Source organism: Anguilla anguilla, chromosome 1 (genome assembly GCF_013347855.1).
Source record: "Anguilla anguilla isolate fAngAng1 chromosome 1, fAngAng1.pri, whole genome shotgun sequence".
NCBI classification, from domain to species: Eukaryota; Metazoa; Chordata; class Actinopteri; order Anguilliformes; family Anguillidae; genus Anguilla; species Anguilla anguilla.
In genome coordinates this window covers 79,328,101-79,391,899 of record NC_049201.1, presented here as the reverse complement: position 1 = coordinate 79,391,899, position 63,799 = coordinate 79,328,101, and the positions used below count along the sequence as shown (strand labels likewise).

General features: G+C 44.9%; 1 protein-coding gene across 1 annotated transcript; it reads right to left on the bottom strand.

Moving 5' to 3' along the window:
* Window positions 1-22,785: 22,785 nt before the first annotated feature.
* osr1 (odd-skipped related transcription factor 1) lies at window positions 22,786-29,883 on the bottom strand. Its single transcript, XM_035408028.1, has 3 exons — window positions 29,632-29,883; window positions 24,251-24,991; window positions 22,786-23,838 (listed from the first exon to the last, which is right to left on the bottom strand). Exons 2-3 carry the CDS (start codon window positions 24,937-24,939, stop codon window positions 23,706-23,708), a joined length of 822 nt encoding a protein of 273 aa, XP_035263919.1. The 5' UTR covers window positions 24,940-24,991; window positions 29,632-29,883; the 3' UTR covers window positions 22,786-23,705.
* Between the last annotated feature and the right edge of the window lie 33,916 nt (window positions 29,884-63,799).

The following is a 63,799-nucleotide window of genomic DNA, read 5'->3' as shown; positions in this document are numbered from 1 at the left end:
TGAGCCCCATGAGAAACCTAATCTCAAAGTGTCTTGGAGACCAGAAATTTTTACAGAAAACTTTTCTCAGGTCTCTCCCCCCCCCCCCCATCTCTTTCTCTTGTGAGCTCTCTCTGTCATTCTCTCTCTCTCTCTCTCTCTCTCTCTCTCTCTCTCTCTCTCTCTCTCTCCCCTCTCTCTCTGTCTCTTTCACTCTCTCTGTCATTCTGTCTCTCCCTCTCTGTCTCTCTCCCTCCCTCTCTTTCTCTCTCCCGCTCTTCCTCGCCTCTCTCTCACTCTCTCACTCTCTCGCTTTCTCTCTCTCTCATCCTTCTGATCTTGCCTGCCCCTGCTTTGGTCAGGGCCTGGTCCAGCAAGCCCCTTGGGTTTGGGTTTGGGGGTGAGTGCCCGGGGGGCAAGGGGGGGTGCGGGGGCGGGTGTGGGGAGGGGGGGAGGGGTTTGGGGGGACTCCAGTGTGCGGTCACCCGGGCGAGAGAGCAGAGGGGGCAGAATCAGCAAACAAGGCGTAAAGCAAATAAACTACAGGGGTAAAGAGGGCGACCCCTCCCCGGACCCCTCTCTCTCTCTCCCTCTCTCTCTCTCTCCCTCCCTCTCTCTCTCTCTCTCTCTCCCTCTCTCTCTCTCTCTCTCTCTCTCTCTCCCTCTCTCTCTCTCTCTCTCTCTCTCTCTCCCTCTCTCTCTCTCTCTCTCTCTCTCTCTCTCCCTCTCTCTCTCTCTCTCTCTCTCTCTCTCTCTCTCTCACTCTCTCTCTCTCTCACTCGACCGCTCTCCAACCGCTGACCCCCCGCGTGTGCCCAGCAGCGCCGCAGCGCCCCCGCGGAAGAAGACGGGGTAATTAGATTTGACATTAGTGTGGGGGGGGGGAGGGGGTGGTAGGGGTGGAGGGGCAATTAATCAGGAGGACAGTTTCTCAAACAGCTCTTGGATAAATAAACGGCCCCAGGGACACCCTGAGCGGTGTGACCCTTTAGTGGGGGGGGGGGGCGGGGGGGGCGAAGGGCCTGTTTCACACCGAGGTGAGTCTGGTCTCCGTCCACCTCGCCCCCCCCCCTCCTGATCAGGCCTCAGCCTGCACTGCCAGGGACAGAGCTGCTGGAGAGCTGTCACTCAGCTTTAGACACACCCACTCCACACACACCCCCCCCCAAACACACACACGTACCCACCCACACACATACATATGAACACACACACACACACACATACATACGAAACTACACACACACACAAACGCATACACACACGTACCCACCCACACACATACATACGAACACACACACACACACACACACACACACATACATACAAAACTACACACACACACAAACGCATACACACACATGTACCCACCCACACACATGTATAGGAATGCACAAATGCACACCCACATGCACATATACATACAAAAATATGCACACACACACACACACAAACGTGTACACACACACGTATATAGACACACGCGTGTACACAAACACACGCACACACACGCAACAATCTTTGTAATCTTCTGGTAATACAATAACTGTTGGATTCGGTCAGAGACCAACACCATGTTTTGGAACACACCTCTGACACACAAACTGTGGTAAATTCCATATTGTCTCAGAAAACCATTACATTAAAGCCGGGAAATAAAAAAAGAAAGAAATAAAAAAAGAAAAAGAAAAAAAAAACTCCATGGTCTTTCTGATTGCACAATGGTGAACTGTGCTCCACACTCCTCCTCCCAGGTCTCCATCTAACAGGAGCCCGGACACCGGAGAGAGAGAGAGAGGGAGAGAGAGAGAGAGAGAGAGAGAGAGGAGAGAGAGAGAGAGCGAGAGAGAGAGAGAGAGAGGAGAGGACCTCCCTCCAGTTAATCCAGGGGAAGAACTTGTGAACTCCCTGACATCAAAGTCTCCCATTGTCAGAGTCAACACTCGCTGCTCTCGGGCCTTTGTGTCAGCGAGTCGCTGGAGGAGCGGCGGGGGGGGGGGGGGGGGCGCGGGGGGGCGGGGGGGGGGGGGGGGGGTGAATATCGCGCTGGAACCCGGGAGCGAATCAAGGCCTCCCTTTTATTGCTGAAATCGCATCGTCGCAGACACCGGAGGGGAAATAATATTTGGACTTTGGCTAAGCACACACACCGCCCCGCGCACGGTCGCTCTGATGCCCCGGGGTTCCTGATACGGCGTCCCCCCCCCCCCCCCCCCCCACCCACCCCCATCCCCACCCACCCCCCCGGCGAATCGGCCGAGCTCCCTCTCCCCCAGACCAGAAACGTAAAACCCACTTGCGCATCGCGTCGCGTCTTATCTCCTGATAATCTGATCGACGCCGCGTCTGAAAGCGAAAAGACGGCGAAGGACAAAGCGGCCCCTGGAACCCCAACCCGACTCTCTCTGACCTTCTGTGAGCACAGCCGAGGGTCAATGAGCCACAGCATTCCTCTCAATTTCTTATTTTTTGGGGTAAGTTGGGAGGCTTTCGTTGGTGAAATGGCCGACTCTTTTCCCTGCTGGTCTCGGGCACCGAAGGTCCAGCAGGAGCGCACGTCTGTGGGCTGGCTGAACAGGGAGACCCCAGAGCCACCTGCAAGTGGCTAAAGCTAATGTTGAGACAGACGATATTTACAATAGCATTGTTTTTTTGGCGAATCCGCTCCCACCCATTCATATTCATTAATTCATTCATTCTTATTTCTTTTCTTTATCATCTTTTAGATAAAACCCATGTATTAATTCATTCATTCATTCATTCATGTGTCCTTTCTTGGTCATATTTTGTCAAAAACCCCATAAATTAATTCATATTCCCTTTCTTTGTCGTCTTTCAGCAAATCCCCCACACATTCATTCATTCATTCATTCATTTAATCATTCATTCATTCATCCTTATTTCCTTTCTTTCTCCTCTTCTTCCTCGGCGAGGCAGAGCCGGAGCGCGCTCTCTCTCTGCGCCTGCGGGCCACTCTGCGTCTGTCTGTAAATCACCTCGATGACCCGTTATCACCCTCGTTTTCACCCTCCTCTCTGTCATCTCATTTGTTATTCAAAAACAAACACGCAGCAAACTCAAACGGTGCTGCCCCCCCCCCCCACCCCCCTCCCAAACTCACCCCCCACAGCGTGTTTAAAGAGCATTCCTCACTGCTGAAGGACTGGAGGACTGAAAGAAGGGGGGGGGGGCGGGGGGGCGGGGGGGAGGGGGGGTGGAGAAAAAAGTCAAAAATCCTTGCAGATGTTAGGCCGCTGACGGCCTCGGTCCCAGCTCATATCAGTTTAACTCGCTCCCCCCCCGGCCCACCCCCACCCCCCCGCGCTAGATACTCTGCACCTTGATGTAATCAGGCGGTGCGACCTTGTCCTGCAGCACCTCTGCCAGCGCCTGCCAAACAGGCACGGGTGTAATTCGGGGTAATGAAACAGGCACGGGTGTAATTCGGGGTAATGAGCGGTAATGACAGGTGGGCGGTTCCCCTTCAGGACGGGAGGACTGGCGCTATTACAGCGGGGATCTGTTTCAGTGTGCGCATCGCTGGAGCGAGGGCGAGGATGTGTGCCCTGAGATGCACCTCGGATTTACACACGTGCATGCACTCACACACACACACATGCACATACACACACACCCACACACACACTGACACACACACACCCACACACACTCACACACCCACACACACATGCACATGTGCAAAAACTTGCACACAACATACGCACGCATATAAACACACACACATGCACACATGCTCACACACACACGCATGCACACACACACAAATGTGCGCACACACAGTCAGAGTGTGGAGTGTGAGTGTGTGTGTGTGTGTGTAAAACAACAGTTTTATTCTGGGAATTTCACATGACAGCCCTGAGTAGGGGAGTTTGTGAACCAGAAAACCCCATTCAGAAATGCACAGGTAACGCCGTGTGTACTGGTATATCTTTTTCCCCCAAGTAAACCAATGACACACAGTAGATGAGCTTCATAGAAGAATGGTGAGCATTAAACAGTAAACAAAAGAATGGTAAATGACCAAAACACTGACAGATGACTTTTTTAAAATAACAGAGCTTCAGGAACAGATAGGAGGAGAATTTGTAAGCCCCCCCCACGAATAATATTGTTCTTACAGATTGGAATTGAAGACACAGCCATCAGTGGGCATTCACGAACCAGTAGGGGAATGCATTGAGCTTGGTTATTACACTGAAAATGAGCTTTGCGTACCTCTTCCAAACACAAGGTCGCTACACTGAAAAATCAAAGCCTTAGCACAATACACTGGGTTCGCTTGGTTACTGCACTGAAACTCTAAGCTTTGGCTCCATACACCAGACTACTACACTGGCTAGACTTAGCTCCATTGGCTAGGTTACTCTGAAAAGCAAGGCTTTTTGCACCGTATGCTACTTGGAAGGCCCAACGGTGTACAGTATATCTTGATATATAACAGACAGAGCAAAAAAAAAAAAAAAAAAAAATGACAAGGCCTCTGCTGAGTATGAAGATATATTCCTCGGTGAGCCGGGGATATTTATAGCGCGATTCGCGGTCGACTCGAAAATTAGCGGCGCTGCCAACACCGCGATCGCAGAGGAGGAGGAAACGCGTCGGGACGTCGATGACCGTATCCATAACTGGACGGAGGACGCGCCCAAGGACGTTTCATTTTTTAAAATATAGCCGGCGGGGTATCAATGGCGGACGTCACACAGACGCGGGGGGTTCTGAACGCAGAACAGAACCTGGCCGGAACCGAGACCCGACAGAGCGATGATGAGGAGGAACCAGTGAAGAGGCTCGTCTATCCCGGGAGACCTCTCTGCTTCGGGATTTAATTGAAACTACAGCAGCTGTCTTTGCTGTAGGTGTACCCTGGTCCCAGTGCCGTTTTACTCTGACAAATTGCGCTTGCTAAGAAAACAGTAACATCATTTTCCTTTGCCGTTGCAATTTTAAAATAAAATTTAATGTGCTTATTTTTGCTTTAGCAGGCCATTTCCAAGGCCCTGGTGAGCAATGCATGCACACACACACACACACACAAAATCCAGGTTCAGAAAGTAAAAGTCCTCCCCAGTTTTTTTTTTTTTTTTCAACAGTCACCTGGATTTGCTAATTAACACATTCAGTTCTTCAGCCGGGGGGGTAGAACCAATTAGTTGAAATCAGCTGGCCGAGTTCATGGGTGGAAGAAACACATGGCAGCACTTTTTTTACTTTCTGACCCCAGGACATCCCCCCCCCCCCTCCTCTGGGGAGATGCTTTACCTGTTCGTTTATCCTTCCTGTATCTGCAAGGGAAAAGACAGACTGCTAAGGGGAGCTATCTCGCAAAAAAAAAAATACAAAAACAAATAAAAATTATCACATCTACGGTTGTATCGAAAAGAATATCTGTTGGGCTGTGAGCTGCGTTTTTTTGTGGAAACCCGCTACGGTTCCTGGCAGCTGGCGGCTTTCCCCGGCCTTTTTTAACGTAATGAAACGAACGTGTTTCTTTTGCGTCGCGGTCGTCCGTTCGCTTCGTGCCAGCCCGCTAGCCTGCCGCGGGTCGGTTTCGTCCCTTTTTCGACGGCCCCTGGAGACTTCGGATTGCTTTTGCGGGGGGGGGGGGGCGCGGTGGAAAGTCTCGAGTGCGGCCGACTCCCTTGGCATCGCGTCCGGCTCCTAAACTGCGACTGCACCTGTCCGCGCCGCGACTTAAAAACAAGCTGAGCTGGCAGCCGCCGTTTTTATTCCTGAATTTTTTTTTTTCCGCCCTCGGCACAAACGTCGCGGCGCAAATCTGATGGAGGCGTCGGATGCCGAATATAGTAAAGTCAACAGAGCTGAATTCGGCATCGCCCCCAAAACGCTGTGTCGGGAGACGGCGAACAGCACAAGCGCTTTGTGTTCTGAGTATTTGCTGCGCGTTACGTAACGTGGGAACCCGCCCAGAAAAAGGAACACAGATGTCAACATCGAACGCAGACGCCGAATGTCTGCCGCTTTCGCCAAAATCGCCATTTTTTTTAGCCGACGGCCGCTTTCGGAGGACCGTGAGTGCACGTTTTCATTTTTTTTGGGGGGTTGTCGGTCCCCCCCCCCCCACCTGAACGTTCCAGCCCCCATGTAATGCCATCTGATGTTTGACAGTCGTGATTTTCCCCTGGCACGAACGTTTCCCGCGACGCGCCGCCGTCGGTATTCGGATCAGCCCGAAGTTTGTGACTGACTCCGGGTCTCTACGTTTCTGTGATGCGATGGCGAGCGACCGGAGGCGCGGCCCTCCTGGAGCTACGCCCTGTCGACGCCCCTGCTCCCGTGTCAAAGTGCGTTACGCGGTCCAGCTAGCGAACTTCAACGCGACCGCGTTCAGAGTGCGTTCAGAGAGACCGGAATCCTTCCAAGTGCCCCCAGAGACACATGGGCAGGGTTTTTCGCGGCACTGGTCCAAGAGTATGAGCTTGAATCTTCTGATTATGATGACCCCCCCCCACACACACACATGCATACGCACACACACACACACACACACACACAAGTACACAAATGACTGAAAAGGCGCATAATGCCCTGTGACGGCTGTGAAAGGGGAGGCGGGGGTGGGGCGCTGTATTTGGGTAATGAAAGAAGTCAGCTCTTTCCCTCCAGGGCTTCCTCGTGTGCGGTTGGTCGAGAATCAGGAGGAGAGGCCGATCGCCATGGCGATTACTGAAGAAGTAGCCACGTAGCCGCACCTGCGCTTCGTGTTTTTTCCCCGGATGTGGATCTCCCCCCCACCCCCCACGCCAGGAACCACACCCCCTCCACCCTCCCACCCCCTCGCTGAAGCCCGTCGTCGTGGACAACCGCTTCGCCGGGCTGTGCCTTCGAGCCGTAACCTCTGAACGTGTTTTAAGGGTGGGGTCCGATTGGCGGTTTGAGCTGAAAGAGCACGCTGTGGTGCCCCCTGCGTGTGGCATTCGTGACACCCCCCCCCCCCGGCCCCCCGCACGACCCCGCATGCTCACCGCTAGTGCTGATTCTAAATCAAGGGGTGTCCGGTCCGATCCAACAAGGCCTGAGAATGGGTGAAGGCTTCTGTTTTAGCCCGGCGCTAAGACGCTCGAATCGATTAAACCACCGATCGTGTGCACTAAACCCGTGAGAAAAGGTAGGAACTGTGGTATCGAACCTCAGAAGACACAAAACTAATCCACATCACCTCTCAAGCAAAATCTTGACCGTAGGAGGTAATCCAAACAAGAGCTAATCAAATGGCTAAGGTTTTCTTTTGTGCCAAGAGGGTGTACAGAGGCACCACCAACAACAAAGTACCCCTTCGTTCGCCCCGGGTGTGTGTAGAACGGGTGCTGTGTGGCTGAGGTGACTCTTTTGCCCCTTCGCTGTAGAACATTTTAAGATCCCTGGAAAGAGGTGGAAGATTCTGTATAAGTGTAATGAGTATATAATAAATAAGTGTGAGAGAGGCATCACAGGGGGGATGTGTCTCAGAGCAAAAGGTCCACATACTGCCGGTGTGTTTTTGAGTGTGTGTGTGTGTGTGTGTGTGTGTGTGTGTGAGAAAACGTACAGCAAAGAGAAGACAAAATTCTGGCACCTCGCCTCTTGTATAAAACGGATGAATGCCTTCCTTATTGTGCAATTCCTCTGATTTATTCTGGCTTTTGGTTTTACGGGACCGTATATGTTTCTCTTCAGCCCTGTCAGGTCAACATCTGAAGTGTATGGCGGCCAAACTCCAGTCAGAATTCCACGGAATTTGCTGAGCGTTTGACAGGCCTTAGAGTCCCTTCACTACCTAAGTAGTCTCCTGTCAGTGGTGCAGTTTTCATCCTAACAATAACCTCACCACTTCGTTTTATAGCCATCTCATACTTCTGCGTTATGGCTTTGTATGGCCAGGCTAACTTTTACACAGCACAAACCGAATCGCGCCCAGGGGTGATTACAAATGACATTACAATTACAATAGCTGTTTCTGACATTTCTGAAAGTCAAGACAAACAGAATTCACAATCATTGAGGATTCGGAGGAACAGGAAAATTAGAAACGAAAGTGGGCAAGAAAATGTAGGCAAGCACAATATCGAGTCATCGCTTGACTTTATTGAGACCCTATGAACGTAAAAGGTCGTTTGCCAACATTGACAGTTATGCTGTTGGTCAGAATGGCCCGTGTCCGATCTTGCCCGCTGACGTAGTACCTACCATAGGGCATGCTGGGTACTGTGTGGGAAGAAAAAAATACGATTTTTGTGTTCATATCGCAATGTCCAAATCCATAGCAGGAACTGATAACCTATTCATTTCTGCATTTATTTATAATGTAATACAGGCACAAATATGGATATCGCTAATAAAAACAGAGCATGCTTTGTGAATATTATTTAACTCAACTGCTTTTGTTCGCCAGCTGCCTGTCTGATGCGCCAGCCGCCGCCCAGTAATAATTCATAACCATGAATTACCACCACTCCGACCACGCCCTCCGTGACAATGCACTAAGAGCTACTAAGATTTCTGGTAGACTGTGAAACAAACAAACAAACAAACTCTCTACAAACTAGATGCAGTGTGGCCAAAAGACACGCGCGCACACCCGCCCACACACACACACACACACATACACACACACACGTACACCCGCCCACACACACACATGCACACACACACGCACACACACACACATATGCACACACACACACACACGCGTGCACACACAAACACACTCACACATGCACACACACGCATGCACACATACACACACACGCACACACCCACGGACACACACACTCTCACACACCCACCCACACACACGCACACACACACACACACACGCGCGCACCCAGATAAGAGATATTACATGTCTGTGTGCACAAGCGGGGGCGTGTGTGTGCGCGATCACATTGTAGCTCTGACATGAAAATAGCTTCCTTGTAATTGATTTGTAGGGTTCACCATGACGACATGGAAAATCAACAAGGAAATGAAGGAGTTCAGCAGACAGTTACGCATCGTCATCATAAGAGAGCTTTAAAAAAAAAGTTGTGTGTTGAGCTAGTCTGGACCGCAGAATAAAAGACATAGCTTGACATATATTGGAATAATAGTCTACCCAGAAAGTCTGGATTTGGCCAGGGGGTGGGGGGGTGGTGTTTCTGCGAAATCCATATTTAATGAGGAGGTCACGTGACCTTCCACAGTAGCTCGAAATAAACTCCGGTTTAACGACTGCATTATATGCGCGGTTTTTTTTTTTTTTTTCCCGACAATTCAGGACAGTAGAAATGGCATTCCGTCTCCACCCATGGATTCAGCAACACCGCTCGTAATACCGCATTGACAGAACGTAACACCCAATTAACATGACTAAGGCGCACGGCATTCCTCCGCCCCAAATGAACATGCCGCTTTATTATTTTTTACCTGCTGAGCCCGAGCATTATTTCTGAGACCGAAGACTGTTTGATGAGTCAGCGCTGTCAGTGTTTAAGCTGTCAGCTCAAATGGCTAGGTGTGCCTTTTTGTTGTGCAGTTGGAATATGCACTTTTAAATACCATAGCATTGATAAAATGAATGTAGTATATTCTTCTTCTTATTATTATTATTATTATTATTATTTATTTTATTTTTTTCCCACATTATTATTATTATTATTATTATTATTAGTGGGCTAGCTTCCGGCTTGCTATCTTTCATATATATATATATATATATATATATATATATATATTGTTTTCTGACACTTTCTGCCCAATTTTTCTAGCTTTAATTAGTCCTACAGTTTTTACACTACATTCAAACTTTTTACATCAAAATGACCGGCTAGCTCCAGACATCGTTGCTTGTATTCAGATTTTTGTAATATTCAAAACTTTTTTGAAATATTCAACTTTTTTTGTGGTCACTCCATAGAGAGCCACTCTTGGGACGTTTAGTGAAACGCTTTAGTAGGACTCATGCGCAGGTGGTCACTCACTCATGGACCTTTAGTAGGACGCACTTCCAATGGCACAAGATTTTCAAGTACATCTTTATCGTCTAACGTTACTTTAGCTAACCGTAACCCTAACATGTTAGCGTTTCGCCTACTTTAGTTAACCTAGTTAGCGAGTACGGATGCTATCCTGCACGCATGAGTAGGAGCTACGGACACACAGCTACAACCCGCGTACGGATGCTATCCTGCACGCATGAGTAGGAGCTATGGACACACAGTTACAACCCGCGTACGGATGCTATCCTACACGCATGAGTAGGAGCTACGGACACACAGCTACAACTCACGTACGGATGCTATCCTGCACGCACGAGTAGGAGCTACGGACACACAGCTACAACCCGCGTACGGATGCTATCCTGCACGCATGAGTAGGAGCTACGGACACACAGTTACAACCCGCGTACGGATGCTATCCTGCACGCATGAGTAGGAGCTAATGACACACAGTTACAACCCGCGTACGGATGCTATCCTGCACGCATGAGTAGGAGCTACGGACACACAGTTACAACCCGCGTACGGATGCTATCCTGCACGCATGAGTAGGAGCTACAGACACACAGCTACGGATGCTATCCTGCACGCATGAGTAGGAGCTAATGACACACAGCTACAACCACCGATACAGATGTATGGACACACGGAGGGCAACAAATAACGTTACAGAGGTCATGCCATAGCTAGCTAGCTATATAATTAGCCAAGTTTTACTCATGACACTTTTAGGATATGACTAATCCCTGGAACATAATCGTTACCTGCTGATCCCCGGCTGCACGTGTAACGCTGTGGTGCGCCGTGGGTCTTGGCGGTTTCGTGCCTCTTCTGAGCTGTGCCACACGCAATGCCACACGTGAAGCCACACTTGAGGGCGGTCACTCTTTTTCTGTTTGGCTATTTGACAGGATTTTTGTATCACTGGAGGCCTGAGGCACTTTCAAATTACAGTTTAATTGTGTAACATGCTTCTCTTAAGTATGTTACAGACTGGTTTTAGTGCAACACATTTGTATTCCGTCAAATAAATCATGATTGATAGAGCGGGCATGGTCTTTTACCTGGAAGTGTTTCGAAGACGTTTTTTTCCTGGAAACGTTTCAAAGGCACATACAAATGGAAACCAGGAGAAGAATGCAATGTATATAGAAAGAGTTAACTCTGTAGGAAATGTGTGGGAGTGTTTGATTTTATTTATATTTCTTAATTAATGAACAAGGCCCTTGGAGCTATTCTAATATATCACACAATCAGATTTATTTTGTCCTAGCAATTTTAATATTTATTATACTTATTATTTGATTTAATAAAAAGTCGCACATCGATCCAAAAAAATATTAAAATAATGGTTGTAATTCCACAACAGAACAGTTCACAGGTCAACAAGGTGACATTTGGAATACCTTTGGTTTGGATTACTTCATTGCTGTTCTGTAATGCGTTGTTGTGGCTCACTTAAACTCATTTTTCCCACGTTTCTGAACAGAGGCCATCGGTTTTATGGCTATTGTGGAGAAATGTGTTTTGCCTCTGCTTTAACTGCTTTAGATTCATTGCTTGCTTGCACAATTACATTCTCCAGATGTATTTTAAGAACAGTATCTCTTGATTGGCGATTTGACATTGGCTCAGATTTTTCCTCTCGACCGCAGCAAACTGCGCAGAGTTGCCTGGCAAAACACCTCACGCTCTGACCGTAATTGCGTCACACGCTATATCTGATATACGACTGTTGTGGCGACATAGCTCAGGAGGTAAGACCAATTGTCTGGCAGTTGGAGGGTTGCCGGTTCAAACCACGCCTGTCGAAGTGTCCTTGAGCAAGACACCTAACCCCTAACTGCTCTGGCGAATGAGAGGCATCAATTATAAAGCGCTTTGGATGAAAGCGCTATATAAATGCAGTCCGTTTACCATTCCATATATATATATATATATATGCCCTGCAGTCCATTTACCATTTACGACTTCACCGCAAGTAATTGGCACGTCTTCGTGCTTTTGTTTCTGAGCGTAAAGTGTTTTCAAATCGGTGTCTTCCTCCTGTCTTTTTCCCTGAAAGGTCAGCTGATGTCTCTTGCCATCCCCTTCATATTTGAAGTTCACACACAACATCTCCCTGCACAGCACCTACCAAAATTTGATTGGACTGCCTTTTACGGCAATGACATATATTGCAATATATTGTAAATATGCAGATCATTTTGTATGATGTAATACTGAATATATTTCACAGTTTCATGTTTTTTTTTTTTTTTAAATGTATATTTCAATTTGTAAAAAGTGGCAATTTTTATATTTGCTCATATATTGTGAAAATGTTCCCGTATCTTGACAATTCTACTGTATTTCAATATATAGCAGCAGCTTCCATTTCCTTTTAAAGGTGTTGACACACTGGGACAGAAAGAAAAACACAGATTTCCCATTTGAAACGGCAGTCCAACACAGACGGGCTGCGTTCAAGTTCTCCAGAAGTTTAAAGAAGGAGCTGTGCTCGCATGCATAGGCTCTCACTCGTGAGCCTACGCTGTCATCGTTTAGGAAATCTCAGCCGGGGTTCAACCAGAGGATCGCTGGTCCTTCAAACTGGTGATGACACCCTCACGGCCAGGACATATTTATAGCTGAGAGGGGACGGTTCAGTGATTATTGTGTCTCCATGGCTCTGGGAGCTGGGGGCGGGGGGGGTGCGGGACGAGGGGCGGGGGGGAGGGGGGCGTTGAAGAGGCATGGGATCCAGTGGAAGTGATTTTCATCGGGCCCGGATTTTCACCTTCCTGGATTCCCTGTACCTTCTCTAAAATGGGGCCCCCGCCCTGCTCCCGCTGTCTTCCCTTTCCCAGCCTGAAAGGAGGAAGGAGGGGAGGGCCCCCCCCCCCCCCCCCCCCCCGGGGTCACTCTCCGAGCCCCGTCTGTCAGCTGGACGTCGTCCCATCCTGCTGGCCTCTGCCGTACCCTGGACCAGGCCCTAAACGTGTCACCACGTCGCCACCGACTGTTCCGCACCCCCCTCCCCCCCCCCTCCCCCACCACCCCCACCTCTCTGCGCTCACGCACCTCCGGGAACAGCTCACTCATACAACAACAAAAAAAAACAGGGAGGGGAATAAATGCAAAGAAAAACAAAAGGAGCTGTTATGAGGAAGATCGTCATGCTGGTAGAGAGCGAGAGAGAGAGAAATAGAGAGAGAAAGAGAGAGAGAGAGACAGAAAGAAAGAAAGAAAGAGGGAGAGAGAGAGAGAAAAACAGAGAGAGAGAGAGAGAGAGAGAAAGGTGCCAGGGTGGACTCCACCATCGCTGGATCAGCTTCAGCTCCTGTGGCTCGGATTCAGGAGCTCCCCAAGATCGACCTTGCCCTCGCCCCCCCCCCCCCCCCCCTTGTCCCCCCCACACCTGCAGTGGGAACGGGAGCTGTCACGTACGCCCCAAGCCCTCCAGCTCGCTCACCCCCCCCAGCTGTGACAGGATGGGGCCGGAGCATCAGGACACGTCCCCGGCTTCCCCCCGGTGGGAGGGGGGAGGGGGGCGGGGGGGGGGGGGGGGGGTCATGGAGACGATGACGGAGTGATGAGTTCCTGGTTTCCAGAGGAGAGCTCTGGACCAGGCCATCAGGAAGGACAGGAGAGAGAAAGAGAGAACGGGGGGGGTGAGCGAGTGGGGAGGTGGGGGCGGGGCGATGACAAACTAATGGCCAAAACTACGGCACAATTCACAACTCCAGAGCAGGAAGAAAGAGAAACGTCAGAGAGAAATAACAAAACACAAAATAACACAAAATTGGCTGAAAAATGATGCTGTCATGCCGGCATTTCAGTTAACAGTTTGACTTTGGTTCTAACTTCACATTCATTTTTGTTTTATTATTATTATCATTATTATTATTATTATTATTGTTATTGTTATTATTATTATTATTATTAGCATTAGCATTATTATTGTTATATTGCATATCATTTTACAGTTTTTCTCAATTGTTTAAACACGTTTTCTGAAACTATAGCTCAATTTCTCAAAACTACACACAAAGCACAGCAACAGTTAACCTTTTGCCAAAACTACACAAATCTCTTGCAAAATGCATTCATGCATTCAAAACCATTCTCAAATTCTCTCTTCTCAAAACTGACTTTTTCCATCAAAATGATTCACACAGGCCTCATATGAATAAGTCTTATTGAGCATTGATTTCACACTGGTGCGATAAATTTAAAAACACAACCTTCAAAATACTGTAATTATGTTTTGGCATCATGAGGTCATGTTACATATTCAAGTTATAAAATTATGTAAAAATTGCTTATCTTTTCTCCTTTTTTGAAGTTTTAGTTTTTCTTTTGAGGGGTCCCAAAATAGGCTGCAATTTTACAGTAAATATAAAGACTGTTGCCATGATACAATACAGTAAATATATCATCATACAAATAGTGCATTTGCTAGGTAAACCTAATTCTAAATCAGTACAGTACAGCAAAGTGTGTGAACGGTTATCACTTTGAGTGTTGTTGTTATTGTGTATGATACAATGCATATTTACTGTATTGTCCTGCCAATGAGGTCCAGTTGGGCTGCACTCACAACCCAGTTTCCATCACAAGTCATACTGAAAATTGTTAGAAGTGTTTTTTCATTTTCCTTTTCAGTGCAATTATGAGTTTTGCCAAAATAGATAACATTTGTGTCTTCTCAAAACTAGAACATGCTTAGACTGGACAATGGATGTAATGATCTGTTATCATATATGAAATCAATGAATAAATTCAAAAAGGTAACAAAGCAAATCTTTATTTGTTACTGTGAAATAAATCTTTGTTCAGCAGACTGCAAAAATAAAAATCGTAGTTTGTAGGCCTGCTGTAAAGAAAACAAAAAACAAATACGTGATCAACCAAAGTTGCACATATTTCATTTGAAATATTAGCTCGTCTCCCTCTTCTTCGTCCACCTCGTCCAATCTCGTACACGTACACCTCCTCTTCCTCCTCCTCCTCTACCTCTACCTTGCTGTGCTGCGTGTTGCTCCATTGTTTTCCAACACAATAGAAGTCACCTGAGGTCTCTTTTATGCTCTGACAGATAATTGAAAAGTTTAGCCAATTGCGTTTGAGCAGGTGTGACGTGAGTGAGACCAATTGGTACTTAGAGTTTGGCATTTGAAGGCCAGTGTTTTCCATGTGAACAAACAAGGCTTGATTATGAAAATTGTGCTAAACGATAAGATTTTGTGTGTAGAGTTGTGACGTTTTCACTATTGTGTGCATAGTTGCAGTTTTAGTGTGTAAACATTTGAGAAAAACTGTAAAATAGGTCTCAAAAATAAGGTCCCACTATGATGCACTGATATAACCCTAAAAGTAATTGTTTCTTTCATGACATGAATATTTCGTCTCAGATTATGTGGACTTCGGTGTGTTAATCCCGACTTCCCCCGATACAGACGGGCCCCGTCCCACAGAAAGCCCTGAAGAGAGGCAGTCGTTTTACAGACAGCCCCTCAGCATCGTCGGGGAGGCAGAGTCCAGCCAGGGGTTTACAGCCATGCCATTATCCCTGTGGTTTCACTTACCATAGCGCTCTCCCTGTGGATTCAGCCCACAGTCTCCCAGGCCAGGGTCGAGAGAGAGAGAGACGGAGAGAGAGGGAGAGAGAGAGAGAGAGCAGGAGAGAGAGAGAGAGAGAGCAGGAGAGAGAGAGTGAGAGAGAGAGAGAGAGAGAGAGAGAGAGAGCAGGAGAGAGAGGGTGAGAGAGAGAGAGGGAGAGAGAGAGAGAGAGAGCAGGAGAGAGAGGGAGAGAGAGAGAGAGCAGGAGAGAGAGAGAGAGAGAGAGAGAGGGTGAGAGAGAGAGAGAGAGAGAGAGAGGGTGAGAGAGAGGGTGAGAGAGAGGTAGTAGAGTGAGAGAGCAGGAGAGAGAGAGAGAGAGAGCAGGAGAGAGAGAGAGACGGAGAGAGGGAGAGAGAGAGGTAGTAGAGTGAGAGAGCAGGAGAGAGAGGAAGGGTGAGAGAGAGAAAGGGGTGATAGAGAGCAAGAGAGTGAGTGAGAGAGAATGGGGAGAGAGACAGAGAAAAGAAAGAGAAAGCAGGAGAGAGAGTGATAAAAAGGAGAGAGAGAAATACTCTGTAGGTCGAGAGACATAGAGAAAGTGAAAGAGAACACAGTGCATTTTTCCAAAAACATTTGATTGACAGCATTCCCTGTTTTCAGAATCAATATCTACGCCCCAGCTGAAACGCAATGAAAAGGGACAACAACAAAACAAAAAACAAAAAAACGCTGAACACATACCCAGCCCAAAAAATGGGTAGCTTGGCGTATAACTGCAGGCCGGGGGCGAGAGGGCGGGAGAGGAGGAAAGGACAGCCCGAGGCGGAAAGAGAACAGTAGCGCTGCCCCGTCCCCGTTGACCGAAACGGCGAATTTCAGGAAAGGCCGTGCTCAGATGCACTGAAACATTTACACCGCCCCGCGCAACGGTGACGTGGAGGGGCGGGGGGCGTAGCTGTTACCCTCTGCTGTCTGCTTTTTCATTCTCTCTCTCTTTTTAAGTAAAAGAGCTGATTATGAGACTCTTTAGCAGGAGAGAGAGAGTGAGAGAGAGAGAGAGAGAGAGAGAGAGAGAGATTTGAGATTTAAAAACCAACCCCTTTTATAGGGACATTGTTCAAACACAGAATTTACTGTACTAAAATAATAGACAAGCGACTTAAGCCGCGTTTCCACCAAAAGTACCCGGGAACTACTTTTCAAGGAACTAAAAGGTTCCTTCAGCCCATGGTTGTCTGCGTTTCCACCGCGGTCTAAAGTCCCGTGAAGATTAGGCAAATTAGCCCACTGATGTATGAAAAAGCAACGTTGTCATCGGTCCATCTGTCCTATGATTTCTTCTGTAACCCCATACTACCACCGAAGTAGCCTACATTATTTTCTAATAACCGGGACAGCCTGGAGGGGTTTATTCCACTTATATACAACGGGCTACCAACAATGACTGTATATGGTTACTTTTGTATTTATAGATTTTTATCGAAATATTATTATTGAAATATTCTTCCGCAGCCGTTTGGGCATATTTTACCGTTGTCAAGCAAAACTGTCGTTGGTAGTTGAACTTGGACCGTTGTTATGCAACAAGTAGGATATCACAGGCTAACAGTCAGATTGTAACTGCTTTATATATCCTCTCAAACACATTCATTATGTTTTTATGCGAACATTCACTTTCATGTCTTGACATCCGAGGCGACAGAATGCATTCACATTCCACAAATAACTGGCAACAACAGGAGAAAACATGCACACGTTGTAAACAATTTGCTGTTGAATTGTTTGCTTTCTCATCGTCAATTCCATATAGGCTAATCGCAAAATGACACGAATAGAACGAAAACTCGGACTTGCGTGAAAATTTAAATTAGCAGTGGTACAGCCACCGTTTGCTTTCCTTCAAAGTTACTGCTAGCCGAGCAGCGAAGTGCGCCCTCCAGATGTGAACCATGCACCATAAATTAGTCCATAGTCTTCCTGGTCTTTTTGTGGAATTGAAGAATGGCAGAGTAAAATTACGGCAGTCTGAAAAAGCAAAAGGGACGATTACTAGAATTAACCTTTATAACCGTTATTTTACCCTGACAAAAAGTGACGGGTGATTTCCAGTTTGCTTTTACTGTATCACCAATGTAAATTACGCATAACTACCGCATACCTCACATAACTGTATCAAACGTTTTGAGTCTATTACAACGGGCTAACAAAGAAAATCCGGAAGAAAATATTCAGCAACCGAATTAATCCGTTTGAATGTTTTGGTACGTAATATGCTGTCCCAGCACGAATGCTTAGCATTTTATAAAACGAATACTAAAGCAAGAAAAGAACAGAAGAGCACATGTTATAATTCCAAGACGTTGGCAGGCTATAACCAAAAGTAGGCTACTGCGCCGCATAACATACAAGTTTTATTTCAAGTTACTATGAAAACAAACTGGTTTGCGGCTGCAGGTTTTTTTAAAATGGCGGTTGAAATAAACAAAAAAAAATGCTGCGAGTACTCGACCAATCAGAAATGTTCAGCGCTTGCGCCCCACCCCAAAGGTTCCGGTACTTTTGGAAAGTACTACCCCCCGAGCAGGAACTTTTTTGGGGGTAAAATAAAGCCCCCGGAACTAAATTCAGACCCTAGTTCCTGCGGTGGAAATGCACTGAGTTCCTCAAAAGGTTCCTAGTTCCGGGGTAAAGTTCCTGCGGTGGAAACGCGGCTATACAGAGAGAAAAAAAACTAACCACAGGCAGAAAAGAGAGAATAGATACAGAAAGAGAGAGAGAGAGAGAGAGAGAGAGAGAGAGAGGGTGGGAGAGAAAGAGAGGGAGAGAGAGAAAGAGAGGGAAAGAGAGAAAGTGAGAGGCGAGAGAGAGAGAGAGTGGGAGAAAGGGAGAGAGTGATGAATCCCTTCTGAATCACGGGCTCATGGCCTTCACGGATGGAGAACAATACTAGTGTTGAGGCGTAGCGGATGAGAGGGCGAACAGCTAAGGGCATTAACCCATGCAAGCACTGATGGTGTCATTCACACTGTGTCAGAAGTACAGGCTTGTTTTTTTTTTTTTTTTTTTTTCCCTTGACCCCTGGTTGTCTTTAGACAGGATAAATGGCCTTAGAGCCTGATTAACGAGTCCAGGAGTTCAACAGAAAGTGAAATGGTACATGGTAAACGGTAAATGGACTGCATTTATATAGCGCTTTTATCCAAAGCGCTTTACAATTGATGCCTCTCATTCACCCATTCGCACAGGGTGAACACACTCTACATAGTGGACTGGTGAATTGTTTTATTTTGCCCAGAGCTAAAAATATATGTGTGTGTGTGTGTGTGTGTGTGTGCATACATGCACACACGGATGCAGTTATCAGTTTTCAGATATTGGTAGGTGTTCTCAGTTTTCAATCACTTATACGCAGCATAGATATAGATTAATAAAGATGTTTGGAAAATAATGGGAATAATTATTAGTTTTACAATCTCACTTTAGCCTCTTAAAAATAAGTGTATTACAGCAAAGCACATCTAACCAACGGCTGGTAGGCATTTAAATTTCAGCGTTTCAAAGTACATTTAAATTGGATTAAATCTGAATCTCATCATATTGCAATGTAACATGCAGATTTGCAGCTGAAAATCATGTAATGGTAGCAGGATGAAATAGCATATGCTAAAAGATCAGACTAAGACGGAGATTGGACATGTTGCTGTATTTGTTGTTGCATTGGCTTGACTGGGTTCATTGTGCACAAATTCATTAAGCTGAAGACTAAATGTCTGAATGTTTGAATTATTTTCTAAAGTTTAAAATGTGGAAACGATACATTCTAAGCTGGAAAGAATTCACACATCAATGTATCATGTACTACAGTCCGTGTGTGTGTGTGTGTGTGTGGCAGTCTGTCTCCTTAAGCCAGACAAAATGTATTTTCACTGTGAAAAAAAAGGGTGGAGGAGGGAGAAATACAGTGTGTTTGTACATGTGTGTGCATGTGTCTGTGAGAGAGAGTGAGTGAGAGACAGAGAGAGTGAGTGAGAGAAAAAGAGAGAGACAGAGAGAGAGATTCAGAAACATCTGAAAACGTCAAACTGTAAACTCATTTCAGATGCTAACCCAGGAGCAGCTAAATCAAACAAAATGCCTTGTTTGAGTTTGGAAGGAAAGTGTAAGACGAAGAGAGAGAGAGAGATGCGTGCTTGCTCAGTGGAAGCACGGCGGGGAACAAGCGAATGGGATACGAAGAGCTCCATCAAACACACACCATAGCACCGGGGGCCCAATCGGGCCCTCAGCTCTCCACAGCCAGCACATCTCAGCTCCGCCTCAACAGCTCTAGCGCCGCTGTCTGTATGATTGGCTGATGCTGGTCATGTGATCTGAGCAAGGGGTTGAGAGTTCCGACCAGGTCAGTTGTGGCTTAGCAGCAGTGTAGCACAGTGAGTGAGGAACTGGGCTTGTAACCGAAAGATCGCAGGTTCGATTCCTGGTTAGGACACTGCCGTTGTACCCTTGGTACCAAGGTACTTAGCCTGAATTGCTTCAGTACGTATCCAGCTGTATAAATGGATACAATGTAAAATGCTATGTAAAAATTGTGTAAGTCGGCCTGGATAAGAGTGTCTGGTAAATGCCTGTAATGCAATGTAATGTTAGAGCTATGATAGGACTATGGGCAACGTAGTCCAATGATAAAAATGTGTTAAATTATATATTGCCCCCTCTAAAACAGATCTCTGCTGTAGGGATAACAGATGCTCTTATCCAGAGTTGCTTACACAAACAGCTTACTTTTTTGTTGTCGTTGACATACATGCATACATATAGCTGGATATTCTACTGAAGCAAAATCAGGTTAAAACAAAATGCGCAGCTGTGTACACTGTTGCATGTCTGTTCAATCATATCTGCAAAGCAAACCATTCACATTTTCCAAAAAGGCAGGTCAGGGGTCTGTACTGACATGGGATGGCCTGTATGACTAGAGAGAGGCCGTCATCGTGCGACATCTCACAGTGATCAGCAACAGCTTAGGAATACTGTCTTCTCAAATTACTTTTGTTCTATCCGCAAATATATATATAGAATGATGGAATCATCAATTGTTGTCACGTACGCAACAGCAGAACTCTCATTGGAGAAATCAGACAAAGGAAAAAATCAGGCTCTTCCTCTGTAAGGAATGAGATTACGCATGCATGACAGGAATAAGCATGACAAACATACCTGTGATGTTTCTGAAATGTTTTTAAGAAGAAAGGAAAAATGTAAGCATCGAAATCAAGCTACTGAAAATGTGCACGTTGCAAACGACAAACATGACTTTGCAAATTATGTTTCCATGATCACACGTTTCCATGTACTGCCACTGAAACAATTGTTTAAATTAAAGGAAAACCTGGTACAATATAGTATTGTAAACATCAGGTTTCTACCGATGATGTGATGCAATTCAATTCAATTCAGCTTTTTTTTTTTTTTTTTTTTTTTTGTACAGCGCCTTTCGAAGGGACAGGGTCACAAAGACGCCATGCAGTGGAACTGGGCAAGAAAACCAGGCCTGAACCCCAAAAAGTGAGGAGAAGCACTCTCCGACGGGAAGACATTTTCGGGAGGAACCTGGCTTTTTGAAGGGGAGCCCACCCCCCCCCCCCCCCCCCCCCCCCCCGCCTCCCCGCCCCCCCCCCCCCCACGCTGCCTGACCAGGTGTAATATTTAATAACGAATGGCAGTGGACGCACAACGAGGAAAACAGCAGCGCTGGCGATAAATGGGTTGGGCGGTTTACGGCGAAAAGGTAGCTAAGTCAAGGTGGCGAAACAGGCAGCCCGAGCAGAAAGATGCGTGCAATGCACCGAGATGTCACAATGGGATGTCAGCGAAGGAATTCCGAACGGGGAACAGGATTAAGTCGACGCGCTGTGACGCCGGCATCTCGCCCCGATGCGCATTGTCTTTCTGACTGCAGACACAATGCGTGCGATTAACACAAGCCCTGGTCCCTGTGCCAGCAGCAGAGGAGTCGTCACCATTTAGCTTTTCAGCACCTCAAGGAGGAGGCCCCTGGAGGAATCTCCAGTGCGTTTAAGAACCAATGACAACTACTTAAAAAATGTTTTAAAAAAATAAAAGAAAAAAAAACAGGAGGGGAAATGCAGTAATGTTATATAAGCGTTATATATTTAAAGTTACTTGCGCAACGCTTCAGATTATTCAGATTGAAATGAAATTTAAATAATCATTTAAAAAAAAATGTTCCAGAGGAAGTGAAAACAGGCAGAAATTGCGGGTTGGGTCACCTTGAAAAAAACTCAAGTTTAACCTTTTTAAAGTGTGAGATTGCAAATTGTGTGCTTATCTGAACATTCTGAAGATGATGTAACAATCGCCACTGGTAACTGAGGGCAGTGGAGTTCTAGAACACTGACTAAGAATTTTGAAAAAAAAAAACAAAAAAAAAAACCACACACACACACACACACACATTCCAGAAAACCGGCTCATAAAAAGGGGTTGAGCTTCAGGGAGAAGGACGGACCCTCAGTGAGCCGGCAGACGAGCAAATCGATGCTCGTTGATCAGACGGATTGATGACCCGAGCTCCCTCGTCAGCTGCAGTTACTGCCGGTGGCCGGTGGGTGGGTGACAACTCCTTTAACTCCCAACTCAACATTCTTTGCACTTCAAAAGACGCGGGGACAGGTGACGTGCTAACGTCTCGTTAACATGCATTTACCTGTCCTTTAATGTTCTCAATAAACATGTCTGATGTCTTCTTCGGGTCACACCTACTGTCAGGGCCTGTTCAGTCACGGTTCTTATCTTGACAGTGAATTTTCCCAATGCAGTTTGTGAAGCAGTAAAAAAAAAAAAAAAAAAAAAAATATCAAATACAGCAGATCATTTATCTATCAAATTTTCTTTGACATTTAAATATATGGACAACCGCGAAAGTAGCAAGTTGAAGTATCTAGCAAGTGCTGCCCTGTTTCTCAATTTATTCATAATAATGTTTGTCAATTTTTTTATTTTAAAAATTTCTCATTGTTTCTTTCTTCACATATGCACAGACATGCTAACTTGTTTTATTTGGACCTGCTTTGTGCTACACACCCTTTATCTTTCATTAGTAAAAAATAATAAGCATCCCTCAGGAATATTTCCATTTGTTTCTCATATTGATACGGACCGAACCACACAAGAAAGCAGGGCTAAAAATCGTAGAGATATGTACAAAATTTGCACCATACCTCCTGTGAATAAAACAAAGTGGATCGTTTAGAAAATGACTATTTATTTTAAAAATAAGTTTAAGGAATCCAGTGATATATGTAAATATTCAATAATCGGAGTAAAGTGCCAAATAACATTTTCATAAAAGAAATCTGTACAAAAATACACAATAAAAAAATAAAAAATAAAAAACATTGGAATGTGAGTAAGAGAAGACAGTTATGCTGCCGCGGGTGTCATCATTTTATATTACACAGACTGCACAAGACTCAAAACTTCAATTTCAAGATGTTCAGATGAAAAGTGAGATTGTCATATCCGGGACAATGCCCCAAAATCACGGATTCACGTTCCATAGGTCCTCTCTCCGCATTTAACTCTGGAGCCCACAGAGCTATGCATCTCTCTGTCTCACTCTCTCTTTCTCTCTCTCTCACACACACACACACACACACACACACACACACGCAGACCTGATATGCTTTTCTGAAGTCCTGGTGTGCTTCAACAAAAAAAATATATATATATATATATATATTGCTTAAAAAAAAAAAATCTTTATTTCAGTCCAAGACACCCCTTTCGCAGAGCGTCAAAATCAGTTCTTTTTTTTTTCAGTCCAAACTGTTTTGTTTAATCTCTGTGAGTTATCAGTATCATGAGGAAAGCGATGCTTCTCCGGCAGGCAGACCGGTATAGATTTCCTGAACTCCGTCCACATTCCCTCCCGGCAGTTGGTGGCGTGGCGCGGCGCGGCAGTTCTCCTCTCCGGGAAAAAACGCGCGCGCACTTTCACCCTAAAACTGCTTCAAAGGCACTCGGAAGTATTAGCGTTCCCTCCTCTTGTCCCTTTTGTTGTTGTTGTTGTTGTTGTTGTTTTCGTTTCTGTTTCTCATTTTTCTCTTTGTTCCAGTGTCCACCCTGTGTCACTCTTCTGTCCTCGCATGCATCTGGGGGGGGGTGTCACTTTATCTTCGACGGTTTTAGTTCCTTGACCTGCATGTGCAGCGTTTTGTGGACCGCCAGCGTCCGGGACTGACAAAAGCCCTTCCCGCACTCCTGGCACTTGAAAGGCTTTTCTTTGGAGTGGATGTACCTGAAAGACAAAGACCGAGAAAGAAAATCACTCATTGGCTCGTACATATTTTGTGGAAAAAACACTTCAGAAAAAACACTTCAGTGGAGGGAAAACTCTGTCCTGGCCGCTGCTGTGCTTTGTATCTTTAATGACTCAGGGATGACATTTTGCTTAGTAGTTAATTCCGGCTCATCTGCAAATTTTCTCAGTAGTTAATTCTGGAACATTGGGGAATGCATGCTCTCTCTGATGAATGAAATTGCCTGACACAGTGGACACAGTCAACTTTTCCTGGGACAAGAGCTTATGCTGAATTCAGATACTAAACACGCAGCCCAAAGTGTGTTGGGGACACAGACTGGCGCTGTGTTGCAGGGGGGCGGTTTTGGAGGGGGGGGGGGGGGGGGGGGGGGGGCCCAGGCCAGCCTACCTGTGGTCCCTCAGGTGGTCCTGCCGCCGGAAGGCCTTGTGGCAGATGTCGCAGGTGTACGGCCTCTCGTCCGTGTGCGTCCGCTCGTGGATCAGCAGGTTGTAGGACTTGGTGAAGTGGCGGCCGCAGAACTTGCAGACGAACTCCTTCTTGGTCTTGGAGGGCAGCCGCCCGCGGCTGGGCTTCCTCTCCGGGGAGAGCTTGGCCGCGTCCAGCAGGGAGCCCAGCGCCAGCACCGGCCCCGGCCCCGGCCCCGGCGAGCTCAGGTCCTCCGCCTTCAGCGGCTCCTCCTGGGTGGCCGCCACCGCCAGGTTGGCGAAGTCGAAGCGGGGCTTGCTCCTCTTGGCCCCCTGCGTCCCGCCGCCGCCGCCGCCGCCGCCGGAGGAGGCGGAGTCCTGCTTGCCGGGCTGCACGAGGTGGGGGAAGAAGGGGGGCAGCAGGGCGGGCAGAGGCAGGCGCCCGTCCATCAGCGCGGGGAGCTTGGAGAAGGTGCAGCGGGGCAGGGCCACGGGCGGGTACCCCAGCGTCCACTGGTGCAGGTGCACGGCGTGCAGGGCGCTGAAGCTGTAGATGTTGGGGATGTGGTCGGCGGGCAGCTGGAGCCCGCCGGACGCCTGCAGGAGGCCGTAGTTGGCCAGCTGCAGGGACGGGTGCAGGGGCACCGGCGCCGCCAGGGTCTTGCTTCCCATTTTTTGACCGCCAGGGATCGTAAAAAACAGGATCAGCAAAGCGTGGATGTGCCTTTTTATGAAAAAAATAAAAATAAAAGACTTAATACAACTTATAATAATAACAACAACAGTAATAATTATCATCATCCTTATTTGCATTGTCAGTTTTTTGTGCTTTTGCACGACACAGCAAGCTACTGTAAGTTACCCAACAAGCTATTTTCCCTTTCTTAAAAAGCTATTCATTTACAGATCCTTTCCTGAGAGCACACACAGCCAATATACAAACAGCAACGTTTTATTCCTGCCTCAGTTGTTTAACTTTATTTGATCTTTTCAGCGGCCTCATTACCTTGGGATTAAGGGTGAAGTGTACAAATGCGCTTCTTTTACCTTCAGACAAAAGGCGGCGTTATCCCCGAGAACAGCCCCTTTGTCAGTACGCTCGCTCTTAAGGGCCTGATAAATGTGTATTCAGACCTCAGGGCCACGGGACCTCTTTCAAAAGAGACGCGATTGCGGCTACAACAGATGTGTCCGCGAGGTGCGAGAAGCAGAATTCCACCACTCTGCGGAGCGCGAGCTCGGCGCGCGTGTTTGGTGTGGGCGTTCTCAGTGCCCACAAAATGCGCTCCGGGCCATTTCGAACAGGTACACAGAAAGAAACTATTCACCAGGCAAAATACCTCTCTGAACGGTTGAATCAAGTTTGATAAGAATTAATAGAATGTACAAATGCCTCTTTGTTTCGTGGAATAACTTTGAATGACACACTGCCAGTACATCCGCGAAAGTAGGCTATGTCTTTAGTTTAGTTTTTTTCCCTCTCTCTTTCCGAAGTGTAAATTAAAAGGCATGACACCTGAAACAATATCAGTATCAAATCAAATGATAATTTTTGAGATAAAAACGAACTGACGTGCCATTACTGCTTTTATGACTGAGACATGTGTTTATCAGTAGGTGACACTCATCCGTCAAAATATTCATTTCTAAAAAAAAAAAAAAAAAAAACGTCTTCGCGCAGGCCCTTGGGGGTTTATTTATGTTAAAGGCATACTTATATGAATGCAATTACATGACTAGTCAGAGTATGTCAGACTTTATTCTAGCGCAGCTAGCTATCCAACTATTATGTAAAGCCAAAAACAAAAAAAAAGGCCCAGGTACGTTGCGGGACGGGGCGGGGGGAGTTCTCGCTGTAAATAAAACGTGAAATAGTACTAATTAGAACTGCTAGAGCTCAAAGGTCCCCCGGGGATTTTCACTTTCTGATCATGACGCAGAAGTAATTGACTTTTACTTACTAGGTCATTAGAGGAGATCAGCAGTTACTCCCGGGCCGTCTGGTATCCTTAACCCTTTGATGTGAAATACACCGTGCATACTGTGGAAGTGGCGCGAGGAGGAAGTGACTATAGAATCCTGCTCAACGGATTTCAGCATCCCTGGACATTGTACACGACGACTCACAAATCCGGCTCGGTAACGACGTGCCAAGAAAGTCGAAGCGCGCTTAACGCAGGGACTTTCGGAGCGAGACCCGGCAGCTTTATGCACCACACGGAAACGGTAAAGCCGAAACGCGCCCTCAGACAAAATCGTTAAAAGAAACACGACAGAAAATATGTACAAATTAGGTGAACGTTAAAAAAAACCCAGGGTCATAACATCGCGTGGCATTCCAACACTGGTGACCCGCACTAACCGCAAGAGACAATCCGCCAAGAAGTTGTTTGCTAATTGGGTGAGATTTCGCATTGATGCTGGTAAGAAAAGTCACACCAGAGTCCCCATTTTTTTTATCTTTTACGCCGAAATTGATCAGTCTCAGGCCAGATTTCCTCCTCGCAAATTTACTCAGTCCGTGGGCGATGACAAGGGCTGATAGATCACTTCGGATTTCTATCGCCGCGAACAGCCTTGATCTAACAGAGACATTGTTCTCTGGCAAGAAAAGTGAAAATGTCTCATTCTGTGTTGTGAGAAAATTAATGGGAGACAAATAAAAACGAATGCGCTTTTGTTTAAATAGTCTAATGATTTCACAACCCACGGAAACCAACACTTACAAAGAAATTAAATAAGCGACATGATATTATTATTATTATTAGTAGTAGTAGTAGTAGTAGTAGTAGTAGTCGTTGTAGCCTACACAGTAGAATGTTCAGTGTAAGATCAACTTTTAGTCCCCATTGGACTCATATGTGCTCTGTTAGAGTTGAATTATCTCTGTTCATTTTACTGTGTACTAAAATGCATTCTTTTAATTGTCACAAGACTGGGGACATCACAAAACCCCCATTATTTATTTTAAAACACCCAAGCTCAATAGCTTTAAAAACAAACCCCTTTAAATAGATTTTTAAAAATTGTAACATTTTTTGCACAAATGTATTGTGGGGTAGTCCAATACACAATTGGAAAAGTGCTTGCATATTTCGTCTTAAACAGGCGAACTGTCAGTAGATGTGTGATGTGTATTTGTTTTGGGTGGGGGGTGGATGTGTGTGTGAGTTGGAGGGGGTGGGTGGTGGGGGCTTGAAGTTTAACGTTAATGCACAGCCTTTGGTCAATTGTGAAGCAATTGTGCAGCAATTATCGCCTATGTGCATGTCTGTAGCAGTGCGTTGGTGCAGAATGCAATTGTATATGAGCGCTTGACCGCAATGAAATAAGGATACTGAAGGCGAGGTGAACCGAGCTACGTGGGAATGAGAATCTTATGATTAAAATCTGAGAGAAATTTCAATGAAATATAAATTATTTAATTTATTTATGTATTTATATTTTCCCCTGTTTTTTTTATTTTTATTTCCTTTTCCCGTTTTCGTTACTTGATATTAAAAAAATGCACAAGCAATTCGATGAAAAATACAAATACTATGAAGACATATGGGTACTGACATTGGGGGGAGGGTGGGAGACAATAACAATGACTATGTAAACTATATTTGAAAAATCAGCAAAGCTTGGGGAAAAAAACGGCGACCAGTCCTACAACCAGGGGGAACAAATCACCATGTAGCCGTTACTCAGTGCACTTCAAAAAGAACGCCATGCAGGGGCCACGTTTCAAGCGGTTGTTCGTCGGTATCCAGCATGGCTAGCAAGAGCCCGCTGGGAATCAGCCTACCTGATAAAATGGATTGTTTACATAGTGTGTCGAGCATGACAGATATTTTCGTTTCCATATCGGACTATTCGACCTTCATTGTGATTATAGCATAGGCGAATGTTTCCCGCGGTGTTTATGTTGTACTTAAAGAATTTTAATCAGAAGTAATTGCCTATATTTAAAAAAAACAATCCACAGACGTATGAGAAGGTTAAGACGATGAGACGTTTGCGCTGAACAAGTAATTCATCAATCACGATAAGGCATTTGGTTAATTACAAACACTTCAGGTAATCAAAAACCGGCAATAATGCACAATATAACCATAGAGTTATTATAATGATGGTATTGACGAGGATGCTATGTTTATTATTATAATTATTATTATGCCATTGCTGATGTACAGAATACAGAACGCTCCCGACGTTTTATAAAGCCATTATTTAATTTAGTAATATTGTTACTCCAACATAAAAAGGCATAGGCTACGACGTCCACCTTAAACCGACAAGCCCACCATAATTTGAAGGTAAATGAACGGATAATTAAATATTAATTCTGAGCATTATAACACATCGTAGTGATAGTAGACAGTACTTGAACTTTTTGAACCAATGTAGTGGCCTCTAAACACAGCTATGGCCATTTTTAACCGTTGTTTTAACATCCGCTTGTCTGATTTGATGACACCTCGGAAAACAACCAAAATCAATGAGCACACATGAACTGTGTCTTTATTCTTAACGCCGTCTTATTTTTAAGTTCGTTTGACGAATTATGCAAACGAAAATAACAACAATTAGAAAACTGCTTACAGGAAATTCTGACTGACCTAACGGCGTTACTGACCTTTCGCAATTAGATGAAGTCGTTTACTCATTTAGGATGTACTGGACAGGGACCTGTCTTTCCCCCCTAAAAGACTGTCATTTATAATCCTGTTCGGCGTGTGTGTAAACATAATTTTTTTCCAAATGCATAGGGTAGTAATCGATTTGTTTTCGTTAATATCTCACATTATCTGTGCAACTATATGGCTTCCATGATTTCGCTATATGTGTATTTCTTTCCCCTAAACCAGACGGTAGCCTAACTTACTGCGAACCAATATACCGTATATATGTTTTATTCCATTTGAGTGTAGGGAATTAATTCTTAATTAAAGCCCATGTGCTTCAGCTAAAAAAACGTATTCCCCCACGAAAGTCTTGCATCTGGTTGTCGCTTCTCCTCCGAGCTCACACCTGTTGATCGCTCGCGCATCTCCTTTACCAAAGTTGTAAAAATTGCACGTGCAGCACTCTGTAACTGCTCTGATATCGCGTTCTGAGATTTTAACGTACATTGTTTGAGTATCCTGTTATGGCGCAAAGTGAGATTAGTGGAGTTATAAAGTGCAAACAGTCCTTAAAATCAATCAGCCAGCACTTTGAAAAACCCTCTCCATTAAAATCTAGCTACGGCACAGTCGTGGATCAACAGTTCGTTTATGTCTGCATCTCCCCTTAAGGTCAAGAAAATAAACTGGAGCAAAAACCGTCATGACAGAGAGAGAAGTTATATTTTGTTAAACACCCTTAAGTAATATTTACCAAGTCCGTGGCGATCAGTCCAACAGGGTCAGGCTGGAAGAAGTTTTCTCACAGGAGTTCGTAAGTTTTGCAAATCAATGCAGAAGTATCTGAGGTGCCGCTTGAAGTTTATAGAAAGTTCTGATCTCATTAAAACGATTCGTCTTGTACGCAAAGTTTAAGATGACAACGTACAGTAGCTAATCGCTTGCAGTTATCGGCTATGTTCGGGAGGTATGCCGTACCAAGGGCTGCGATTCGAGCGAAACGCCTTCAAACACTGTCCTGCGGTCTGCGCTCAAACCGCCTCTTTATTGCAACCAAACCCTTCTACGTGCACATGCGCACCATCCAGCCAGCCCCCATCCAAAAAAGGAGCGCTTTGCTGTAAGCTCAAATTTTAACATGGACCCAGAGCCCCCAGACGCAAAGAATTTGCTTAGGTGATGTAAACTGCTATATTTTAAGCAGCTGGTACACTCGTGGGGGGTGGGGTGGGGGGTGGGTTATAATTTCAATTAGACTTGTAAATTAAATTACAGAACGACTGTAACGGTTTATTTAAACTTAGCAACAACTGGCCCAGCGTTCTGCATATTGACATTATTTATAAATTTTCATTTGACAGTAAGTACTATTGAGTAGAATAGGTGCTTGACAAAATATTTATGTATTTAAGTAAAAAAAACTAGTTTAAAAACGATAAATTTGAAACAAAAGTGAAATAAATTAACACAGTCTACCTAACAGTTCAGGCGTATTTTTATGGATTTTATGGATAGAAATATTACTCATATTATTTCAGCTAATTGGATAAAATGCAATAAATACATTTTAAAAACCTTCAATCAAAACAATTGTTTATACTCACTGAGAAGTCAGTGTCTTGGCATAAAATTAACAATAGCTTGCATTCACGGCTGTTTGTCAATAGTAGAAGGGATATTTTATCGAATTATTATTATTATCATTATTATTATTATTATTATTGTTATTATTATGCAAGAAAAAGTGTCTGATGGAACTGTCAAACTCTTTCGTCTGGAGGCAAACGTAGAGTCTCCCACGTCTGTTATGAATTGCCCCTATTAACGGGCTTGTGTTACATGAACTTTACAAGACGGGGTGCGAAAATTAAAAGAAATAAACTAGGTACATTCTAACTCGGGGATTTAAGTGAACCGCATTAAAAAAAAAAATCCATCAGCCCTCCAGGTTTTCCTGTTAGGAATAGGCTCCCGTACGAGGTGGAAGGCTAACAAATCAACCTTCGCTTTTCTGTAATTAAGGTAAATACACAAACTGCCACTTTCGTTTGGGAACGGGAAGAAAAGAAATGGCGTTCGCGTATTAAAGGTCCAAAAACCATTATTCAATTTGTCACCCTTTGCTAAAATGAAGACAGATCTCGAGCATGTCTTTAATTTTGCATTACTGGAAAAAAAACCAAAAAAAAAACAATTTTGAACAGAAAAAAATGACCGAACGCAGGAATGCACTTGGAGCCAACCATTGATTTTTCGCTGTGGAATATCCGTGCGGATTTCAGTGTTTACAATTTAATTGTATGGGTCACACTTGCATGCACTGTTCTCTGAAATAGATTTGCAAAATACAGTGGAAACATGTTCGTGCGTTACCCATACACGTGGATGCACGCATGCATGTGTAAAATTGATAAAATAAGAATAATCCAAAGTAATACATTTCTTTTTAACATGAGATGTCAATGCATTATTTACTCCAGAACTTTATTTTTTGGTTGAAATCGAACATTGTCAGTTACATTTTTCCGAAAGCCCCCCCCCCCCCCCCCCATCCCATTTAGAATGGGTAAGACTAGATCAACTGGGCATACTGATTTTATTATTATTATTATTATTATTATTATTATTATTATTATTATTATTATTATTATTATTATTATTACATTTTTACATGCAGGCCACGACTGTTAGGTTTAGGCTACCTTTTGTATTTCTTTAATGACAGTAACTGTTCATCACTATTATTATAGTGTTCTCGTGCCTTTTGTCAGATGTCTACAATTTGTTAAACTATTAGCACGGGGACAGGGTTCAGGCAGTATCTGGCAGCCGTGATAAAAATGTACAAAATGTGCCACCTGCTGGACGCCTGGGGTTTTGTTGAATTTCTGTGGGAATTGATATTTATTTATTTATTTATTTATCTATTTATTTATTTATTTATTTATTTTATAATTGTTTTGCGCAACTTGTTCCGTAATATTTTTTTGAGATAACGGTCACAGTGGCGCACGTGTGCCTGTAAATCCAAGCGTATCGAATGCATCCACGTGCATACGTTCGTATTTACACGAAAAAGCCACGCGGAAATGAAACAAAGCCCAGTGCATATGGTGGCTTACATTAAAGCTCTTGGCGCAAAAACACAGTTTTTTGTCTGACCTTTAAATATCGGTCATCGCCCTCTAGTCAATATAAAGCTATGTCTGATGTATAGCGGAGGGAACATTTATTTTGCAAGGTCCCGTGTCACTCTTTGCCACATAAACAAATAGGCCAACGGTTAGTCAGCGCCTATGGGTGGCCTGTCTACCACCCCTGAAAAGTGTGTGTGTGCATGTGCGCACTTGTGTGGAAGAGTGCCCCTGTGTCGGAGGGGGTTGCACGTGCAGACCGAGTGTCCTGTCACAGCCTGCGATGTTTATTTTACCAGAGAATCGCCGGCGCGGGTTTTTTTTTTTTTTGCCGATGTTGCATCACCGAGCCAAGTTCAAGAGCGGGTTGACCTCGGAATTAATCAGCGATTTCTGCCACAGAAGCACATCAGATATTTTAAGCCTGCGTATAATAAAAAACACAAGCGAGACATAATTTACATTTTTTCTGGAGGGGAAGGGAAAACAAACTGTAAAGAATGGATTCGGTGCGAGCGCTCATGTGTCTGCAGCCTGCTTTCCGCGTCCTCACACATGACTGACCTCTCTCGGAAGGCCTTCCGCCGCAGTACGTATCAACACAGACCACTTACGTATCCTAACGGAATTATTTACTTAAGATTTCGCTCATCCGTGCAGTTAAGTACAGTGCAGTGTCAATATACAGCGGATTTGCTCTATACAAAAACCGTTTGGTGAGCTTCGGAGGGCTGAATAAAGTTGGAGGGTAATTTATTAAAAGCAATTTTTTTTAAACCAGATTTGGTTTCAGGTAACCCCTGCTCGTGTCTTTCTATCAGTCATCTTTCTATCATATATATGTATGTGTGTGTGTGTATGTATATATTCTATATATTCTGGGTTTACATGGAGCCTAATATTCCGATTAAAGTCGGTTTAAAAGCCCAAGCAGAATGAAAATGCTCCATATAAACACCTTAATCAGAATAAACAGGCCCAAACCGACTGAAATTTCAATCGGTTGCCGGGGGGTAGTTTAAACCTTTTCATAAACCGATCGAAAGAAAAACTGTACCATGTAAACGATGAAACGGATTATTTTCTGGCTCGTAAATGCGTGGTGACGTACGTTTCTCTCCACTGATCAAACGCGTGATGTATTCATCACTTTTGCGCATGTCGCACAGCTGTTCCGATTAAATGCGTCGGCGCATGTGAACACCAGGCCGTACTAGATCACATCCCATGTAAAGTTGACCCAAAATCTTCAATCGGAATGATTTCAATCAGAATGAACAAAAAGCGTGCATGTAACCGCAGCTAGTGTTCTTGAAGTCCGTAGCTTTCAAATTCTGGTAGTGATTGTGATGTGAGCATTAGAATATTCAACAGACCCCGATCCTCATTTTTAACGCACGTATGATCTGCTGTCAAAGTTAAAACCACACATCGAGTGCACAGTGTTTGAGCGCGTTTGCGCTGTTCTGAAAGTGTTGTTACGTATGTCTTGAATGTGTGCCCTCCTGGGGAGGCGTGAGACGCATTGACACTGAAGGGGGACAACAAAGTCTGGTCTAATCAAAGGGTAACCTAACCTAATCTTCTCCTCTTAATTTATGTTTCTCAATCTGAAAAACAGGACAGGCAAAATCATATTTGGTTGAAAATAATCCTTGGAAATTTTAAGTGCAGAGCTAATAGAATATTCGGCCTACTTCATTCCGTGACTGCTCCAATCCCTCAGTGGCATTGTTCCGTGCCCCGCTGCATACTGAACGAGCAGCCGTCACGATCTTTGCAGTGCAGCGTAGTGAAATTGTAAAGAAAACTGGGTTCATAACTCAAAGGGTGTGTGTTTGAGTCACAGCTGGGACACTGCTGGTGCACCCTGAAGCAGTGTACTTAACCTGGATTGCTACTCTAAAAATATTCCGTCATATAAATGGACTGAATGAAACAAATCTGCGTAAGTAGCTCTACGTTGCTAATGTATGACTGCAACCCTAACTGATGGAACATTGCATTGCACTGAGTGTAAAACCAACTGATGGAACACTGCATGTAACGATGACTGATGTAACATTGCGTGGCATTGCGTGTAACGTTAACTGATGGAACATCGCATGGAATTGCGTGTAATGATAACTGCTGGAATATTGCATTGCACTGAGTGTGACATTACTGCTGGAACATTGCATTGCATGGAGTGTAATTCTAACTGATGGAACTTCGCATGACATTGCGTGCAATGCTGACTGATGGAAACTGAACAGGCTCAGATGTGTGGCAGTAAAACACACATATCATTTAAAAATCAACAGCAGCCTTTTGAACAACTTTCAGCAACCCCACATCTCTTCTGACTCACTGGATAAGTGTGTCAGGTGACTTCACGACCAGACCGCCATTACACAGTCTTTGCTCCTCTTTGCTCCACGCCCCTTCTACCTGCTTTTTTTTTTTTTTTTTTTAAACGATGCTGCGCCCTTCAAACCTTGAATCTGAGAGGGAAAGCTCAGCCGACAGGAGTGCTGATGTAATCGGGGCGCGGTGGAATCTGGTTGGATGTAATTGGGGTGTGGTGGGAGGGGATTGGACATGATTTGGGTACGTTGTGATATGATTGGGGAATGGTAGTATGTGATTGGGGTGCGGTGGGATGTGTTTGGATGGGATTGGGGTGCGGTGGGATGTGATTGGATGTCACTGGGGTACAGTGGGATGTGATTGGGTGCTTACTCTACAGGGTTGGAGTCCTGATCGATGTGGTCACTTCTGGCACTACGATCCTTACTTCACTCTAGTGTTTCTTTTGCACCTCTACATCATGAACCAATGCACTTGTTGTACGTCGCTCTGGATAAGAGCGTCTGCTAAATGCCTGTAATGTAATATAATGTAATGATTGGGGTACGGTGGGATGCGATTGGGGTGTGGTGGGATGTGATTGGATGTCACTGGAGCACAGTGGGATGTGATTGGGTGTGATTGGGGTACGGTGGGATGTGATTGGATGCGATTGGGGTGCGGTGGGATGTGATTGGATGTGAGGCAGCCTGGCCGCCGGGACACAGATTGCCTCGAGCAGTCTCCTGCTTTTCCTTGTTTGACCTTATTGCAAATGAGATGACTGCAAACCTGCTCAGAGGGCACTTGAGGGAGCACACACTGATGTTTTCTGACAGGTGACAGGTGTGTACATTCCTTTACCTGCATTTCACACGTTAGTCATTTACTTAGCAAGCAAGTCAGAGGTGTTTTTTTTTTCCCTTATGGCTGCGGAATCAGTGCCATGGTCAGACTACAGGCCCACAGTCCACCACAGTCCAACAAACGTCCAATGGCAATGCAGCATAGCTACAGACCCACAATACTCCTGTAACAAGTGCAGCTTCTCACTCTGGATTGCGTTCACACAAATCAGTTTCTTATTGGCAGTCCAGAGATCTATGCAGCCGATGTTATCGTCAGTCACAGACATAAAGTGTGTGTTTTCAGTTCATCCTGAGCCAGGGTAAATGAAGCAAAGACATGCCCTACACCCAAGCTGGCTTTCAAGCCAAGCCAGCTGCAAATCAGAGAGCATACACTGTGTTTACGACATTTGGTTTATAAAGTTGTGCTTAGAGCGAACACAGGCCGTCGTGCGCACAAACAAATAATATCATGGCTACTTATTTGTTTGGAAATATGTAAAAATACGTATTTCCTCTGTACTGACATATGGCACTTGTGGTATAGTTGGACACACGCACAAAATGGGTTTGATTCCTAGATTCTGTAATTTGGTTTCAGCTTGAGCAACGTTTCTAACATCAAATTTCACAGTAAATAAACAATTTCATGAACGACTGGCCTAAGCTTTGCGCACACATATAAATAAGCATGTACGAATACATAAACATATACATTAATTGACAGAAGTTCAGGTGGATGTATAGATGATGCTTTTCCTGGCGTACTGGGGTTGCAATAGCAGTTGTATCTTGCAAATGAAGCATTGAAGAAGGGTGCCCCAAGTGGTCGCCGTGTGAATTACAGTTTACTTACTGGAAGAACACTATTGCAACTTAATGACAACTGACGATCAAATAAAAAAGTTTTTTTGCAGAGTTAGCTGTATGTTTCATATAATTTCCAGCATTTTCCAGCTTTTTCTGTAAAGTATATAGAACATACAAGGTGAAGCACATGTTCAGTTGTTTCCACATTGAATGTTTTTTTTAATTGTATTTTTATTTTATTTTTTATTTTTAATTTACCGCAGAATTTTTTTAATAGTAAATGTGCTTGTGTTGATGTGGTTGTCTATTTAATTTAAATATTATATTCAATTCAACCATAGAACATTTAAAAACTCCCCTTCAATACAATCACATACATTGTATGTCCTTATCTGTCTGTGAACATGCAAAAATCATTTTTGGTATATAAGGAGAACACCAGAAGGAGACTGAAAAAAATGATTGTTTTTTTTTTTTCAAACGGAGTCCAAATTCCTATAAGGGCTGGGCGCCCCTAGTGGTTGTTACATGTATAACAGTTGTCATCTAACCACTGAGTGATAAGAGAAAAAAGCCCTCAAACTCCAGATGTCGTTTGCAGGCAAATAAAGATGCATTAATATAATTAATTCTGTCCCTTCACTGTTATCAATTTAGCTGCATCTCATTCATTGTGCATATGACCTGTGAATACACAAAATAACGTTATGTATGAACCGTAATGTATTATTTTAATCATGAAAAATGTTTTTTTTTTCTTTTTTCCATGATACCAAAATATGCGCCTTTTCACCGTTATTAAATGAGGCCAGGTGGTAGATTGGGTGTTCAGTCGTATTGTGAGGTGTCACACCATCACGCTTATAAACTAACCTCCTACCGTGACCACCGAGCACAGAATTCAAACAGCTTCTAGGAAAACACCTGCATATTTTAGAGCCCTGGGAGGCCATCTTGGCTCAAACTTGCCTGTGTCTGTGCCAAGACCCCTGGAGCCTCCGCAGTGTTCAGTCCGTGGCCCGTTCCAGGAAGAGGAATTGTTCTCATCCGATATGAAACACCGCTCCTAAATCTCCCTTGCATTTCTGCGCGATTAATTTTCCTGTATGGCTCTCCGCTTGTCATGTCTGCAAGCGGAAACTGCCAAAGTTTAAGTGCGTGTTCACCGGCGGGTGTTCGTTACAGAATTCCCTTTATCATAAAATCAATTAGGTTTAGCCGTATATTTGAGGGAAAGGGGCTTGACGTAGAGGCAATTTAAGGTCTAGAAAAGAGAAAAATAAAGACGAACGAGGTGAATCAGAGCTTGCAGAGGTACCAAAAAAATGTGCACAGGAGAGCAACAGTTGCCAGGAGAGCAACAGCCCCTCTAACATCAACATTTTTGGGTGCTCAGCAGACGCTCTTAACCGGAGGAACATGCACAGATCACATTCTTCACAAGCAATCTATTTACTAGGCTGGACATTTACTTTTCCTATTCAGGATTAAGAACCTTTCTGAAGGGTACCCAAGCTGGGAAATTAACTCGAAGCTTCAAGCCTAGCTCCCAAACCATTATGCTGCTCCACCAGCCCTTATATTACTGCACTCAGTCTTTTTTCATAGCAATAATAATAGTCATAATAGTCCTATAATAACTAAGAAAGGGAGAAGGTTTTTTTTGTTTCCCTTACTTAATATTTAATCAGTGCCAGAGGATGAACTCTCATTGCTGCTACGGGACATTTTTGGGGCCATTAACGAAAATATTATTGCTTGTGATTAGATTAATGCATGTAATGTATGTTTCTGTGTAATTGACAGGAACTTTAATGAAGTAGTGGGACAGGAACCCCACTACGCCTAACCCCCCCCCCCCCATCCCCCCCTCCCCCAACCATCTCCCAGTTGCCCCCCCCCCCCAGATTGGGCTCGGTTCAGGAACACGACGTGTTTTTGTAAGTCTTGAGGAGAGCTTAAATACAGCCGGCAGGTATTAGCCGCCATTTCCCTGAGTTTAACGGGAAGGTAGAACAATATTACATCCCCGATCAGTACGCAATCTGATACGCAATCATGAGCAAATCCTTGACTGAAGTTATTGTTATTTTTATATTAATCATTGTAATAGTTGCTATGCTATGTCCTTGCTATGTCCTTTTAATTCTCAAACCCTTTCTGATCAAACACGGAAGATTTGCTGAGAGCTGAGAGAATGCCTCAAGCGTTTCTACGCACTTGTGCGTGAATATGAGTGCGCCCGCATGTTTTCACGTGTCTTCATGTGCATAGATGCGTGCGTGTGTGTGTGTGTGTGTGTGTGCACTGCTTCTAATGTGCTGTAATGTGTGTTTCTGCGCTAGCGTTCATGCGCGCACGTCCGCGCGCGTCTCTCGCTTGCTCGCCGCTGTTCTGTTTTCCTGCCGGCGCTCGTGACAGACGGACGGACGCACGTCCCTCGCCGCGTTCCCTCCACGGCGCGGCGTCTCCGTCTCTCTCTCGTGGCGGAGGGACGGGCGCTCACAGAGGCGCTGCGGGATGGCGCGGCGGCGGCGGCGGCGTGCGTAATGCGTTCCATGTGCGGCGCGGCGGCGGCGGCGGCGGCGTGGGACCGACGCTCCAGTTCTGCGGAAGCCTCCGTTGTTTCGTGGAAAGCGTTCCGAGGGGAAGATGCCGGGCTGAGCCTCGCGCTTCAGAAACCCCCCCTCCCCCCCCCCCCCAACCCCGCCCACGCGCTTTGTTTTTCATTAACCAGCCCCCGCCCCCGCCCACCCCCGCCCCCCCGTCCCCCCGGTCCCGCCAGCGCTCGTCTCCAGGAGGCCTGTAAACATTTTGAACATTTTGGAAGGGGGGGCGTCTCCGGCTCCTCTTTAATCAAAACCGGGTTTTTATCACCCGCGAGGTGTGATGCGCCTCATTGTGTGTGTGTGTGTGTGTGTGTGTGTGTGTGTGTCTCGTTGATGTGGTTGAATGTGATTGAGGTGCGTTGGAACGTGATCGGGTGTGATTAGGTTATGGTGGAACGCGATTGGATGTGATTGGGATGTGATTGGGGTGTGGTGGAATGTGATTGGGGTGCAGTGGGATGTGATTGGATATGATTGGGTTGCGGTGGAATATGATTGGATGTTATTAGGGTGTGGTGAGATGTAATTAGGTGTGATTGGGGTGAGGTGGGATGTGATAAGATGTGATTGGGGTGCTGTGGATTGAGATTGGATGTGATTGGGGTGCAGCGTGGTGAAATTGGATGTGATTGGGATGCAGTCGGTGGTGATTGGACAATGATTGGGATGTGATTGGATGTGATTGAATATGAAGCAGCCTGCTTCTGCTCTTTCTGGACTGATCTTATGCAAATTAGATGCCAATAAAGACATATTTGCCTTTGATTGGTTCATTGTGCCACCTTAACCCAAAGGCTTGGAGCCTGCATCAGTAGCTATTAGGAAAATGTTTATTTATTTGTTTTTATTTGTTTATTTACTAATTATGATTTATATCAACATTTGTAAGATCATTATGAGCTACCATAATCAGTGAAAGACTGTCGAGTCAGCACAAATAATCAAATACGTCTTAATTTAAATGGAACTGGACTACCTGTTACCTGGTAAACTGCGTGATCTGAACTCAGGTCACCAGTAAACTATGTACAGTATTTGAACTAGTAAAATTGCTGTGCTCTAGCAAAAGACAGCATTTTATTGTTTTGTAATGCAAGACAGCTGTCTATGAACCCCATTGTTTAACTTCACTTTTTTCAGCTAACTTAATAAACAACTTGAGACAGTGTTAAAATGGACATCATTTTGATGTAGATCCCTTACAGATGTTCCACACTCCTCTATATTAGTCTGCATATGTATTATATGTACTGAGCATTACAAAATAAAAAAGATATATATTTCTGGAATAAGTTATGTAAAAAGTGAAATCAGTTATGCTTCAGCCAATGTGATCTTTGTGGCGTAATGTACAAATAAAATACAATAACAAGGTCAAGTTCTTAGGTCAGGCACAATTGTCTCAGTTAGCATCTTTGAAGAATTCCTTGCTTCAGTTACTCACAGATCAAAAACATGACACGAGAATATTAAAAAAATGTGTGTGTCTGTGTGTGTGTGTGTGTGCATGTGTGTGCTGTATGGATGTGTGCAAGCATGTGCGTGCGTGCGTACGCCTATGTATTGTTTTTAAATTGGAGATACTGACAGCTGAAAGGGTGGCTACGTGGACGACGGTCTAGAGATGGACAAAATCCATTACGTGTGTTTATGACATTATGAGCAGAATTAACAGATTTGCAGGTTGGGAACAAGTCCTCTGATGTCGTTCCAGCTTTGGGGCGGGCGGGGGGGTGTGTGGTGGGGGGGGGGGGGGGGGGGGGTGGGGGTGAGGGGGGGGTGTTGAGTTCGGAGAGGAGACAGGGGGCCGCGAGGAGCGACTGCGTTGCGCTGGAAGAGATGGGATAGCCAGCTGGCGCGAGGGCGCTACGCGGAGGGGTCTGCAGTTAGGGAGCGTACGGTGCAACCGTTGCCTGAAGACGAGTCGGGGGATGAGCTGCTTGTAGCCCTGACGACTGATTTAAAGGAGGAGAGGACGAGCTGTCCTCGGAGGCAAGACCCTTCAAGACAATTTAATCGATTTAAAATCAAGTGCGCAGGCGCTTCCGAACACGAGATTGATGGCGTTGTCCCATGCTGATTCAGGTGGACGTTTCGCTTTTTTTTGAGTTTAGCGTTCAGATTTTTTTTCGGCTTCTTTAAAAAAAGACGGCGGGACACGTTGCAAACAGGAAGGCCTTGATAATCTTACGTCACATTTAGCAGTCACTCTCATCCAGAGGGATTTACGCAGAATTGACTGAGCATTTAGCCGAGCATTCTGTTGAAACAATTTAGATTAAGTACCTCGTTAGAGAACGCAAAGCCAATCCCGCAAACTCATCGATCGGCGATCCCACTTCTGTTTTATCACGTCACGCCGCTGTCCCGATAACGTCGACATAGACGCCTCACAGCCCGTCCCAACACACGGCAAGCTCGCACCAGAGGCAATGTTTATCTTCCCCGTACGCCGTTGACACATTAACGTGATCTCACGGCTGCTTGTTTTTATGACGTGCTTTCTTAACCCAATCGCTTTCTGGGAAGCCGTAAAGCTGGGATCCCCGAAAGGCAAAGAGCGCACACTTTTCCATATGCTGCGTTACCCTCCGCTTAGCGCTGGATGTTATGTGCGGAAAGTTTTTTTCTCCCAGCCACGGAGGGATCACGGGATCGAGTCCAATAACCAAAATGTCCACCGAAAGGAGACAGACGGACAGGTAGGCTGTGAGCACACTAACCAATAAAAAAAAGGGTTCATTTCTGCGCTGATGATGATGATGACGATGATGGTAATGGTGATGATAAGGGTGGCGACGATGATTATAATGGTGAAGGTGAAGATGAGGATGGTGGTGAAGATGCTGATGCTGATGACTCTTTTTCTGATGATGATGAGGATGATGATGGTGGCAGTGATGATGCTGATAATTAGCGATGAAAATTATGACGAAGAAGAAGAAGTCAGTGATGACGATCGTAGTGTCTGTGGCTCTTACATTTTGGCCACGATTTGGCCTGTCGAACAGCATGCTGGGTAAGATGACTTGCAGGTCTGCCTGTGCTGCCAGTCCTTCTGATCTCCCGACTCTCCATAACCCGGGACCTCTCCACCGAGGCCTGCTTTTAATTATTTCATTAGCCTGATTATTCCAGGGGAAACAGCATCCCTAATGCAATCCTCTCCTTCCTTGAACAGTAGTTTCAGGAAAAGGAAAAGGCCGATCTCTGGATCTTGTTTCAGGAGATTTCACAAAGCCGAAGTGTTTTTAAAAAAAAAAATTTTAAAGCTGGAAACAGACGATTGGCCCTTGCTAAATTAAAGGAACCAATCACAACCTTCCCCCATCTCTCTTCCTGGTGAAATGCGATGGGTGTGTGCGTGTGCGACACAGATGAGTTATAAAGTCAAACTTCAGTGCAGTTTAGTGGAAACAGAGATGGGACTGCGTCCATTATGGCTGAACACAAATCATTCCAATGTGAATTTTTACAGCGGTTGTATCTGGACTTTCTAGTGGTCAGTAACAGGTGAAAAGTACATTATCCACCCCCAACACACACACGCACACACACACACACACACACACATACTCCTCACCCCATGACCCCACACTGTGAAAACCAAGCCTCACTGTTATATTGTACTGTAACAAAGCGGTATATGACCCCATCTTGATGCAATTACATCAACAAGACATGGAATTAAATCAAATGGAATTAAACTTAACAGCTAAAACCGATGTTTGAAGTCCAGAGGTAGATTTAGTTTCCCAGGGAACTACTACGCAACCTGATCCAACACATCCGTTATAACGCAGCACGCTTTAGGTTTTTTTGTTTTTTCCACGTTCACTTAAAATGCGTTATTAGATTATGATGCAGACGAGAGACGAGGGAGCAACAAGCCCCTGAATCGGGAGCTTTTGAGGGGAAGAACACGTTATTTGAGTTCCCCCCATCGCAGGGCAGTTTTTTTGTAGAGGACTCCGCATCAGCAATGTGGGCTTTTTGGTCAGTTCTGCTTGCCATTGCTGAAGTGGATCAGGCTGATGGGGGTGGGGGGGGGGGGGTGGGTTCATGACTCCTCTGTGCACAACTTTCTCTTTTTTATGGGGGTGTGGAGAAGTGTGCACAGAAGGATCAAAGGGATGCTGAGGAGATGGAGGGTGTGTGCGCGTGTGTGTGTGCGTGTGTGTGTGTGTGTGTGTGTGTGTGTGTGTGTGTGTGTGTGTGTGTGTGTGTGTGTGTGTGTGTGTGCAGGGTGCGGTGGGTGTGATGATCAGGAGCGGGAGGGTGTGTGCGTGAATGTGTATGTGCGCAGGTGTATGTTATGTGTGTGGTATGTGTACAGGTGTTTGTGTGTGTGTGTGAGAGAGAGAGAGAGTTGGGTATAATCGGAGCAGTGGTTAGGCCAGGGTGGTGCATGTGAGCATGCGAGCATGCCTTATGTATGTGCACAGGTGGATGTGTGTGTGTGTGTGTGTGTGTGTGTGAGAGAGAGTTGGGTAGGCCAGGGTGTTGCATATGTGCGTTCGTGCATGCCTTATGTATGTGCACAGGTGGATGTGTGTGTGTGTGTGTGTGTGTGTGTGTGAGAGAGAGAGAGTTGGGTAGGCCAGGGTGGTGCGTATGTGCGTGCGTGCATGCCTTATGTATGTGCGCGATGGGAAGGATGAGCTGCCAATTTTTTTAAAACCAATTTTACGAGCGGGGAGAGTATAAAAAATACTCAGTGCTACTCCAGCCCTTTTGGGGGGGGGGGGGGTGATGAGTATTTCAGCTGCTGAAAACTTCCAATTGTGCACACAGACACACAGACAGTGCAGAATATTCCTGCTTTTATAAGGCTGGGGGGGGGGGGGGGGTCCCGATCCGGTCCCTGGAGATCTACCACCTCAGTAGGTTTTCATTTCAACCCTAATCTAGCACACCCGATTCTACTAATTAGCAGCTCAATGAGGTCTCTAGGTGTTGAATTTAAATGTGCTTTATTAGGGTTGGAGTGAAAACCTGCAGGACAGCAGATCTCCAGGAAGAGGATAGGTTTCTCTTTTTTTCCTTACCTTTTGTTAAAACTCCAAGCTTTGTGCCAACAGGTGCAATATCAGCCACTCACCACAGTTGTTTCACATATTTAATGTAGCAAGAACAAGATGGAGCCTGAGAAAGGCCGGCCCATGACAAACAGCCTCTTCATCCAGCACACACTGCAAACAAAGTCCGTCTTAACATAGTGTTTGAGTCTTGCAATTAGACTTTTTTTCCCTCTCAAGTGGAAGATGCTTTTATTTATTTTTTGCTTGTGAAATTGTCTTACCCCATTGGCAAATCTTGGAATAAGTCAAACTGCCTCACCTCATTGGCAATCTTTTTTCTTATTTTGCAAAAAAAAAAAAAAGGAATAGAAATGAGCTTTTCAGTCTAAATACAAGACACAAATACTTAAGATTGACTTATTTTATGGTCTTTGCAGCCCACATGCCCAGCCAAGTTCAGGCCATCATCTGACACTGTCACACATGTGACCAATTTAACCGTTAGACACGCATCGATCCGCATATTCTCAGAATTCGTTTTCTCAAAATGCTGGGTCTCAATTCAAATAATTCCCCACATTTTCCACAGATGCTCATCACTACACACAGGTACCGCTTCATTGGCTGTTTGGTCGCTATGACGATACGTGTGAGCCAATTAAATACGACAATGGAAGACGTTTAATGCATACAGTACATACGTTTGAGTGAATATGAATATGGATAAGTCGTTAAATACATCAGTTAGGGTTTTGAAAAGGGAATAGAGAAAGTGTAATAGAGAAATATTTTGTCGCAATAGGCCTTCTTAAGGACTATAATTTTCTTTTTCTTCTTTAATGAAATGGCTCACAAGCACTAGGGGCACATTAAACTATGAACATGCGTTTTATAGTAAGACTTCAGAATCTTCCGGACTCGAGAGCACTCTTTTTTTATTTTGCAGGTTTGGCAGAGTTTCGGTGCGACTGGAGATCCAACAGTTTTAAATTACCTTTTATTAAAATGGTATATCGTATCAGACTTTTAAGGCTTTTGGGACGATTCCTCTAGAGGACTTGTTAGCGGAAATTGCACGACATCGTGTGAGCTCATTAGGAACACATATGTTAAAATGGAGTGGCGGTGTGGGGATTTAAACATAAACAGGGTTCAATTTGCCGATCATTAAATCAAAATTATAATCTTCCAGGAAAAATGTCCAAGAAAAATTCTGTCACTGCCACCCAAAGCCTCGGGGCTTTCCGGAAAGCCGGGCGCTTCACGACCTGTCTGGTGAAGTCAGCAGAATGTTGGCCCTTTTTTACGATTCGAGGAGATTCAAAGAATCTGGAAGCAAAAAAAAAAAAAAAAAAAAAAAAAAAAAAAAACTGAAGGCAGACATTTATTTATTTGAAAGAAAAGCAACTCATTGTTTTGCGCAGCTGTTCGTGTTCCACGGCGGTTTTGTCCGCTTGGTTAACAAAATAATATAAATTACGGGGGCTGGAGTCGTTTTAGAGTTGGGATTCATTTGGCCTCGTTTCTGAAACATCATTGGATGGGACAAGCGTAGCTTAAATGGAACATGTTGATATCTTTATTTAAGGGGAGGAGTAGCCCACATGAAATACCCTGTGGCCAGCAAAAATAAAAGATTAAAAAACGCACACACACACACACACGCACACACACACATGCACACAATGTCTAAAATCACACAAATCGCAAAATGAACTCATCAAAACTTTATCACAACATTTAAGAATCATCTCAATTTAGAGCAGATTGCTTTGATTTACATATAGGAAACAAACATATTTCACCCCTTTCAAGAGTATGTTTTTCTGGAATTCTCCATGTTTGCTTTTTGTCCTCATACGTCTAAGTCAGTGTTCTAGAACTCCACTGCTTTCAGTTACCAGCAGTGATTGTGACATCAGCATTAGAATGTTCCATTGAGAACATTCTGATCACATATTTGTGATCTCACACCCCAAAAGGTTAATCCCTATTTAATGCATTCCGACCTGTCACTCAGGAGTGTGAAGCTAATTTGGTCCCACAAAAATAAATCCATGTAAATTTTATCCGTTCACTGCCACAGCAATACGTGATGAATTTATGATTTTAAATGCAGTTCCACATATGAATATGTGATGCTTAAGAACTGTACAGTTACACAAAATTGTTTGGTTTGAGAAACAAGACCACCAACACCCAAAACAGAGCAAGGCCAAATCATACTTATGTACATGCTTGGTTCTGAGGTCATGCTAGGTCATGTAACCACCCTTTTTAAACACTAGAAATACATAAAAACCTGTGAGTTACCTCACTAGTTGCTATACATGAGAAAGTAATACAAGACATTCTGATTTTTTTTTTTAAATGGCGGAGCAGGTTGGTGTTTGGTACTCGGCTAAATGTAACCTAAGGGGTGTGTTTCACAGTTACTCATTTGATTCCATGAATTTACTGGAGCTCTAAATACATAACTCGCCACCCCACCATAAGGAGAGGGAACTCCAGCATTTTCATTACAGGACGCACTTAACCTCAGAATTTGTGTTCAGATGGATATACGGACGATCACAGACGACCTTGAAACTACGACTGCACACAAAGTTACACGGCTGAAATGCTTTCAGTGAAGTGCGCTTGCATGTTGTTTCCTTCTTTTCTTTTTTTTTTACCCTGCTGCTTCGTAACCGGTGTTAGTTGGCCAACTCCGGCGTGTGCACCAACCTCCTCCCCGCCCCCCCCCCGCCCCCCAGGGCTGTTTCTGCCTCATCTGGAGGTCAACGCAATTTAACTGATTCTGGGGTTCAAACAGTCTGGTTGAACCCTTTCTCCTGCTGTAGTAGACCTGAGAGAGAAAGGACTGACACAATTTTCTGATGCTGCGCTCCCATCTTTTCCGATCGACGTAAAAAAAAAAAATTTTTTTTTTTAAAAAGAGACGGGAGACCTTGTGATATACGATCCGGGCATTCCTAAACGGCACCAGGTCTTCAGAACAGACCTTCCCCTCTACTGTGCAGAGGGAGCCTTTATGGGGGACTGTCTGAAGCGGAGAAAGACCCGGACTGAGGAGAAACAATCTGTTACCTTTTGGCGCTCCCGTAGAGAGACCATCCTTCACCACAGCAAGGAGAGCACTGCTTTGTGCAGATTAAGCGGAGAGGTGTTGTCTTGCCGCAGAGATTTCAGACAAATTATCCGTTTCAGAAGCATTTATCCATTCAGGAAACATTTCCATAAATAAAAAATAAATACATAAATGATATAAATATATAAATGATCAAGATTGTAAAAGAAATGGAATGGGAAAAAATATTACTGGTCTCAAGCCAAGAGAATATGAAAAATGAAGACAGGTTCAGTACCCCTGTAGAGAGAGGAGAGGATACGAAAAAGCTTCCTGTTCTACAGAATCTGAATAGTTTCAGAACAAGCGGGGGGGGGGGGGGGGGGGGTCTCAGTGTCTGGTTTTAGCTGTTCTTGGGATGTATTTATATGTTTTAAAGGGGATTGTGGGTCTTTGATTGTTGTAGAGGGGCATTTTGGTGTTGTAGGGGGGGCATTTGGGTGTTGTAGGTGGGTATTTAGGTCTGTGGTTATTGCTGTTAGAGAGAGGCATTTTGGTTGGTATTGTGGCTATGGAGGGGCATTTGGTTGTATGGTCATCGCTGCTGTAGAGGGGCATATGGCCGTGTGGTTGTTGCCGTAGAGTGGTATTTTCCGCGTGCGGTGCTGTTTCCTCATGTCTGGACGCGGTGCTGTGTGTTTTCGGGGAGGGCTGTTTTCAATCAGAGCGTGGTGCGCACCCTTGCAGGTGCGCTCACGCCCACGCCTTTCGGTTCTGGGACCCTCCGCGTCCGGGACAGAGGAGCCAGGCCCGGAGCACACGCAGCGCTCGCAGTGCGGGCCAGCGCTTTTCCGAATTTATTTCCGAAGCGCATACCGCTGCGCGTTCTCACACACGTCGGACCCGCCCGGCCCAATTGCAACTGGCGTCTCCTGTTAAGCACCAGGTGTGCAGAGTTTAAGAAATACAGTGCGCAAATACATCACGTGTAAGAGCCTGAGCGGGTGTGCGAGTTTGCGTCCCGTGGTCAGTCGTGTTTCGCCTTCCCTCCGGGCACGTCTTCAAAGAACAAATAGCTTAACATGAAACGGAGATCTGATAAATGACCTCAATTGAAACTATGATTTCTTTAAATTTATTAATTTTCTTTTTTATAAAAGATTTATTTTTCATGTTAGCATTCGGAGGTCTGGGAACTGTACGCGAAACTATATGGAAATTTCGATTACTGTTGACGAATCCACCGCGAAAGCAAACAGAGGAATCCCAGGGAGGCGAGAGAAGTGGTCTCAGATGAACTCCTCCTGCACAACGTTAGCAGCAACATTCTGACTCCGAGAGTTCTCATGGAAAAGCCTACGCTCGTTTTATTAGTCCTTTTTTCTTCAATGACAGCTTCAAGTAATAATTTATAGAAAAAAACAAGAGATAATATTTTCGGAGACTGAAAAAAAAGAATGAATCACGGCCAAGCCCTTTGGAAGCAGACCAAGAGGTGATGATTAGTGGAGACAGAAGTAAACTCTGGTGCGAAATTGCTGGAATACGCAAGGAAAAGAGAGATCTCGGGACTGTGGCCAAAGGTTGGCTCAGGGTGAACAGCCCACATGGAGTGTGCATGGTAGAATCATTCCAGTCTACTGACTGCAGTACATCATATGTGCACTACGACAGCGACTAGTTAACCACCTGCTTGAACGTTATTTTAAAATTACAACGGACATAGCAGGTACAGTATCAGCAATGCCAATCAGCTGCTTTGTTATTTCATTTTTCTTTTGAAGTTTCAAGTGAAAAGTTTTAAATGATACGGGATTATTACCGGTTAATTTGTATGCAACATGCCTAGAACATTCTAGCAACATTTGCCCTCAATTTTGACTGTACTCACCAGTACTCCGAAGACGACCAAACCTGTTCATTGGATTCAAAATGTACTCTTCCTCAGATAATATGAATCACAGTGGCATACCTTTCTTTCAGTAAAAGGCGTGGACACCGCACTCTCAGTGTACGCAGTTATTTGGCTCATCTCCATAGGACAAGCCTTTTTAGTGCTTTATGGAACCCGCTGTGGTAGGTGTGAAAAGTACGAAAACTCCCAGAGTAAATCATTTCACACTACAAAGAACCCGTGAACTGCATAGGAGTTCTCTATGGAGGCGCAGAGCCTTTTGGAAGGAAGGATTTCTTCTGAGCGTGAGCGTGATTGATGGCAAAAAGGAAATGAAGAAATCGTTGCTCGTCTTTTCATGTTTGAAGGCCGACCAGCATCTCATGCTACAAGGCTGACATTAATGAAAATCCACTGTAGTTCTGCCATTTGAAATTTCACTTATGTGCTGTCACGCATGGGCCCTGGCAAAATTCAAATAAAAATGCAAGTCCTCCTTTACATTTTCATTTTCAAAAGACCTGTCAGTCAAAGGACAGGGGCATTACAGGGGCAGTTCGAGCCCTTTCAAGAAGTCCCCCTCAGAGACCACAATTTTTTAATATTATATATAACTGAATAGGGGTGGATAGCACAAAGCAAGAAGGTCCCAGGTTCAAATCCCATGTGCGATTTCTGTGTGGAGTTTGCATGTTCTCCCTGTGTTCCTGAGGAGTTTCTTTCTCACTCCCACAGCCCAAAGACATGCAGATGAAGCTGTTCCGTAGGTGTAGGTATGAGTGAATGGTGTGTGATGGAAAGGCAATCTGACCAGGGTGTATCCCTGCCTCTTGCCCAATGCATGCTTGGATAGGCCCCAGCATAGGCCTAAGTAGAATGTATCACTCTAAGTAATTGTGTAGATGCCTGCAAATTATTGGAAAATAGGAATACACTAAAATTTACAGGACCCTGCTGGCAACAATTTACTTGTAAGTTGCTTTAATACATTTCACAGTATGCTTACTGTAGTTACATTAATTATTGCAGTACTGTAATTGTTATTAAAGTAAAGACACCGCAAAATGTATTACAACCACTTACAAGCTAATTGCTGTCAGCAAGTTACCGTAAATTTTACAGTATTCCCGTTACAATGTAGTTTACTGCATTACATGAAGATTTTAATGCCGACCATAACACTATGAGATGTACATTGTGAAGTTAATCAGAAGCCGACTGTGTGCAAGTGTCTTGAATATAACAAACGATGAGGGCCCCTGTATTGCCAGGTACTATAAATCACGTCGCGCGGACGCACTGCGTCTCGTTAAGAGATGAAAGGGTCGGGTTCGGCGATACATCAAGTCCCGCCAGAACCTGCTCTTCAGCCTTCCGCCAGGCTCCGCCTCCCCCGGATGCCAGGAGCGTAATTTAGCGGACAGAAGCTCTGGGTTTGATGAAGGGAGCGTGGTACCTGTGCGTAGCCTAGAGATACCGCTGCAGTCCGCTAATGAAAGGCATACGGCGCGGTGCAGCGGCGGCCAAACTTGTGTCAGGGCCGACCGAGCACGCTCCAGTCACACGGAGGACGTGATGCGTGCATCTGCGCCTGTGCGTGCATGTGTGCATGTGTCCGTGTGCATGCATGTGTGCATCTGTGCATGTGCATGCATGTTTGCAACTGTGCGTGTGCACGCATGTCTGCATCTGTGCATGTGTGTATATGTGTGTGGGTGTGTATACGTGTGTGCATGCATGTGTGCATCTGTGCATGTGTGTACATGTGTGTGGGTGTGTATACGTGTGTGCAATTGTGCATGTGTGCGTGCACATGAATGTGTGCATGAATGTGTGCATCTGCGCGTGTGTTCATGTGCAAGCACAAGAGGCTCGTACGTGTAGGAACGGGGAGACAGCGTTTCCCATCCTGCGTAAACGGCACCGCGCGCGCTTCCATTTCTAAAACAAACGTTCACACGCCACCTGATCCAAGGGACGGAGAACAGAGAGATTTGGCAGCGACACTTAGGCGATGCTGCATCTGCTCTGCATCAGATATAAGCAGAGAGAGAAGAAGGGCTAAGCGGAGATATCCCGCTGGCTGCCGAATGGCCTGCATCACTGCCAGGGACCTAACAGTAAAGAAAACCTTGAAACGATTCCTGAAAGTGCGCAGGTGTAACACATATACAGTGAAGCAGATCGCTTGGGTTTCAGAACTGAAACACCACGCATGTACAGTTGCGTGAATAGCAACACAGTTTCAAATGCGACAGAAAGCTTCCAAGTGTAACACACATATATTTAACATTATAATTTTATATATTATATATAAAGGCTCCAGTTTACACTTTCCTTTGGCGTTTGCTTTATGCTGGAACTGCTCAGAGATGAGGGTGGGTGAAATATCACTGATCTAAAGTGCACACAATCAACAAGGCTTCTGGCAACAGACCTGTGAATAGGTTATGTACATATGGCATTCTCACAGCACGCCTTGTACACAGATGCACACACACACACACATTCATGCTCATACACGCACGCACACACACACACACATACACATGCATTCATACACACACGTGCACACACTCACACATTCACGCACACACACACGCATTCATGCTCATACACACACACACACATGCACACACATACTCATGCATGCACACACATGCACATGCATGCATGCACACACATACTCATGCATGCATGTACCCACACACACACATGCACACACATACATGCGGTGAGATTTCAAATACTGTTTCCCACCATTTCCCTCGATGTATCAGTAATGAAAAATAAATAATTGTTAGAAATACATTATGCCCTTTTCACTGCCACCAGTCTATAAGTAACCTGAAGCAAGTACATAGGTGCTCTGCATCAAAAAGCAAATCCCGACAAATCCCGACAAATCCCCAAATCCCGATTACCTACAACGGGGCCTTGAACAAAAAGCTGGATAGACCAATAGCTGGCTTAGGCACACATGGTTGTACACTCAATAACCATTACTATAAACAAAAAAGAAGCCCAGCTCGTATATTTCCATACTTGATTGTTATCTCATTCCTTTTGCTTATGCATGCTACTGATGAGAGTCGGGGTGAAGACCTAATCTCCACTCTACACCATCGCGGCACTTTGTATTTATCCGAAAATGTCATTGCCTGGGTTCTCCACTCTGAAATATGGAAAAGGAAAATAAATTAAAACAAAATTATTTATTATCTGTGTGAACTCCATTTCACTTTTTAATGCCAGCGAAATAAGTAGCAGCTAATGTAAACAGCGTGATTCTGCGATGACTGATAAGCCAAACTATGCGCTGAAACATTCCTGGTTTATGCAGGAGCCCCAGAGAACCGTATTAATGCTGAACGCATTCCAGAGCAGCAACGCATCTGAGTATGAAACAAACGTATCCAAAAACAGACCACCACTCCCTCTTTTTTTCCCCCTCTTCTCTCTCTCTCTCTCTCTCTCTCTCTCTCTCACGTTGTCTTTCAGTCTCTTCAGTGTCTGTCCCCCCTCCGTCAAATGTTAAATCAATTCTGTCTTCCTGACCCACTCAACATCTCTCTCTCTCTGTATTTCTCTCTCTCTCTCTGTATTTTTCTCCCTGTCTCATCACTCTTTTTCTTGATATCTCTATTCCTCTGTCTGTTTTCTTGTTTTGACTCTCTCTCTCTCTCTCTCTCTCTCTCTCTGTAACAGTATTGGTATGGGTAAATTCTGAGGTATTGGGCCTGTGCTGTAAGGTTGTAACAGTATTTCTAGTTTGTAAGAATAGTTTTGAGCCTGTACTGTAAGGCTGTAACAGTGTTGCAGTGGGTAAGATAATGGGGTTTGGGCCTGTACTATAAAGTTGTAACAGTGTTGCTGAAGGTAGGATAATGGGGTTTGGGCCTGTACTGTAAGGTTGTAACAGTGTTGCTGAAGGTAAGATAATGGGGTTCGAGCCTGTACTGTAAGGTTGTAACAGTGTTGCTGAAGGTAGGATAATGGGGTTTGGGCCTGTACTGTAATGTTGTAACAGTGTTGCTGAAGGTAAGATAATGGGGTTCGAGCCTGTACTGTAAGGTTGTAACAGTGTTGCTGTGGGTAAGATAATGGGGTTTGGGCCTGTACTGTAAGGTTGTAACAGTGTTGCTGAAGGTAGGATAATGGGGTTTGGGCCTGTACTGTAAGGTTGTAACAGTGTTGCAGTGGGTAAGATAATGGGGTTTGGGCCTGTACTGTAAGGTTGTAACAGTGTTGCTGAAGGTAGGATAATGGGGTTCAAGCCTGTACTGGAAGGCCGTAACAGTGTTACGGTGGGTAAGATGATGAGGTTCGAGCCCTGGAGCCGGTCCCAGTGGAGCTGAGCTTGTTAGCCCCAGCGTGTGTGGCTGCACCCCCAGCGAGGCACCCCTCTAATCAGCCCGCCCGTTCCGATAGGTCCGGTTTCGCCTCGGAGGACTCCCACGTCTCCCTGGGTCGCGTTGCCCAATCACCAGGAATTTACACTCGGGGCAAACCTGTGACCTTCCAAGAGAGATTCGGTTACATGCGTTATTTACCCCCTCCCCCCCTTCTCGATGTTCTGCTATGACCCCGTCACTTCGGACCAAGGAGCGTTTCGACCACGTTGTGATTTTTCCTTCCGAAAAAAATTCAATTGTAAATTTTGACAGCACAATGAATGCATCGTTAAATGACAGGAACGGTGTGAGAGAAGTTTGCAGAAGTTCTATTCCCCCCATCCCTATTTTTTTCTTTGTGTGTGTGAACCCCAAGATATGATGTCATTATTCTGTGGTTCACTGGTTCCCCACAGATTACATCTATTTACTTTTTTTTTTTTTTTGCAAAATTACATACTTTTTAAAGGCATGGGCAGAGAGCGGTTCTCTAAACATTAGCTTTGGCTGATGAATTCCAGAGAATTAGTGCATTTACGGGACTGGTTTTATGAGCCAATGACTGATCTTCCTCAGCAACAGCAAACATAGCAGATCCTTCTGTTTCTGACATTAAAAATGACACTCACGCAACAGATTTATTATCTCTGTCGACCACTGCGTCCCTACTGATGAGTTAAAAATGATGTGTATTTTGAGAATGGAGCATTTTCACCTTAAAAGGCGTGTGTGTGTGTGTGTGTCTGTGTCTGTGTGTCTGTGTGTCTGTGTGGAGTGACAGTAATTTATTTTTTGATTTTTAAATTCAGCCACGAGTGACCAGTGACAGCCAAGAATTCATTTGAGGTTGTGGGGTTGTGAGGGGGGGGAATGTTTTGGCTCTGCATAGTCAGTCCCGCCATTTGAAATCTGACCATTACCGCCTGTTTGTGGGAGTGAGTGGTCTAACCATTGAGTGAATCCAAATAATCATTTTCTCAGGGAAACACAACATGGTCACAGATGAGCTCTGCTGAGGCACGGGTCAGAACGCCCCCCCCCCCCCCCCCCCCCCGGCACCCGTTTCGCGGGGGCGCGGAACCCGGCCCCCTCGTCCAAAGTAACCCAGACGAAGAACAAATAAACCGGCCAATTAACTTCCACTTAAACATCGGCTCCCATAAACCAGCCAACTGTGTTAATTAGTTAACGTCTGTCTGTGTTCTCTGTTTGCGTTGGTGTGCATTATCCCCCTGAGTCGGGGGAGTATTTATTTTATTTTTTTACATAATAATCCAAGTGTCTTTGGATGATAATAACATGTTGCACCGAAAATAGTTTCAAAAATATCATGTATTTTATTTTCATTGAATGTCCCTTGCAGCGTAGGCTTCAGCACAGTAGAATAGATGGTTCTTGAGATTAAGACCAGACACCAAAAGGGGCTAAAAATGAATTTTCTGGTTACCATGCGTCTTAAAATTGCACAAAATGCTTATATAAGTTTAAACTATTCATGCAAGTTTAAAAAAAAAATGGATGGAATGTATTCTAATTTAATTTAACACTGGGAGTTTTGCTTCCCTGGGGGGGGGGGGAGGGGGGGTTGAGCATCTGTTGGACGCTTGTCTGCGGTGGCGGAGACCGTGGCGGGAAGGGGCGAGCGCTCCCTGATCAGCGGACGAGACCGCCAAGAAGACAGTTGAAACGAAACTTCGATCGCAGTAACTAGGCAACGTCGGCGGGCCCCGCACCTGCGGTGTGTTTACTCAACAGGCGGCCCCGTAGCGCCTGGCGGGCTGGAGGCAGAGCGCGGCGCGGCGGTTAGGCGGTTAGCCATGTCGTAATCGCGGACGGACAGCGCCCCGTGTCCCCGGAGGAGGAGGAGGAGGAGGAGGAGGAGGAGGAGGAGGAGGACGAGCAGGTGCGTGAGCGCGGTGATGAGCGCGTGAAGGAATCTCCAGCCTGGACGCAGGCAACCTCCCCGAATCTGCGCGTGGGTGGCGAGAGGAGTTTGTGGAATGGGCCGGGGAGAAAACCAGCTGCTCATTTGTATAAATAGAAATAACGTTGGCCATTGTACTGGTGTGGAGACTTGCAAAACTGGAAATGTGACCCACTTCAATGTTTCTTACATGTTTGTTCACAAAAAAAAAATTAAAAATACAAATACATTACACCACCCAACAGAGGAGGACTGAAAGACGTGTCCAAGTACACCAGAGGGTTGCTATAGGATTCACGTCAAATATAATACAGCCATTCTCCATGATTTTTGGGGGTTTTTTTTAACTTAGTGACTAATGTCAATAAAGCTATCCAATATCTCTGTTGAGATGCACGTTTCCATTCCTTGACTCACGCTGGTAAGACGATCCTTCGCACAACCCAGGCCAATTCCCTCAGCAATTTTCAAATCTTCATGGTCGAATGCCGATTGCATTATACGCTTGAAAACAAAACACGACGAAGGTTCCCCTTCGCAGGAACGGCCGTGATCACGTACAAAATGGCCGCCTCGCGCACTTGCACAGCTGACGCGAGGAAAGGTCTGGAGATGGAATGCGAGTGTAAGGGCCCAGTGAAACACACACACACACACACACAGCTCCCTTTCGGTCGATATTGTTTTTCGGTTAATGCGGACGCTTCGTTGTCTCTGGGCGCAACTCGCTTTTTTCGTAGTTCTGCATCGCCCCTCGTGTTTAATTTCGCGAGGGGCTCACGGAGGTTCCCGCCGCTCTTCGTCGCCCGCTCGGACGTGCTGAATCGAGGCGAGCCAGGTGTTTGAGTTTCAACGGTCGATTCCGATGGGCAATTTCCCGCATCGTTGTAATCAATGAGCTAATGACCGCCCCTGGTATTAACGTCCATCCCGGCTCCTAATAGCTTTAATCACTGACAAGCGCTCTCAATTGGGCGCAATTAGGGAAATTGGGGTAACTTCCAGCAGATGGAGCAGAAAGCTGGGCTCTGTGACTGCCGCCCCTTCTGGAACCTTCCTTAACGTCAGTCAACGAGCTCTGTTATTGTTGCGGTTCGCTCCGGACACGGGGTGGGGGGTGTGGAGGGGGGTTAGTAATACGGCAGCTTCGTTTTCGTTATATCACGTTCCAGTACGGGAAACACGTAGACCTCGACTTCAACTGTCTGTCAAGTGTGGAGGGCCAAAGGCCCACGGCGAGTCGAAACGCTCTTCAGAATTCGAGAACACGGCGAAAACGGAGATCCAAATGTCTCTACGCACGAACTGTAATTCACGGTTAAATTGCAATTTTGTGCATGAATAGTTTCGCTAATGAAGCCAATTTACATCACTCCGGTTTCTCATCTCAATGCTGGAGCTCGAACGCAACTATCGACCGTCTGGAAAGATCTGAATAGAAACAATTTATCAAGTTTCATGCAGCCATTCTGTTAACATCGTGTAATACCACACACTGACAACAATTTTTATAATTAAAAACATAATAGTCATCCCTTCTATGCATCCAAAATTACTCAAGAATTCACAACTATAAGAACAGAGCATTCAGCCCAGCTTGGCTCACCATTTACTGTATGTTTTAACAGTGTAGATCAGTGGTAATCAACCCAGTCCCTGGAGATCGACCATCCTGAAGGTTTTCATTTCAACCCTAATTTAGCACACCTGACTCTACTAATTAGCAGCTCAACAAGACCTCCAGCTGTTCAATGAGGTGTGCTTTGTTAGGGCTGGATTGAAAATCTACAGGATGGTAGATTGGAGTAGGTAACCACTGGTTGGAATTGGTTACCACTGGTGTAGATAGACTTCTGACTTTCCAACAATCAGAAGTGTTAATTAATTTTTTTTATTTCTTGAAAAAAATAATCATTTTAGTGCCCTCTTTGTATATTCCCTGTAATGTCTTGTTGATTGCCTCTGTGTGAAATAAGCAGGGAAACATTTGAAGAGGATTCCATTTTTTTTGGATAGTTTATGGATGTGGTGCATCCCCATCGTCGAACACCATTACCCACAATTCTCGAGTGACAAAGCAACTGGATGCCAATCATTACATTTCATTTCATTTTTGAATTATGAGAAACCCGGAGTTATACAGATGATTACACACAATTCATTCATACGGGTGCATATTTTTACTTGAGTAATTCTGGTTAAATGGCTTTCTCATGGGCACAATAGCAGTGCCCCAGTTGGGAATTGCAAAAATTTTGGGTTACAAGCCCAGTTGCCTAACCACTACACCAGGCCGCTTCCCACAACCACTAAGCATCAGCAAACTTCTAATTTTGTGGAGCGTGGAATGTGGACGGTTTTTCGAGTTTCGTAAGGGTACATTGTGAGATGCTGAGACTGACAGTCCCATTCAAAATCTCAAGGACGACATCAATGAACCTCGTATATCAGCAAACATCCTTTCGGGGGGGGGAACTGTGAACCCTCACAGCCACCTTCTCCATCAAACAAAAAAAACGTCATCTTTATAAAACACAGTTTGATGCATCACCTTGAGCTCGGTGGGTGCATTAGTAACCCAAAAGGCTACGGGATCTGTTACACTTACATCCACACAAGGCGCATCCATCAAAACCCCTTCAAACGCCACGAAACCAGAAGCCCGCAGGAACACCAAAGACTTTCCTCCGCGCTACCTCTGTCTCCTGTTGTTTTTAGACGAATTATAACATCCAACCCCCTCGAGGAGCCGGGGTTTTCGTGGGAGGCCCCATCACACGAAGAAAAAAAAAAGACATATTTCGGTCGTAACTTTTCTCTCGACAAAAGCGATAGCACTCAGTGCGGAAAGAAACGTGTTGAATTTTACACTTTCTCTGATATGTGCTCTGGCGGGGTAAAAGAATGAAAATTGGAAATTTAAAAAATAAATAAAAAACGTTTTATGGATTGCAGGCCCCAGAGGAGAAATTGATTTAGATTCGCAAGTCTTTGATCTAGGGTCATTACGTCATTGCAGAGCTGTTGTTACCTTGGGTTCTGACCTCAGACAGGTTAGCGCTGATCCAAATGTTTTATTTTCTGGTTGCGTATTCACGGTGGGCTATTGTAAAACAATGTGCCGACGAGTTAGTGTAAATGTGGCATTACAAAGGCTTACCGAACCACACAAGTAACCCAAGAGTGTTTTTCCACGTATCAGCTGTGGTGAACAAATAAAAAAACATATTAATAACTGAGTGAACATGGAGGCAAAAGTGTAGTTACAGATACACCTCCTCTACATCTCTCCCTTTCTCCCTCCAGAACAGAACCTGGTTCAAATGCGTATTTGTTTTGGATTCATATACTTTTCTGTGCTCTGTTGATCTTGCCTGGTGTAATCAAGCTGGCAAATATAACCAGCTTCACACTTTTGAGTGGAGCCAGAGTAATAACTATGTTATACATGCATTATGAAGGGTTTAGGAATACATATTTCTTATGAGGTTTTGCTATGTGTGTAATGTCAGATATTTTTAACTAGTTAATCAATCAATCAAATCTATTTTGTGCTGAAGAGTATCATATGCTGTAGAGATAAATGCTGGTGGATATGTTGTTTATACTGTGTATCTGTATGCGATATAAACTGCTCTAACCTCTACAGGGCTAGCACCCTGTATGTGTAACATGATCTTCTAACATCTGCCCAAATAACAAACATTAATAGTCCCTTTTTATCTTTCTAGATTTAATATTAAAGCTCCTTCTCCAAATCTAATATTAGTGTATTTACTTGTGGCCTCTGTGAAGGAGGCTTTCATGTTGGAATTCATTCATTCTTTTAGCCATCACAGTGGTGAATTGTGCAGAATAATTGGCATGCAATTATGTATATCCCTCAGAAGGAATACATCAGCATCTTTTCATTTTTCCAGCTTTAAAAAAAGAAAAACATTTTTTTTTAAGTCTTTTGAACTTTTTCAGACGCTTCCTGATGCTGTGACAGAGTACCAAAATAAATGGACGGGGAAACAAAAGATCATCCCAGTTTACTCACTTACGACATAAATTGAATTTAATGATAATCAGCACTAAGTAGCCCCACTGTTGATGTCTGATGATGGTCCAAAATTTCAGTGTGGAACAAAACGCCCTTGTTCCATCTGAACAGAAGCCCAAAATGGAGGCATCTGAAGCCCGAGGGGTAATTTGGCCTCTGCATTTGTCCCTTCCGGGCTCCTGTTCTGAGGTCAGTGCCTTGGTCTAGGTGTGAGCGTGGTAGGCGTATAGCTAACCTGACGTGCATGTCTTTTGGTGTGGGAGGAAACCGGAGCACCTGGAGGTAACTCACACACACATGAACATGGGGAGAACACGCAAACCCACGCACGCGGAGAGGAATCCGATTGGCTGGGGCTCGAACCCGAAAACCAGGACTCCCCTCAGCCACCGCCAACGTGTAGCACCCACCTGGGTGATGCACGGCAGCCATTTTGCGAGAGAATGCTCACCAAGCACCAGCTGAGGTGGAGAGGGACAGAATGATTTTTTTTTTAGGTAATTAAATTAGGGGATGATTAGGTGGCGTGTTGAGAGAGAGCCAGGTTGGTAACTTAGCCAGGACACCGGGGAACTCCCTTCTTTTTGCAACGAGTGTCACAGGATCTTTTAAGGACCACGGTGAGTCAGACCTGGCTTTATCGTCTCATCAGAAAGACGGAAAGACACGTTATGGACCCGCACGCATGCACACACACACACACACACACACACACTCACACACACACGCACACACACACACACACACACACGCACACACACACATAGAAAAGACTGAGCACCAATGGTCATTGATACGTGTACACTCATGTACTCATGCACACGGGTATTCAGATGGTACTGAGAACTTATTCAGTATTACCCACGCATGCACACACTCATACACTCACATGCAATACTGAGTGCTAATGATCACTGACACATTGATGCACACACGGACACACAGATATTACTGAGTACTGAAGTTTGTTCACATGCACACACACACACACACACACACACAATGGAACTCATTAATTTAACAATGTGAAACTTCATGATTGATAACACTAGCTAAATCAATTAATAACCACAACCACAGGTGCCAAAACTGTCAAGAATATATATTTATTTTCCTTCCGGATGACCTCCATATACACAAGAGCTTCAGGGTATCAGTAATCACCATTAACATAGTAGGGCCAACACAACAGACATTCTGGATTATGGAATATTGTGTTCATAACAAGAGCAATCTCAGGAAAAATAGGTTATTGCATCAGGCAGCAAGTGTCACCACAGTGACTTCATTGCAATCCTCGGGATTAAGGTTCTGTTTATACACACTGCAAACATATTTCCCAAGTCCTGGAGCCTTGGTGTTGATTAAAATGTGCTGAGCAGGCAGGGTCTGCAGTTTTTTAATTGATGCAGGTGCATGCTTGTTCTTTATTAACGTAACTGAGAAGGGTTTTTTTTTTTCTTCTTCTTCGACTCGCACATAAAATGTGTAAAAAGAAATAAAAAATGTTAAAAAATGTGGCATGCAAAATGTGTGTGTGCAGGATCGCGGCCAGTTTTCGAAAACATCTGCGTCCGTGTTCTGCGCGCATTTAACGGCTAAATGTCTTGGAACGATTCTCCGCGAAGGATTGAGCCACATGCTTCACTCAACGCCCGCAGTGCCGAGCTCATTACGGAGAGATACGCTGTCGCCATGGAGATGCAACACAAAGAAACACCACGGAAGGAGGCTTTGCCTGTGATGTCACAGTGCGCTGGCTCACAGGTAGGACCACGTGGAGTTTTTTTTTACAAGCAGCGATGAGTATTTCTATTCGCACATTCTCGTACTTATTGCAACTTTTTACAACGTTACAGCAAGTTGTGATTTGGTATGGGAAAACAGCAACTTTGTAGCAACTCTTTTACAATGTTTTTTATTTATTTATTTTAACCACTCCCCAAAGCACAATTTTGCAGCTATGTTGTAAACACTGTCTAGGCCCCTCTTGTAACTTTTTAAGGATGATCTGATGCCGTAAACAGTCATTGTGAAGCCGTTGTGCAAGACACATGAACCCACTTTGAAGCGAATCACTCCCGTAAAAATGTCCTTTACTTCCTATTTTACACAGAAAAATAATGTGCAAAGCCTCAAGTATATGAATGTTTTATTGCGAGTTGCACAGTTGTAGAGGACTGCTTGGTTTACCTCAGTTTGAAAAACTGCTCTTCGGCATGGTCCTGTCCTGTAAATAGAGTTTGGGGGGGGGGTGAAAGCTAGAACAGGAAGATTAAAAGAGAATAAGTAAAAAAGACAAAATCAAGACACAAGTGGATGAGAAGGAAAGACAGGTTAAGAAGAGTTGTAAGAGGGCCTGGCTGTAGTTAGAGAGAAAAAAAAAACAGAAATAAATAATCAAACTTGGGCCTGGCTCGGCCAGCGAGTTTTCATCACCGTCACGGCTGCACAGCATTATTACAGATGATCCTGAGCAGGGCGTGAGGTCACGGGGAAGACGTCGGGGGGGGGGGGGGGGGGGGGGGGGGGGGGGCGCTTTTTCTTTCTTTTTCGGAACGTTCCAGGGGCGTGGCCGCCCCGCAATCAGGGGCCCGAACGATGACAAACTGCAGCGACGCGACGCGACGCGAGAGCAGATGCCGAAAAAAAATAAATAAAAATCAGAGCGGCGCAGTTAGTTAAGACCGTCACGGTTTCCTGTAAGACGATGCGTTTGCCCCTCGAGCACGATCATCGCTTACGCGCTTTTTCTCCCACGGTCGGTGTCTTCAGGTGGCTTGCGATTCCTCACGAGGCGAAGGTGAGGAATGGACGGAAAAGCGTACCGTGCAAAACGGTGCGGTTTGTGTGCGAGACGCGCTCGCGGCAGGAAGACCTCCCTTTCATCCGCAATAACGACAGTTCTCATCGTTGGATAAATTCTGACAGGTTTTATATGGGTCTAATTACAGGCCCGCCCAACTCCCGTTCTCGGGGCTGTGCTGTCCTGCGTCCTTTCATTTCAAACATGATTTTGCACACCTATAACTCGCACAAATGAGCAGCTCAATGAGATCCTAGATGTTGAAAGAGGAGCTCTTTCCTAGGTTTAACAATGTGAGAGTTGAATTGACACTGGAAATGCTTTCTTTGTAGGATTCAAGGGAAGAGTCATATATAAGCCTTTAGGTTGAGTTTGGTCCTGAAAGCCATCTGTGCCCTTAAGCCCCACAATGCTACACGGGATGCTAGTCCCTCACTGGAATGGGGACGACCATCTCACGGTATTTTTGCGAATGTTCGGTCTCCTTCCCCAGGAGATGCTAGCACTTGTCCAAATACAGATTTATTAACTATGACCAACCGACTTTATTGCAGGAAGAAAAATAAAAACTCGTACATTTACACACATGGTAAAAACATACGACGATGTTGACGTGAATAAAATAACTTGATTGTGCGAGGCCGGTGTGTATAGAATTGTTATTTTGTAAATTTGTTGCGCAGTGACGTTCCCACGAGAGGGACTTAAATCTGAAAAGTTTTCTTAAAGAAGGAAACGCACTTGAGAAACAGCTTCCCTGGGACATGAATATGTTTGTGCCTGATGAAGTGTATATCCACGCACTGTATACATGCACCAATGTATCCTCAGCGTTATTTTATCTTTGCTATAATCATAATTCTTGTCGCGTGTGAATAACGTTTCTGACAGAGTTTATGTGAGTTGAATACAGGGCTCCCCAACCCTCTTCCTGGAGATCTACATGCCTGTAGGTTTTCGTTTCAGTCCTAATTGGCCACAGGGTTGGGCAGCCCTGGTCTAATGGGAAGTATGGACCAATTCAGTTGTGTATGAGAGAATACTTCAGGAAAATTCTTAACAGTAAGAGCGATGCTGTAGTGTAATGCTGACCTTAACATACAGCATTATGCATTGCCTGGCTTATCAACAGGGACCTTAACTGCATGCCCCGCCTCAACTGAAGGTTTGTGGTATATTACATTACAGGCATTTAGCAGACGCTCTTATCCAGAGCGACTTACACAACTTTTTTACTGAGCATTCACATTGTATCCATTTATACAGCTGGATATGTACTGAAACAATGCAGGTTAAGTGCCTTGCTCAAGGGTTACAACGGCAGGAATCGAACCTGTGACCTTTCGGTTACAAGCCCAGGTCCTTACCCACTGTGCCACACTACAGCCCCCAGTACAGCTACAGAATGCTGCCCGTCTCAGGTCCAAGACACAGGTATGTCGCCACGCGGATGTGCTTGTGTGTGTGTGTGTGTGTGAACAGGAGATGAATTATGTCTGAAAAGCAGTGCGGTTTTAGGAAATTTTTATTTTTTATTTATTTTATTTTTTTTAAGGGGACCGCACAAATGAATTTTCTCCGGTGGGCCCTGGTCCAGGGCTCCTGCTTCCCGAGGCACGCACACGTGCAGAAGAGCTCATCTTGTCAACTTGCTTTTTGGGAAGAAAAAAAAAAAAAAAACCCCCAAACGCAATAGCATTTCAGGCCCTTCTCGCCAAACCCCGCTCCCACGTCAGGGCTGCCAACGCACACAGCAGAAGAGGGAAGATTCGGTTATTAGAAGCACGACCGGCAAGTGCGTACATAAATATTTCAACGACAAAAAAAAAAAAAAAACCTGTAAGTGTTATTTTAGTGTTTCTGTGTTTGATAAGAAGTGCATGGGCATGAAATTAGGTACTGTATGGTGCTTTGTGAATTCAAGCTTGTGAATGCATATGTAGGCACAAGCATGTGTGTGAGTGGTGTGTGTGTGTGTGTGTGTGTGTCATGTGTGTTTGTGTGCACATGCACATTACATTGTGCGCATGTATGCATGC

What these genes read in the sequence shown, in the direction of transcription:
- osr1 (XM_035408028.1), bottom strand. Translation starts at nt 24,939, where the DNA reads ATGGGAAGCAAGACCCTGGCGGCGCCGGTGCCCCTGCACCCGTCCCTG. An exon ending in GACCACCTGAGGGACCACAG is followed by an intron (nt 23,839 to 24,250) that starts GTAGGCTGGCCT and finishes TTTGTCTTTCAG; the next exon opens with GTACATCCACTCCAAAGAAA.